Source organism: Podarcis liolepis (genome assembly GCF_965112155.1).
Source record: "Podarcis liolepis genome assembly, chromosome: 14".
NCBI classification, from domain to species: domain Eukaryota; kingdom Metazoa; phylum Chordata; class Lepidosauria; order Squamata; family Lacertidae; genus Podarcis; species Podarcis liolepis.
Window position 1 is genome coordinate 52,978,335 of NC_139569.1, and position 69,036 is coordinate 53,047,370.

General features: G+C 43.9%; 1 long non-coding RNA gene across 1 annotated transcript; it reads right to left on the minus strand.

The window, feature by feature from the left end:
* Positions 1-15,348: 15,348 nt before the first annotated feature.
* On the minus strand, positions 15,349-60,441 carry LOC310693697. The gene is made up of 3 exons (XR_014519339.1): positions 60,332-60,441; positions 59,501-59,607; positions 15,349-15,393 (listed from the first exon to the last, which is right to left on the minus strand). It is a non-coding gene; the product is annotated as an uncharacterized lncRNA (long non-coding RNA).
* Between the last annotated feature and the right edge of the window lie 8,595 nt (positions 60,442-69,036).

A 69,036-nucleotide genomic window follows, 5' to 3' on the forward strand; every position in this document is an offset into this window, starting at 1 on the left:
CCATTTCAAGAGATTCCTTGCTTTCGGTGGACCTTTGGCACAGATTCGGGGGGGGGGGGCAGAGGTAGCTGTCAGTAATGGAAGTGAGAAATATCCAAACAATCTCGTTCATTTCTTTTCAGTATCCTCTTTTTCTTGGTGGTGGGGGGGGGGGATATTATAACACTAGCAAGCAACAAGAAGGGACAGGGTTGTTAACTGGCTCTTGTATTACAGCTGCACTTTAGTGGCTTAATCCTAGCCGTAACTGTGCATGCATATATCCATTCTGGCCATAGTTCCACAACACTGGGCGTAGGCAGGGTTCAGTGGTGCTGGGAGTCCTGGGAAATAAACTTCCCATGGACTGGAACTAGCATGCACAACAGCATCCAAGTATTCCCTTCAGGTTGTCTCATTTCTGGTAATGTATGAGATGCTCTACAATAGTTCCTTCCAACAGGTAGGGACTAGGGTGAAATGATGAGGGCATGCTGGGAAGGATGCAAGGTGTCTTGGTTCCATCATTCCCCCAGTTCTGTTACTGGGTCAACAAGGGAGACAAAGTAACATGCTTGTCTCATAAGAAAAAACCTTCTCTGGGTAGGAGATGGTTTGAGGGTTAAATTGGCATATTAAAATGTAAACCTCCTTTCCCACATCTGTGGGAGAAATACAGAAAGTAAAAGGCTATGAATACTTTTTCAACAGAGTGAAAACACTTATACTTTTTACAGTTTACTGAAGTTTTGGAATTTATTTGTAGTCTCCTGAACTCCCCCCCCCCCCCAGTTTCCCCCATTGCAAGAGAATGAACCACACATTTTCAGTAATATAAAAGGTTTACTTACATTTCAACGCAGGCAGCAAATACAGCGAAGTAGTATGCAGAAAAATATTTCTAAGTTACAGCAAAACAAACATGGCTGAAAGCAAGAGAATCAGCTAAACGTTTCTGCTTAGTTTAGAAGCCTAGTGGAAGAGAGAGTCCCCTCAGAGGCAGGACAAAATATAAAAGATTATCTCCCTTGTTACAGAATTCCTACCCAGAGGAAGCAGGGGAAGTCACTACACAGAGGGTCCTTGTTAGGAAGTTGAAAGACTCTCTGTGTACTTAGCCCTATGCCTGTCTAGCAAAACATGCATTTGTGATTGGGCTGCAAACCCCACACTCTGGGGCTCTGCATATCACTGTTATGTTCCACTGTCCCTCATGCACAGAAGAGACATAAACATGGGTTCACACAGAACGTATGTGTAGCCAGCATCTTGTGTTATAAAATATTTAGGGTCTTTCTTTCTTTCTTTCTTTCTTTCTTTCTTTCTTTCTTTCTTTCTTTCTTTCCCCCATTACCCTAAAAACACAATATAAAACACAATGTAAAACAACTTATAGCCATAAAAACAGGGTGGGTCCTAAAAGCGTATGTCTCAAATGTCCAAAGGCCACAGTAGAGAGGTGCATCTTCAGTATCCTCTGGAAGCTGCATAATGAAGGCGCCAGTCACACCTTGGTGGGGAGTTCCACAAGCTATAGGCTGCCAAAGAGAGGGCCCTTTCCTGGGCCAGTTGCCGTGGAGCTCAAGAGGGCTCTGTGTGCTGATCTCGGCACCTGAGGGGTCTGTAGGGAAGGAGATGGACTTTCAGACATTTGGAGTCTGAGTAGTTTAAGGCTTTGAGCACCTTGAATTGGGCCTGGAAACAAACTGGCAACCAGTGCATCTGGTTTAAAATGGGGGCTATAGGAACTCTAAATGGAACCCCAGCCAGCAATCTGGTTGCTGCATTTTGGACCAGTTGAAGTTTCCAAGTTGTCTTCAAGGGCATCACCACATAGACGGCATTGCAATAATTCGATCTGGAAGGAGCAGAGTATGGCGTTTCCCCTGAAGATTCTGAACTGCAACAAGGCACTAAATGTGCACTTTGACACCAATACACAGTACCCAAGATGGATTCACACTGGGATTTTCCTTCTGCGTTTCACGTAATTATGGCAGTGAGTTTGGGGTGCTGGTGCTGATGAATCACCTCCTGATTATGTGACATCCTAAATCATAGAATCATATAATCATAGAGTTGGAATAGACCACAAGGGCCATCGAGTCCAACCCCCTGCCAAGCAGGAAACACCATCAGAGCACTCCTGACATATGGTTGTCAAGCCTCTGCTTAAAGACCTCCAAAGTAGGAGACTCCACCACACTCCTTGGCAGCAAATTCCACCGTCGAACAGCTCTTACTGTCAGGAAGTTCTTCCTAATGTTTAGGTAGAATCTTCTTTCTTGTAGTTTGGATCCATTGCTCCGTGTCCGCTTCTCTGGAGCAGCAGAAAACAACCTTTCTCCCTCCTCCATGTGACATCCTTTTATATATTTGAACATGGCTATCATATCACCCCTTAACCTCCTCTTCTCCAGGCTAAACATGCCCAGCTCCCTTAACCGTTCCTCATAAGGCATCGTTTCCAGGCCTTTGACCATTTTGGTTGCCCTCCTCTGGACACGTTCCAGTTTGTCAGTGTCCTTCTTGAATTGTGGTGCCCAGAACTGGACACAGTACTCCAGGTGAGGTCTGACCAGAGCAGAATACAGTGGCACTATTACTTCCCTTGATCTAGATGCTATACTCCTATTGATGCAGCCCAGAATTGCATTGGCTTTTTTAGCTGCCGCATCACACTGTTGGCTCATGTCAAGTTTGTGGTCAACCAAGACTCCTAGATCCTTTTCACATGTACTGCTCTCAAGCCAGGTTTCCCCCATCTTGTATTTGTGCCTCTCATTTTTTTTGCCCAAGTGCAATACTTTACATTTCTCCCTGTTAAAATTCATCTTGTTTGTTTTGGCCCAGTTCTCTAATCTGTCAAGGTTGTTTTGAAGTGTGATCCTGTCCTCTGGGGTGTTAGCCACCCCTCCCAGTTTGGTGTCATCTGCAAATTTGATCAGGATGCCCTTGAGTCCATCATCCAAGTCATTGATAAAGATGTTGAATAATATCAGGCCCAAGACAGAACCCTGTGGCACCCCACTAGTCACTCTTCTCCAGGATGAAGAGGAACCATTGATGAGCACCCTTTGGGTTCGGTCAGTCAGCCAGTTACAAATCCACTGAGTGGTAGCATAGTCAAGTCCGCATTTTACCAGCTTCTTTACAAGAATATCATGGGGCACCTTGTCAAATGCCTTGCTGAAATCAAGGTAGGCTGCATCCACTGCGTTCCCTTCATCTACCAGGCTTGTAATTCTGTCAAAAACCGAGATCAGGTTAGTCTGACATGACTTATTTTTCAGAAATCCATGCTGACTATTGGTGATCACAGCATTCCTTTCTAGGTGCTCACAGACTGTTTGCTTAATGATCTGCTCCAGAATCTTCCCTGGTATTGATGTCAGACTGACTGGGTGGTAATTATTTGGGTCCTTTCTTTTCCCCTTTTTGAAAATAGGGACAACATCTGCCCTCCTCCAGTCTGCCGGGACTTCGCCTGTTCTCCAGGAATTCTCAAAGATGACTGCCAGTGGTTCTGAGATCACATCTGCCAGTTCTTTTAATACTCTTGGATGCAGTTCATCTGGCCCTGGAGACTTGAATACATCTAAACTAACCAAGTATTCTTGTACTATCTCCTTAGTTATTCTGGGCTGTGTTTCCTTTGCTGAATCATTTGCTCCAAATTCTTCAGGTCGGGCATTGTTTTTTTTATCGGAGAAGACTGAGGCAAAGAAGGCATTGAGGAGTTCAGCCCTTTCTGTGTCCCCCGTTTGCATTTCACCATCTTCTCTGAGTGACCCCACTGTTTCTTTGTTCTTCCTTTTGCTACGAACATACCCATAAAAGCCTTTTTTGTTGCTTTTAACCTCTTTAGCAAGCCTGAGTTCATTCTGTGCTTTAGCTTTTCTGACTTTGTGTCTGCACATGCTGGCTATTTGTATCTGGGTAATTGAAGTCCCCCATTACTACTATCTCCCTTCCTTTTGCATGCTTGGCCATCTGTTCCAGGAAGGCATCATCTATGTCCTCCGTTTGGCTTGGGGATCTATAGTAAACTCCCACAATGAGGTCACTGTTATTCTTCTCTCCCTTAATTTTGACCCAAATGCTCTCACTTTGGCTTTGAGGTTCTAAATCTTGGATCTCTTCACAGGTATACACATCCCTGACATATAACGCCACTCCTCCTCCTTTCTTGTCTGGTCTGTTTCTCTGAAATAGATTGTATCCCCCCATTATTACATTCCAATCGTGGGACTTATCCCACCAGGTTTCAGTGATACCTATTATGTCATATTTAGTTTGCTGTACCAAGAGCTCAAGCTCATCTTGTTTATTTCCCATGCTTTGCGCATTAGTGTACAGACATTGAAGTCCATTAATCATTCCCCCGTGTCTCTTATTTAAGAATTTTTTCCTCCCACCACTAGGTCTGCGTGCTGTTTGCTCCATTTGGTCTATGACATTTGGATGATCATCTTCATCAATTGATAGACTCCTACCTTCAGGAGCACTGTCTCCCTCCCCCACATTAGTCAGTTTAAAGCCCTCCTGATGAGGTTTCTGAGATTTTTGGCAAAAACATTCCTCCCAACCGTTGTGAGGTGCAGCCCATCGCTTGCCAGAAGTCCATCTTCAAGAAACTGCAGTCCATGATCTAAGAATCCAAACCGTTCCTGTTTACACCATTTGTGAAGCCAGCTGTTCACTTCCACTATTTTTCCCTCTCTCCCTGGGCCACGTCGTTCAACTGGGAGGACACATGAGATGACAATTTGTGCATTTAGTTGCTTCAATTTCCTGCCGAGAGCCTCGTAGTCTCTTTTGATCTTCTGGAGGCTATTGCTTGCAGTGTCATTGGTTGCCACATGAACCAAGAGGAAGGGGTATTTGTCAGTGGGTTTTATGATTCCTTGCAGTCATAGAATCATAGAATCATAGAATCATAGAGTTGGAAGAGACCACAAGGGCCATCGAGTCCAACCCCCTGCCAAGCAGGAAACACCATCAGAGCACTCCTGACATATGGTTGTCAAGCCTCTGCTTAAAGACCTCCAAAGAAGGAGACTCCACCACACTCCTTGGCAGCAAATTCCACTGTCGAACAGCTCTTACTGTCAGGAAGTTCTTCCTAATGTTTAGGTGGAATCTTCTTTCTTGTAGTTTGGATCCATTGCTCCGTGTCCACTTCTCTGGAGCAGCAGAAAACAACCTTTCTCCCTCCTCTATGTGACATCCTTTTATATATTTGAACATGGCTATCATATCACCCCTTAACCATCGTTCAGTTACATCTTGGATCTTAGCCCCGGGGAGACAGCACACTTCCCGAGACATCTTATCAGGCCACAGATCACTGCTTCTGTTCCCCTCAGTAGGGAATCCCCTATCACCACTACACGCCTCCTCTTAGGTTTGGTTGGGGTTCTTCCGTGAGCTGTCCATTCCAAGGTCGCCTGCACATTCCCTGAGGACTGACTTTGCTGCTCGTCTTCATATACCTGATCGACTGTAATGAGGGAGAGATCCTCAAATGGAGTCTGCTCTTCGTCTTCCATGCTAGGGGAGAGGACCTCAAAGCGATTGTGTATTTCTAAACAATCAGAGCGAACCCCGGGCCTCCTACTTCTTTGAGTCACGTTTCTCCATATATCTGGCTCCTGTGTTGGTGAACTAGCCTCCTTCTCAGGGGTGTCCCCTGTCTCCTCCTTGATGGAGACGGTGTTCTCTGTTACTTCCAAGAAGAGCTCCAGCTCTCTAATTCTTTGGAGCGTAGCTACACGTTCCTCCAGTTGCTGGACTTTGTCTTCTAAGAGGGCAATCAACATGCAATTGCTGCAGGTAAAGCTGCCTGCAACCTTTGGCAAGATGGCAAACATTGCGCAGGAAGCGCAGGCGACTGCAGCTGTTCCCTCCCCCTCCATCTTGAGAACGTGTCGTTGGGGTGGCTACACCCCATCATAAAAAGCGTGAAGACAGGACAAATAACTCCCCCCACAAAAAAACCTAGGTCTCCCCCAACAAACGTTTGAGACTAGCTCCCCTAAACCTAAAAGATGGATCAAACTGCACACGCCCTGCTATCTCTGATAAGCTCCTCCCACAGCTAATCACCTGCCTCAACAGAAACACTGCCCCCTCTGACCTAAACCGCTGCAGCTAATGGTCCCTCATTGCTTCATTTAATAGAGGATATGCAATGCTTAGGGAATGTTTTGAATCCCATCAAAAAATCCAAAATCATGGCTATTTTCCCCCCTAGCACAACAATGGTAGATTTATCCCCCCACCCTGCTTGTGACAACTCTGCAGCCTTCATAATCATTTGGTAATTGAATTCGTCACTGAGTGCATTAATTATCACCTGACACCAACACTTTCACAATATGTTTCCAATTTGAACAAGTAAAACAACATGACATTCCCAGACTAATGAACAGATGAGCGAGGCATGGGAGAAGTTCAAGCATTAGCCACTGAAGGATGAGTGGGAGGGAGAAAAAATAGGTGTACAAGGTGACCTGAACTTCACTTCAATAGGCTAGCTTTATTCTCTACCCCCACCATCCCCTGGAAATTCATTCATACTGGAATTCATTGGCTGGTGAACTGAGCAGCCATGAACTATTCCATGAACTGAGCATCCCATTCATTTTTTCCTCCATTACCTTGCTCCCTGCATTCAGGGCAGAGCTAAGCCAAAAATCGTATATAAAGCGAAACAGCCTTACTAGAAAAGATAACCAACAAACTGAAACTGACATGGGGACAAATAAAGGAGGATGCCTTGCCCCAGTGTGGCTCACTTTTATTACACACACAGCCCAACATGACAACAACAAGAACCCACCAACAGCATACAAACTGATATGGCTAACTTGACTTAACAATTCCCCCCCCCCAAAAAAAAACCCCTTCCTGCAGTCAACTGAAGGCAAGCAACCAGGCCCTGGGCTCCCTAATCTCCCTCACTGCCAATGAAAACCTATTAATGAATAGAAAGAAAACTTCCCCACCTGACACTGACACAAAAACCTCGCACATAAACACTCTCCCCTCTCTCCCACCCCCTCTCCCCTCCTCTCCCCCCTCTCTTCTCCCCCAGATTTGTACTGTATAAAACATTAATATAACTGACCTGTAAAAGGGACTCTATGACCTGAAAATAGAGACAACACATGTACTTTTGTACAGTGGTGAAGCTGCATGGTCTGGCACCAGGGGCGGATAGCAGACGGGGGCATGGCTGATGCGTGTCCAGGGGGGCATGGTGTGCGTCCCGGGGTGTGGCACGTCGCCCATGGGGGGGTGGCGCCCAGTGCGGTGGGGGATGTGCGGCACGTGTCCGGGGAGGAGGTCACGATGGTACCCCCCTCCCCGATGGTGCCGGGGGTGATGCACTCCCCCCACCCCCGTTCCTCCGCCAGTGCTTTTGTAGCCCCTTTATGAAGTTATTAGCGGGGAGTGCACATCGCTGCCTGAGAATTTGTAGTAACCCAAAAACACTCTGCTTTTTAAATAAATAGTGTGAATTATGTGTTTGGACCTGTTATACCAAAGAAATGGGCAAAGTCACATCAAAGTCTCCTTTTGGTCTGCCATCTTGAATCAGAATTGCACCCAGCATCCAAACATTGACCAAGACCCCCACCCCCACCTCAGGAACCCTCCTGCTGGTTTGGCAACAATAACTTGAGAGATGGCAAAACCTCTAGAGCAGGCATGTCTCACTTCAAGTAGGCTGTGATCTACTATCCAGTATCAAAGACTGGCAGTGATCTGCCACACTCTCCCATTGTCATTTTTCAGCTAGCGTTCCCCTCCAAAGTCATTTAAGTTTATTAAATAAATAAAGGGATCTTTATTTCACAGATACAGTAGTTATGTCTGGATATCATCATGACAGATCCAAATTGTTACTAGATGGAAAAGTAATTAAACAAGTGATAAAAGTCAAACTATATTTTTATATTAGTTTACACAGATATGAGGAGCCAGCTTCTCTCTCTCTCTCTCTCTCTCTCTCTCTCTCTCTCTCCTCTTTCCCTTCCAAGTTGTTTCCTTTCTTGCTTCGTGATTATCCTTCTTTTTCTCTCTGTCTCTCTCTCTCCCAAAACCACAACCAATCCTGTGATCAACTGGTCGATTACAATTAACGTGTTGGACATGCCTGGATGGACAGTCAAGCCACTTGCCAAAATATATATTAAATGCCGCTCCACAGACAGTCAGCGCAGAAAATACTGCACTAGATGCACTATTGACTATTGATATAAGACAGTTCCTACGCAGCAGCAAAAAATAAACTAACTAATTCATGCTTAGTGGACCACAAGCTTAATATGAGTCAGCAGTGTGATGCAGCAGCAAAAAAAGCTAATGCTATTCTAGGCTGCATCAACAGCAGCCTAGTGTCCAGATCAAGGGAAGTCACAGTCCGAATCTCTTCTGCCTGGGTCAGACCACACCTGGAATACTTTGTCCAGTTCTGGGCACCACAATTTGAGAAGGATGTTGACAAGCTGGAACATGTGCCGAGGATGGAGACCAAGATGATCCAGGGTCTGGAAACCAAGCCATACGAGGAGCGCTTGAAGGAGCTGGGTATGTTTAGCCTGGAAAAGAGGAGACTGAGAGGAGACACAATAGCCATCTTCAAATATCTCAAGGGCTGTCACATAGAAGATGGAGCAAGATTGGTTTTCTCCTGCTTTGGAGGGTAGAACTCGAACCAATGACTTCAAGCTGCAAGAAAGGAGATTCCAACTAAATATCAGGAAGAACTTTATGACAGTAAAAGCCGTTTAAGAGTGGAACGGTTTCCCTCAGGAGGTGGTGGACTCTCCTTCCTTGTAGGATTTTAAGCAGAGGTTGGATGGCCTTCTGTCCTGAATGCATTAGCTGAGATTCCTGCATTGCAGGGGGTTGGACTAGATGGCCTTTGAGGTCTCTTCCAGCTCTATGATTCCATGATTCTATGTAGTCAGATGCTGTGTGGAATGAGGTGCTATCTTATCCTTTGCCTCAGGCAGCATATTGTCTTAAACAACCCCTGACTTTTCACAGCAAGACGCTTACGGAAAAGGCAGAATCCGTATTAAGGATCATTAGGAAAGGAATTGGAAATAAAACTGCTGATATCATAGTACCATTAAACAAATGTATGGTGTAACCACATTTTGGATACCGTGTATATTTCTGGCCACCTCAAAAGGGATATTGTAGAACTGGAAAAGATTCAGAAAACAGCAACCCAAACGCTCACCATGGAGGTTCCCACCTGCAGAGGTTCTGGGGAGAAGTCTGTTCCTGCCTGGTTTTCTAGTTGGTTGGACTCTTTTTCATCTGAAATGGTGCTGCCCAATCTAGGCACCTTTCTGTCCCAACCCATCATTCTGTTGCATGCTCGGGGCTCACCCCAGGTCAGCTAGGCCAATGTTTAGTGAACCTAATCCAACTGAATTGTATGCATTCTGGTCAGGGACGCTTAAGCGCGGGCAGCTGCTATGAACCCACCCCTTGGCAGGGGGCATACTCACAAAAGCTGACCTGGACCTTCTCCTCCTCTTCGCTCCTGGAGCCTGTTTGTTCTCTCTGACCCAGACCACAGGGGTAGTAAGAAGGAGGCTGAGTGGATTCCACTGCCTTCTTGCTCATGGACTCTTGGCCTGGCAAGCAAGTTGGTGGCACAACTGGTGATAATGGCCATGAGGAGGTTGACTCCTGGAGAGCAGGGAGCCCAGGGAAAGTGTCTTGCTCAAGGGGCTTCCAAAACCTGAAGTTGACACTGATTCTGGCTTAGCATGTTTGTAGGTTTGCCTGTCAATGGACCAATCTGAATGGTGGCTTCTCCCTGAGTTCCTCCCTGACTCCCTCCTACCTAGAAACCATTATTTCAATGATTTATTTGGTTTTATTTCCTGCGCTTCTGTTCTAATTCCCAGGTGATCAATAGAATCCATGCAGCTCCTGTCATGATTTTAAGCCTCCTCATAAATTTCAACTCCTGACAATTTAAATACTTCCTTGAGACACATCCAGAGGTTTTCTTGTGATGAATAATTAGGACGTTATCCTAAAAAGAAGTGACTTCTTAAATTACATTGTGCTAACCAAAAGAATGGTGGTAATGACATTTTCTGGAATAACCCTCCCATGAATATGACATAAAAATAAATAAATGTCAGCAGCCTGGAATATAATGCAAAGTTTCATCAAACAGTCAAGCATGAAACATTATTAAAATAAACCCATTTAATTTCAAAGTTTTACAGTTCACCTAGGAGTGGAACCAATCGGATTCTAGAAAGGAAAGGGGGGGGGAGACACAAGAATAGCAAGGGAATGGAGCTTTTCTTAAATAGAGCCAGAATTTATCACAGCAAAGAAGCACATGGAAAGGCTATAGAAAGCTGCCTGCAGCACACTTCTTACGTGCTGGAAGATAGCTATATTGAGAGCATCATTAATAAAAGATTGACACATTGTTTACTCATTTGCTTTGAACTAAAAAACAAAAACATGCAAAATAAAAAGCCCAGACACATCACATCATAATGAAGAAAGCAACACAAGCTTCTTTTTTAAAAAAAGGATGTTTGATATGTCATGGGAGACAGTAGTAGCTGCTTAAGCATTCATACACCAGAGAGGCTGGAATCCTGTGGTGTGTGTGTGTGTGTGTGAGAGAGAGAGAGAGAGAGAGAGAGAGAGAGAGAGAGAGAGCGCACACAGAGTGTCTGTCACTGCTTGGGTATTTTTAGAAATTGTGATTTTAAAGTGGATAGTGTAATTTGTGAGCTTGGACCCATCATGCCAAATATGGGGTCATGTCAAAGTCACATTTTGGTTTGCCATTTTGATTCAAAATGGTGCCCAGCATTCAAACAGCAAATAAGACTATGGCCTCTACCCCCAGCATCTCTCATGCTGAGTTTGGTGATGCTATATTGAGAGGCAGCTAAACTGAGCCAAATCATTGTGAAGGTATGCCAAATTAACATTTTGCTCCACTATCTTATTTCAAAATCATGGACGGCTTAAACAAACAAACAAAAATGTGGCTGGCACCCACATATTGATGTAGACCACCACCCTGGTGACTCTCATACTGAGTTGTGATGATATATCGAGAGCAAGTCAAACCTATATACAAAATGGGTGAAATTGCAAAAAAAAAAAAGTGCCATTTTGGTCTGCCAGCTTGGTTCAAAATGGCACCTGGCATTCAAACAGTGATGAAGCCCACCAGCCCGACCATGGTTTGACAATGATATCACAGAACCAATGCCAGAAAACCAGCTAAGTCACGTCAAAGTCATATTTTGGTCCACTTTCTTGGTTAAAAATGACTGCCAGCATTCAACAGCCAACAAAGACTGCCATTCCCACCTTGGAAACCCTTGTGCTAAATTTGGTGGTGATATCTCAAGAGCCAGCCATACCTAAGGAGAACAAATGGACTCTATTCCAAAATATTTGGTAGACATTAGAGGTTGTGGTGAAGGAGAAGCCAGAACACTTGCTAAGTTTAAGGTGGGTGTTCTCATCTAAACTAAATTCCATGTGCTGGCTTTGGTCCCACAATTGGAATGTAATAATGGAGGGATACAATCTATTTCAGAGAAACAGACCAGACAAGAAAGGAGGAGGAGTGGCGTTAAATGTCAGAGATGTGTTTACCTGTGAAGAGATCCAAGATTTAGAACCTCAAAGCCAAAGTGAGAGCATTTGGGTCAAAATTAAGGGAGAGAAGAATAACAGTGACCTCATTGTGGGAGTTTACTATAGATCCCCAAGCCAAACGAAGGACATAGATGATGCCTTCCTGGAACAGATGGCCAAGCATGCAAAAGGAAGGGAGATAGTAGTAATGGGGGACTTCAATTACCCAGATATTGGTTGGATGTCAAACTCAGCCAAGAGCATAAGGTCAAACAGATTCCTCACTGGCCTTGCAGACAACTTCATTGTCCAGAAAGTGGGAGAAGCAACAAGAGGAACAGCCATTTTAGATTTGGTCCTAACCAATGTTGATGACCTGGTTAGTGGGGTAGAAGTGAAAGGATCATTAGGCGCGAGTGATCATGCTCTTCTGAAGTTTACTATACTGCGGAAAGGAGCAGCTAAGCATACTAGGACTCAATTTCTTGACTTTAAAAAAGCCGACTTCATAAAACTTAGGAAAGTGCTGGGTGAGATCCCATGGACAGTAATACTAAAAGGAAAGGGAGTTCATGATGGCTGGGAGTTTGTTAAGAGGGAGATAGTAAAAGCACAACTTCAGGCAATACCAATGAGACAGAAACATGGAAGGTGCCTAAAGAAGCCAGGGTGACTATCTAAAGAACTTTTAACTGAGCTAAGATTAAAAAAGGATGTGTACAAAAAATGGAAAAGGGGGGAAACCACCAAAGAGGAATTCAAACAAATAGCCAGCACGTGTAGACACAAAGTCAGAAAAGCTAAAGCACAGAATGAACTCAGGCTTGCTAGAGAGGTTAAAAGCAACAAAAAAGGCTTTTATGGGTATGTTCGTAGCAAAAGGAAGAACAAAGAAACAGTGGGGTCACTCAGAGGAGAAGATGGTGAAATGCAAACAGGGGACACAGAAAGGGCTGAACTCCTCAATGCCTTCTTTGCCTCAGTCTTCTCCGATAAAGAAAACAATGCCCGACCTGAAGAATTTGGAGCAAATGATTCAGCAAAGGAAACACAGCCCAGAATAACTAAGGAGATAGTACAAGAATACTTGGCTAGTTTAGATGTATTCAAGTCTCCAGGGCCAGATGAACTGCATCCAAGAGTATTAAAAGAACTGGCAGATGTGATCTCAGAACCACTGGCAGTCATCTTTGAGAATTCCTGGAGAACAGGCGAAGTCCCGGCAGACTGGAGGAGGGCAAATGTTGTCCCTATTTTCAAAAAGGGGAAAAGAGAGGACCCAAATAATTACCGCCCAGTCAGTCTGACATCAATACCAGGGAAGATTCTGGAGCAGATCATTAAGCAAACAGTCTGTGAGCACCTAGAAAGGAATGCTGTGATCACCAATAGTCGGCATGGATTTCTGAAAAATAAGTCATGTCAGACTAACCTGATCTCCTTTTTTGACAGAATTACAAGCCTGGTAGATGAAGGGAATGCAGTGGATGTAGCCTACCTTGATTTCAGCAAGGCATTCGACAAGGTGCCCCATGATATTCTTGTAAAGAAGCTGGTAAAATGCGGTGTTGACTATGCTACCACTCAGTGGATTTGTAACTGGCTGACTGACCGAACCCAAAGGGTGCTCATCAATGGTTCCTCTTCATACTGGAGAAGAGTGACTAGTGGGGTGCCACAGGGTTCTGTCTTGGGCCCGGTCTTATTCAACATCTTTATCAACGACTTGGATGATGGACTCAAGGGCATCCTGATCAAATCTGCAGATGACACCAAACTGGGAGGGGTGGCTAACACCCCAGAGGACAGGATCACACTTCAAAACGACCTTGACAGATTAGAGAACTGGGCCAAAACAAACAAGATGAACTTTAACAAGGAGAAATGTAAAGTATTGCACTTGGGCAAAAAAAAATGAGAGGCACAAATACAAGATGGGGGACACCTGGCTTGAGAGCAGTACATGTGAAAAGGATCTAGGAGTCTTGGTTGACCACAAACTTGACATGAGCCAACAGTGTGACGCGGCAGCTAAAAAAGCCAATGCAGTTCTGGGCTGCATCAGTAGGAGTATAGCATCTAGATCAAGGGAAGTAATAGTGCCACTGTATTCTGCTCTGGTCAGACCTCACCTGGAGTACTGTGTCCAGTTCTGGGCACCACAGTTCAAGAAGGACACTGACAAACTGGAACGTGTCCAGAGGAGGGCAACCAAAATGGTCAAGGCCTGGAAACGATGCCTTATGAGGAACGGCTAAGGGAGCTGGGCATGTTTAGCCTGGAGAAGAGGAGGTTAAGGGGTGATATGATAGCCATGTTCAAATATATAAAAGGATGTCACATAGAGGAGGGAGAAAGGTTGTTTTCTGCTGCTCCAGAGAAGCGGACACGGAGCAATGGATCCAAACTACAAGAAAGAAGATTCCACCTAAACATTAGGAAGAACTTCCTGACAGTAAGAGCTGTTCGACAGTGGAATTTGCTGCCAAGGAGTGTGGTGGAGTCTCCTACTTTGGAGGTCTTTAAGCAGAGGCTTGACAGCCATATGTCAGGAGTGCTCTGATGGTGTTTCCTGCTTGGCAGGGGGTTGGACTCGATGGCCCTTGTGGTCTATTCCAACTCTATGATTCTATGATTCTAGAGGCCTTGATGCAGGGGAGTTTGTGGCCCATGCTGGTGAGATGCTTGTCACCATCAATCAATTGGGAAGCACCCATTGGAACAGGTCAGCAGCAGACTGTGTGTGTGTGTGTGTGTGTGTCTGTGTGTGTGTAGAAACTTGCCTATTGAACAAAGGTGGAATTTACATTAATTGCTCCTCCCACTATTGCTTCTGTCCCCTGGTTTGTGCGCATACATGCACTCACATATGAAGGTTGCCCAGAGAGAAATGCAGCTTTGGGGCTAAAAAATAGTTTCCCTAATTCTGCAGTAGGTAATTCAGACTAAATAGGCCCAGTGGAGGCTACCACAAAATTCAGTTTAAAAGGACTAATTACATGTTGCATTAATAGTACTTCAAAGAAACAAAGCAGCATTACTTTCATTACTAAAAATATTCCAGGCATCACTTTTCAAAACACCTTTAGAGTATCTGAAATATAGCCTAATTTAATAATCACCCATGTAGAAATAGGCTTCTGCTCAGGCGGTTAGGCAGAGCTTTTACGTCAATTATGTCTAGGCAGCAAAGGAGTCATGTATTTTTTATTCCAATTATGTCCTTTCATTATAAATTCAAGCTGGCAGGTGTAAATGAAAGACAATGGAGTCTGAAACTGCACCTCGTTAAAAGAGACAGCACTGAAATCTGAAAGAGACTGTATTTTGTATTGTATTTATTTTTGTATTTGTTCTTTTAAAAAAGAGAGACTAGGTAATAAAATCAGGAAAGAAATATCTGCATTCTTTTTATTACAGATATTCAAGTATGTAATCTTGACTCTGGATACCCCAGAGTGAGCAGCTAAAGATGTGGCAAATCTGCAGTTCAGCCAGCTGGACCTGCATGGGCTCCCAAACGTGGCTCAGCTGGAGATACGCTGGCGTTATTAAAAGTGGCCCACTACAGGAGGAGACCCCATATTTCCCCAATGCTCCCCTCTTTTCAGTCTGTGAAAACTTTGCTTATAAGGCAACCCAACACCGTGAGCAGCAGAGTGCTAGGGCGACCCCAATCACCTGCCATCCTAATTTGTCCATATAAATTAGCATACAGTGGTACCTCGCAAGATGAATGCCTCGCAAGACAAAAAACTCGCAAGACGAAAGATTTTTTGAGTTGCTTCGCAAGATGAATTTCCCTCTGGGCTTGCTTCGCAAGATGAAAACGTCTTGCAAGTTTGTTTCCTTTTTCTTAAAACCGTTAATACCCAGGGAAACCGTGCTTCGCAAGATGAAAAATTCGCAAGACGAAAAAACTTGCAGAACGAGTTAATTTCGCCTTGCGAGGCACCACTGCGTGTCTCTTTCTTGTGCCACAGGCCTGTGCCCTTTAAGTAAGCTAGCAACGCCCCTGCTATCCAGGAGAGGGCCCCCCACAAGGCAAGGTGAGATGACTGCCTAGGGTGGCAGGAGCCACAGGGACAGCAGCAGATCCAGTGTCCAAGGAATGCGTTGCCCGCAGATGCCACGTTGGCAGCAACAACTGCGGTGGGTTTGCTGCCTCCTTGGCAGCCCCAGAATGCTTCCCTTACCGTGGCCTCGCCTTATCTCCTCCCACCCTGCTTCCCCACGTGGATCCTCCCTCTTGTTCCTGAGGTGGATCTTCACTCACTCCTTCTTCCCTGGCAGGGGGGGGGGACACCATTTGTGGTTTGCCTCAGGTGCCAAATTGTCTTGTGCCAGTCCTGCAACTAGAATTGTCATTGAGGTTTGCGTGAAGGAAAGCTCATCCAAGGTTAGCAGAGTCTGTCTTCCACCTTCCAGTGGGTGTTCTGCTGCCCCGTGTGGTTGAGCTAAATTGCAAGCTGAATCACCTCCCTGGGCACTTAAAGAGCCTCAGTCAAAGTTAGCCATTGGACCTGCCAAATCCTATGCAGGAAGGACTGTGATGGGACATCCTGTTTGAGGTAAACTTTACCTGAGCCACAAGGTCCTGGTGCATTCTGGTGCCCTGTTCTGATTCTGTCTAGTCCTAACTCCTGCTCAGAGCTTTGAAAGTTCATTTTTAAAATGAGCCAGTTCACATTTGGCATGTCCATAGCAAACTATGGCAAGTTCTTAAAGAAATGGGAGTGCCTGATCACGTCATCTGTCTCCTGAGAAACCTCTATGTGGGACAAGAAGCTACAGTTAGAACTGGATATGGAACAACGGATTGGTTCAAAATTGGGAAAGGAGTATGACAAGGCTGTATATTGTCTCCCTGCTTATTTAACTTATATGCAGAATTCATCATGCGAAAGGCTGGGCTGGATGAATCCCAAGCCGGAATTAAGATCGCCGGAAGAAATATCAACAACCTCAGATATGCAGATGACACAACCTTGATGGCAGAAAGTGAGGAGGAATTAAAGAACCTCTTAATGAGGGTGAAAGAGGAGAGCGCAAAATATGGTCTGAAGCTGAACATCAAAAAAACGAAGATCATGGCCACTGGTCCCATCACCTCCTGGCAAATAGAAGGGGAAGAAATGGAGGCAGTGAGAGATTTTACTTTCTTGGGCTCCATGATCACTGCATATGGCAATAGCAGTCAGGAAATTAAAAGACGCCTGCTTCTTGGGAGAAAAGCAATGACAAACCTAGACAGCATCTTAAAAAGCAGAGACATCACCTTGCCAATAAAGGTCCATATAGTTAAAGCTATGATTTTCCCAGTAGTGATGTATAGAAGTGAGAGCTGAACCATAAAGAAGGCTGATCGCCGAAGAATTGATGCTTTTGAATTATGGTGCTGGAGGAGACTCTTGAGAGTCCCATGGACTGCAAGAAGATCAAACCTATCCATTCTGAAGGAAATCAGCCCTGAGTGCTCACTGGAAGGACAGATCATGAAGTTGAGGCTCCAATACTTTGGCCACCTCATGAGAAGAGAAGACTCCCTGGAAGAGACCCTGATGTTGGGAAAGATTGAGGGCACAAGGAGAAGGGGATGACAGAGGACGAGATGGTTGGACAGTGTTCTCGAAGCTACTAGCATGAGTTTGACCAAACTGCGGGAGGCAGTGGAAGACAGAAGTGCCTGGCGGGCTCTGGTCCATGGGGTCACAAAGAGTCGGACATAACTAAACAACAACAAAAGGATCTAATTCCAGTTCATGTCCGTCCCACTGCAAAAAAATTTTTTTTAATGAGCTAGTTCAGTTCACTGTTCAATTCAAGTTCATCCAAATGATTCTCAGCAAATTTCCTTCAGCATTCAGATTGTTAGATCCCACTGTGCTGAAATATAAAACATACTTAAAAAGAATAAGAAACCATCAAAATATACACTCAGTGGGAAGTGAATGGTTTAATTGATTTTCCCCAACAATTATGATCTTTAAGATTAAAAGCCTATGGAGTCAAAAAGGGGGAGGGAACACACATAAGAGAATGAATTCGAACTAGAAAGGGTTAAAAATTCTGCCACAAAAACTTACACATAGTTCATTCAGTTGTAGTTCAAAGATTCCTGAACCAATTCAGTGAATGTCATTAAAGTAAAGAAGGCACCCCCAATACCAAGGAATTCATGAGAAGGCAATAGCTTTCGCAGAAGAGTAGCAAAATTTCTTGGATGTGTCCTCAAATCACTAGCTGTGGCTGGATTCAGTGCTAGACTTAAAATGTATGCTTTCCCAGGGTTCAGCAAATGGAAAACAGATTATCAAAACAAGCTTTGAATATATTTTCCCTTGAAGAAATGCAGATTAAAAATATTTCCATCCCCAACACTGTTCTTGAAGGGATACTGACTGATTGCTTTAATCAAAGGATTTGGAAGAAATTAGCTCTTCTGTATCACAAAAGGAAACTCCTCCACATGGCTTATTCAAATTATTTTCAAGAAAGAAATGGAGAAGACTACATGTCTCTTACATCGCTGGGGTAACTGTGCCACAACATCTTATTAAGCTTCAGTCCCAGGAAAACAGATTAGCTGTGCAAAGAATATTCTACTCTCTATTACCTTCTTGAATGTTTGCAGCTTTCCAAATAGAGTTGATAAATAAATGAGAGTAATTTGAAGAGTCAGTGTTCGAGATGCTAGTCTATTACAATGTATTCCTGTATTTTCTCCCCACCTTGGTGATTATTTCTCCTTGAGAATTATGTGCTACAAGTTCACTGACTGATCTGAGACTGAGGTTTATAGCTGAGCCTCAGTGTTCCATGGCTACAGAATAGGAACAATGCCATCTCTGTAGTATAAATGCAACATAGCACGTTTTGAATATGGCTGAAATGGGATGTCCTTTGGAATCATCCCACGTGAACCTGATGTACCACTTCATCCTCCTTCCCCCCCCCAAATTGCCACAATGAAGTGTCTTAACTTGAACCATCTGCTTGCATGAAGTCCCTTTTTCCTGTTTGTGACATATACGAGAGTGAGTTCTCCTGTCGCAACATTGCCCACCAGCTCCTTCTATTGGGATGCCAAGCTCTACTCATTCATGTGCAACACTGTTCCCATGCTCATTTGTGAAATATTTTCATCCATAACAGCCAGAGCTCAGTGACAGATCATCTGCTCTGCATGCAGAACAGCTCAGGTCCAGCCCATCATATCTCCAGGCAGGACTGGGAATGTCTCCTGTCTGAAACCCTGGAGAGCTGCTGCCAGTCGGTGTAAACAATACTGAGCTTGATAGACCAAGGGTCTAATTCAGTCGAAGGCAGCTTCCTGTGTGCCCCCTCCCCAGCCGTGCTCTATATTCCCAGCACCAGAATGTCCTCTGCCTTTGCTTCCCCCTCTGCTCAGCTACACAGAAGCCAGGTGGGAATCAAGATCCTGCTGGCATGTGCTGAACACTTTCCTCCCCCACATGAACCACAGAGAAATTTATCTCAGCATTCAGCTGAAACAATTGCAAACATTTTCTATGCCCTTGTACAGCAGCAATTAAAAGCCTGTGGCCAGCTCCCCTCATCAATTAAACATCATAAAGAACAACACAGTTTAATTTGTTACAACATTTTTATTTTATTTATTTATTACTTTTTGGCTTTCTGCTTCTGACTAGGAGTCTCTGGCTGGGCTCCAAATGTATAAAGCATCTCCATCTTGGAGCGGGTTCCCATGGCAACTTGAATCAAGTGATACAGGCAGTGGGGCTGAGGGGCTGTCCCTGATCGAGTGACGTGGAGCTCTCTGATGACAGTTTCAGCTCTTGACCATGATGGTGAGCCAGTCATTTGGGCTGAACGTGTGAGCTGATCTGAGAAGCAGGCCGTTAAATAAAGAGCCTCCTGTTTTATTGGTTTGATGGAAACTTACATTTCCTCTGCCAACTAATCTAGGGCACAGAAAACTGTGATTACAAGAGGTAATATCTTAAAAATGTACCAGGGGCATGAAAGGTCTGTAAGACTGACATTCCCTCATAAGCCACCTTCTGGTGCTGCAAGCTAGTGGTGGGCAAGCCAGAGGCCAAGAAGAATAAGAGGAGGCTGCTGGATCAGGCCAGTGGATCATCTCATCCAGCATCCTGTTCTCCCAGTGCCCCTGAGCACAAGAGCACTCTGCACTCCTGCGATTTCCAGCAACTGGGATTCAGGTGTGTTGTTGCCTCTGACCATGGAGGCTCAGCCCTCCTGGCTGGTAGACAAGGACAGCTTTATCCTCTCCTCCATGAATGTGTCTAATCCTCTTTTAAAGCCATCCAAGTTGGTGGCCATAGTTTAACTGTGCACTGTGTGAAGTAGGTCTTTTTTCCTGAGAGAGGGAGAAAAACTTTGTGTCCATTTTTTTATAAGTTCTATCGTGGAACGTCTTCCTTAACTTTTCTCTAAATTCATTGGAGGTTTGTAAGCAGAGGTGAGACGGCCATCCATCATGGATGCTTTAGCTGAGATTCCTGCATTGCAGGGGGTTGGACCAGATGACCCTTGGGGTCCCTTCCAATTCTATGATTACATAATTCTGTGAAATGGTGTGGTGCGTCTCTTATTTTTGCTTAGTAGGCTACATTGCAGCCATGCAAAAATCAGAGAAACTTGTGGGATTTCCTTCTTCAGGTGCAAGAATAACATGTCTAATCTGAAAAGAGCTCTGGTAGACCAAATACATTTCTAGTCTTGTTTCCCACAGTGAGCAACCACTATCTCTTGGGAAGCCTACAACTGGTCCTGAGGGTGAATTGTTAGGAGGTTTGCTGCATAATTGCTCCAGATGGGTTGGCTGATGCATTCTCAACAAGGGAGGTCATTAGAAGGTGTCAGTCCCTGCTCTTACTTAACGATGGGGACTGGTGTGAGGTCTGTCTGTGAAAGAATTTTTAAAAGAGTGAATACAGTCAGAGACCTCTGAGTTCTAGAGGCATCCTGCTACAATACAAGTGGTTCCATCTGTGGGAAATCAGCAGGGAAACCTAACAAATTCACATTTGCAGGGAACCCAGAATGCTCGTTTACAAAGCTATTGTAGTACCAACATTAGTTCGCTTGTGAAACATGGACCACTTATAAACTCTCACCCAGAAACCTCTTCTTCTTTGGTGATGTAACATTGGAATATGTCAAACATTTCTCTTACCTGGGCAGCTATCTTTCTACAATGGCCAACATTGATGCAGAAATGCAGCATCACCTGAGCTCTGCGAGTGCAACTTGTTTGAGGACCAGGACATTCACAGAGAAGCCAAAAAGCTTCTTTACAAAGCTATTGTACTACCAACCTTACTGTATGTTTGTGAAACATGGACCACTTACAAATGCCATCTTCAACTCCTTCAAAGATTCCATCAATGGTGTCTCCAAAAAATTCTACATATCACTTGGGAAGACAGGTGAACTAATGCCAGTGTACTGGAAGAAGCAAAGATCACCAGTGTTGAAGCAATGATTCTTCAACATCAGCTTCGTTGGACTGGTCATGTTGTGTGGATGCCTGATGGTCATCTTCCAAAGCAACTACTCTATTCTGAACTTAAAAATAGAAAGCATAATGTTGGTGGTCAACAAAAGAGGGTTAAAGACTCTTTCAAGAGTTTTAAAGACTCTTTCTGTCCCAACTGTGGAAGGACGTGTGGATCCAGAGCTGGCCTCCACAGTCACTTATGGACTCACTATTAAGACCTTGTTCATGAAAGAAAATCTTACTTGGCTACAAGTGATCACCAAAAAGTAGTAGAAGATTGTTTTTACACATACTTTATAAGTTGTTGCCTGATTCTTTATTAAACAGGGTACGGAGGGGGAAGCAAGATTACTGTGTAGCTGGACTTGCTCAAAACAAGGTTTTATAGTCTAATTCCTATGCTTTCCATTTTTGCTGCAGATGATTGAATTTTAAAACTCTTTTCAACCAACACATGTAGAGACCTGAAAGGATGACTTGCAATTAATATACCGTCCCCTACCTATTAAAACCCATCCCACACATCTGTATTGGCATTCTGCTGGCTTTTGAAGTTGCACCTGTTTACGCAGGCATTCTCTGGATCTTCCAATCCAAGCCTCCTGTTTTAATTGCTGTGTCATTTTAGTGCAATTGTCTTATCTGTTTTATTATAGACGTCTATATTTTAAATGTTTGCGCAACTGGTTTTTATACTTGGTAAACCACTTACCCAAGGCCAATTTTATTACGTGGTATGTAAATCAAATCCTCACCATCTTGGCAAGCAGTGCTCACTCTCTGTCTCACTCTCTATTTCCCTCTCCCCTGAACTGATGCAGGGGGAGCAGGACTGTTGCTTTGTTAGAAGCACTATGCTGTTTATCTGCATCTCAGCATATACATTTCCAAAGAAATCAAATCCTGTAAAAAACATCTCCTGTAATCTACAAGGAATCCCAACCCTGGTAAATGATGTCCTTAGAATACTTCTGCACTCAGAAAAGTAGGGAGCACATAACTACATTGATGTAGATTGGAGCACTTTAATGATATACCCAGATATACAGATACATACGTATATACATATATTCATATATATGTTTGTGTGTGTGTATTTCTTCAACATTTATTAATTACATTTATATTGCAGCTTTTCTCAAAAGAGCTCAAAGTGGTGTACATGGTTCACTCCCTGACCCGTTTTATCCTCACAACAACCCGGTGAGGTAAGTTAGACTAAGAGGCAGTCACTGGTGGGGAGGAGTTAATTTAAAAACATCGTCAGAGCACTCATAAAGAAGACTCAGGAGACCACAACAGGAGAGGGATTTATTTATTGCAATATTGTAAAACTGTACACACTGCCCAAGGTTGCGCCCCAAGGAAGTCACTTTAGTGCTGCTAATGTAGTGGTTTGACTTCACCCCTGGAGGTGCACTCCATGGTCTCTCAAGACAGATGGATGCCAACAAGACAATCTGCAAATAAATCAACAGCAATAACAAAATACTCTGGTCAGGAAAGTTTCCTAAGCTGGAAAGTGTTGGATAAAAGCAGCAATGCAAAAGCCAGCTGCAGGTTGCTGGAAAGCAAAACAGGATGTTGTTGTCTGGAACTGTACTGTTGGGAAAAGGGAAGTCTATTCTCTGTACTGAGCACCGGATGTTAGCTCAGAGTGTCATCTGACCTGTACTGGAAGTACAGGGGTGGAGCTGTGTGACTCTTCTGTTGGAGTCTGGAGAGTGCAGTCACGTTTCTATGTACTGCTGAAATGACAGGAATAAAAGACATGTAAATAGACTCCTGTCTGTCTCTTTTCCCCTCCCTGGGGGAATGCAGGGAGGGAGAGAAGGAGGGGGTGTGTTCTTCTCACGTCTGAGGAGGAGAATCGCCAATTTATGACCTTGCCTGCCGGGAGACGCAGACGGGAAGGTCAACAAGTATCTCAGTCGGCTGCCCAGGGGGGCCAGTTACCTCTGACTGCGAGCTGAGATACTGACAGAAAGATAATCTCCCTCTGCTCTTCTAAGCAGGTCTACAGGCTCAATCAGTGGCCTTCCTCCTTGATACCAGAGCCTTGGCTGACCTTGACATGCAAAGCATGGCCCTGCAGGTTTGGCCTTCTGCCAGCTCCATGTGCCAAGAATTAAAGGTATCCAATGGCCCCCCAAAATCAGTTTGGCACTGGGTGCCCCAAGAGTACACTGAGTACACCACCAGATGTAAAAAACAAAACCCTGAACCAAAAGTCAAAACCCTGAACCAATCAAAATTGCCACTTCTGCAGAATGTTCCCAGCAGCATGAAGTAGGCAAACAAAGGGAGCCCCAAGGCCAAACAAGGACTCCCCAAAAAAATTCCAATTCAGCCCCCAAACAGCTGACTAGCAGAAGCACATATTGCAACAGGAAGACACTGCATGAAGCAAAGGGGAGCATTTTGGAAGGAGCTGGCTTATAAAGCCTAGTCTTTCTCCCCCAACCAGCCTGATTGGCCACAGAGACCATTTGGTCATTCCCAACTCCTCCAACAGGCTCTACCATCCAGAGGAGGAGTTGGAGGTATGACAAATATGGTTCCCCCTTGAGGAGAGGAACCTCAAAGGCAGATGTAAATTTTTGTCATCATGCACAGCAAAGTTTTACCAGTTTCAAATTCAGGTAGCAGTTAAAAGTTTGTACACAGTTGCCTCTGTTCTCCCCAGCCCCTGAGCATGTTGTCAACTCTGCTCTTGATGTCTTGAAAGCAGTGCCAAGGCTCCCATGTCAAAACATAAAGGTGGTTGCTTTCAATTTATAGATAGGAAAGGGGAGTTTGATTCCTTTGTGCTCCATAAGAGCTGGACAGTAAAACTTTAATCCCTAGAAGAGTTGAAGCAGTAGACTTTATGGGGAATAAAAATCCTTCCTGTCAATGATGTCAGATCACATATAACTCAAACCTCTATACAATTTACACCCAGTTTGCAAAAAGGAGAACATGGTGTGTCTTCTGTTGTTGGGGCAATCTGATCTCACTAGGCCAACCCTCTGCAATGATAATTAGTGTTACATGACATTCCAAATCTGCTACTGTAACTAGTCCATTTTTTTATTTTTTATTTTGCTACTAGCTGATATACATTATCTTTCCCCTTCCTCCTCTGGAAAAAAAAACATTCAGAGAGCTGACTCCATCTGAAGGGGCAGTAGAATATTTAGGAGTTTTGCTGCAAATTGGAGAGAGTGTGAATATGCATCCCATTTCTGATCATACGCCTTGCTTTCAATAGCAGTAACGGAACAACATTTAGGGATGTGCATGGAGCAAGAGATTTGGACTTATTTTCTGCTGCTCGCAAACAACCTCATTTTCAAAATAAAATAAACCTGCCTGCCAAAAAGCCAGATTAGATGCTGAGTTTCCTGGCTGATAATGAATAATTGTTTTAGCAATGCTTTGCAGAAGGTGTTCTTTTTTCTTTATTTCTTTTAAAAACAAGAATACATGCATGTATTCTCCTACCTACACAAAAACTTTCTGACTACCTTTGGTGCAAATTGACCAACTCAAATCCTTTGTACAATGTTAGGCTTGTAGCTGCAACAATTACAATGTTGACTCCATACAATATAATTTTGTTGGATGTAATACATAAGTAGCAGCCAAGTACAACATTCCTTGTTTTCCTAGAGTGGACATGTGGGGGAATGTTTGGTCCAGCCAGTCGAAAACTTCCTGTTTCCTCCTGGCTTGGACATACTTCCTTTTGCATGTGACTAGAAGTGGGCATAGAATCATAGAGTTGGAAGAGACCACAAGGGCCATCGAGTCCAACCCCCTGCCAAGCAGGAAACACCATCAGAGCACTCCTGACATATGGTTGTCAAGCCTCTGCTTAAAGACCTCCAAAGTAGGAGACTCCACCACACTCCTTGGCAGCAAATTCCACTGTCGAACAGCTCTTACTGTCAGGAAGTTCTTCCTAATGTTTAGGTGGAATCTTCTTTCTTGTAGTTTGGATCCATTGCTCCGTGTCCACTTCTCTGGAGCAGCAGAAAACAACCTTTCTCCCTCCTCTATGTGACATCCTTTTATATATTTGAACATGGCTATCATATCACCCCTTAACCGTCGTTCAGTTACATCTTGGATCTTAGCCCCGGGGAGACAGCCTTTGACCATTTCCAGGCCTTTGACCATTTTGGTTGCCCTCCTCTGGACACATTCCAGTTTGTCAGTGTCCTTCTTGAACTGTGGTGCCCAGAACTGGACACAGTACTCCAGGTGAGGTCTGACCAGAGCAGAATACAGTGGCACTATTACTTCCCTTGATCTAGATGCTATACTCCTATTGATGCAGCCCAGAATTGCATTGGCTTTTTTAGCTGCCGTGTCACACTGTTGGCTCATGTCAAGTTTGTGGTCAACCAAGACTCCTAGATCCTTTTCACATGTACTGCTCTCAAGCCAGGTGTCCCCCATCTTGTATTTGTGCCTCTCATTTTTTTTTGCCCAAGTGCAATACTTTACATTTCTCCTTGTTAAAGTTCATCTTGTTTGTTTTGGCCCAGTTCTCTAATCTGTCAAGGTCGTTTTGAAGTGTGATCCTGTCCTCTGGGGTGTTAGCCACCCCTCCCAGTTTGGTGTCATCTGCAGATTTGATCAGGATGCCCTTGAGTCCATCATCCAAGTCGTTGATAAAGATGTTGAATAAGACCACGCCCAAGACAGAACCCTGTGGCACCCCACTAGTCACTCTTCTCCAGTATGAAGAGGAACCATTGATGAGCACCCTTTGGGTTCGGTCAGTCAGCCAGTTACAAATCCACTGAGTGGTAGCATAGTCAACACCGCATTTTACCAGCTTCTTTACAAGAATATCATGGGGCACCTTGTCGAATGCCTTGCTGAAATCAAATTACAGATAGGTAGCCGTGTTGGTCTGCCATAGTCAAAATAAAAAAATTCCTTCCAGTAGCACCTTAAAGACCAACTAAGTTAGTTCCAGGTATCTGAAGAAGTGTGCATGCACATGAAAGCTCATACCAAGAACTAACTTAGTTGGTCTTTAAGGTGCTACTGGAAGGAATTTTTTTTATTTTGCTGAAATCAAGGTAGGCTACATCCACTTCGTTCCCTTCATCTACCAGGCTTGTAATTCTGTCAAAAAACGAGATCAGGTTAGTCTGACATGACTTATTTTTCAGAAATCCATGCTGACTATTGGTGATCACAGCATTCCTTTCTAGGTGCTCACAGACTGTTTGCTTAATGATCTGCTCCAGAATCTTCCCTGGTATTGATGTCAGACTGACTGGGCGGTAATTATTTGGGTCCTCTCTTTCCCCCTTTTTGAAAATAGGGACAACATTTGCCCTCCTCCAGTCTGCCAGGACTTTGCCTGTTCTCCAGGATTTCTCAAAGATGACTGCCAGTGGTTCTGAGATCACATCTGCCAGTTCTTTTAATACTCTTGGATGCAGTTCATCTGGCCCTGGAGACTTGAATACATCTAAACTAGCATGACCTTACCTGTCCAGGTAACAAAAAGGACAGGGCATGCAGACCCCCCTCTCTCTTTGACTTCCTCCATTGGAACAGCAGATTTAGCTAGAAATGCTCTGTTGGCTTCCAGCCAAAGAGGACACTGGGTCTATCCCCATATGGGATAAATCCACATATATATACTTTGTAACTAAGTCTGTCTTCAGAGATCCAACTGTGAAGTGAATGAGTGAGTAAACTACTTGTATATATTTTACAAAAGATTGTGGTGTGTTTATTCTTTTAAGAGGGATATAAGAGAACTTACCATGAATCTAATATTGAGAGGCTTAAACAAGCTTGCAACCAGCTATCTGCTGTGCATTTAAAAGGGGAATGCAAAACTCTGCTAAGTTATGGAACTTGCTAGGACAAGTTAGGAAGGATATTAATAAATAATATATCCTCTCCTGCCTCCCTGAACATTCCCACAAATTTTTCAATAGGGGATTGCTCTGTGAATTCATAAAGAATCAAAGCCAGGAAGAAGAAGACAGTTGAAAGTAGCTGCTCCTGGATCAGATGAAGTGTCTCATCCCTTGCTGAAAAAGACCGGCTATCCCTAAGGGGAGGCGTGCAAGTAGTCAAAGACACCATTAGCCTTAAGTGGCAAGAACCTTATCATATATTTCCTGGTCATCCCAAGATGTGCTATCTTAACTTAATCACTTAACATCAGTCATTCTTCCCAATTCAGCATTAAACATAATAATTCCTCGCATTACATATTTAAATCCTAGGCCTAGCTGGTAATTGCAAGCTTTTTCTAATTAATTTAACTTGATGTATTTAGCTGAATAGTCATTAAATTTCTCCCATTCTTCCTGATACGCATCCTCATTCTGATCACGGACTCTTCCAGTAAGGTTGGCTAGCTCCGAAAAGTTCATAATCTTCATCTGCCATTCTTTCACAGTTGGCAGTTCTTGCGTTTTCCACTTCTTAGCTAGTAATATTCGAGCGGCAGTTGTGGCATACAAAAATAATTTAACATCTTTCTTGGGCAATTCCAAACCTGTTATTCCAAGAAGAAAGGCCTCTGGTTTCTTTATAAATGTATATTTCAACATTTTTTTTCAATTCATTATAAATCTTTTCCTAGAAGTCTTTCACCTTGGGGCAGGTCCACCACAGGTGATTAAAAGTTCCTTCTTTTTCTTTACATTTCCAACATAGGTTATCAAAGTTATGATAAATCTTTCCTAGTTTGACAGGGTCAGATACCATCTACACATAATTTTCATTATATTCTCCTTTAACATTGTACATGCAGTGAACTTAACCCCTTTCTTCCACAATCTTTCCCAATCCTCAAACATTATGTTATGTCCTACATCTCTTGCCCAATCTACCATTACTGATTTAACTTGTTCATCCTTTGTATTAAAGGGAGATAGGTTTCTCTCAATATTTTATTCTGTTGCTCTCAAATATTATCTACACATAATAAATAAATTCCTGCACTCTGCTAGGAGGGACAAAACAGCCCAAAAATTGCAGTAGCTTGCAAAAGCCTAATCAGCTACTTGAAACTGCTGATGCTAGCTACAGGTCAGAAGGTCGCTTCCTGCCCAGCCAGAAACTGCTGTTAACTAGAAAAACCACTAGCAAGAAGTTTCCTGTTTTACTTCTGCTTAGTAATGCAAGAAGAAAACCACTAACAAGATGTTTCCTGCTTTACTTCTGCTTTTAAGTAATGCAAGATAGGAAGAGATACGAAGGGAAAAGCTTAGCTAACAAAAGAAGACACGTGCACAAGGAGGTGGGAGGGAGTGCTGGCTTAGCAGAAAGACAGAAATGATTTAGCAAGCAATATTTGCTAGTCGATTGGGGAAGTACGGCGGGTATAAGAAAGACTGTTGAAGTGACTTGCTTTACAGCCAGAATATTTTTAGGAACTATCCAGCAGGCTGTCTCTGAGTACAGACCTTGACTCTGTGCTCAGATTTGCAATAAAACTCTTTTCTCCAAAGAAGAAACTTTCCTGGAATTTTTTTATTCTCTTCTCGGCCCTGGGGACGCGGGTAAGCAATTCTCTGGCAAAGTAAAAGGCATAAGCCTACAGCTTGGTGCGTTGGCCGGGAATTGCCCCACCCCAGGGGCCCCGGGGAGGGCCAGGCTCAACCAAGGTGAACAGCTCCGATCGGCGTTCGCATTTCCGGTGCACACCCTGCCAGTTTGTAGGGGGAGATTGCCACACCGTCCTGGAGCAGAGACATCTGGTTGAGGGAGAATAAGAGGACAGAACGGCGCCGAGGGGACAGGTCCGCAGCGGAAAAGGTAAGCCCGAAGGAAAGGGCTAGGGGCCCGAGGGAAAGGGCTAGGGGCCCGAGGGGCCAGAGGTCTGATCAGCCTCACCTGGTAGTTGGCAGTAAGAATGCCACCAGGAAAGGAATTGGTAAAGGTTTGGGAAAGGGAATGGGGCAGAGGGAATTGAGTGTTTTGTTGATATGTTGTGTGTCAGATACTCTAGTGGATGAATTGTTGAATGAGGGCTAAGGCTTAGTGTCCCCTTGGCCGAGCGATTGTAGGATTGTGCATTTTCTGACAAACTGTAGCATGTGGAGTGTGAAAGAATTTTGCAACCCAGTTAGGAGGAGAGTATCTGAAAAAATAGGATTTGGAGCAAGCCAATGTATTCCTCTGGAATGCTTTTTAAATAACTGGAAAACAGCCACGAAGAGTGATGATTTGGGGATTCAAATTGAAAAACGGAGACTCAAAACTTTATGTGAGGTGGACTTGCCAACCCAGGGAACTGTGTGGCTTTGATTTGCAATTAATCAACCCCCTGTGGCAAATCAACCCTCTGTGGCAAAATATATTAAATGTCCACCCAGATCAGATCCCCTATATGTCTACATGGAAGACCAATGTAAAAAAAAAAAAGAATCTACCATGGCTAAAGTCTTGCTGTGACAGCAACACACAGAACAGGATTTATACAGTGAAACCTCTGGTGTTAGAAGACCCAGAAGATGAGGAGGGGGAGTGATTAAGCCACCACCTTACACTCCACCAACAGCCCCTCCAACCCCCCCCCCCGGCCAAGATCAAGAAGCACAGGGAGGTGCTGGTGTAGGGGGGGGGGGAGGACCTGCGAAGGAGGATAGTGAGACGGAAGAAGAGGAAGATAAGGAAGATAACGAAGAGTTTAGGAAAACACTAGATGATATGAATCAAGGAAAGAAAATGTGGACAGAAAGATAGAAAAAGAGACTAAAAGGAGTTTGTAAAGCCATTTGAGGAAAAAGTTGGATGTAAGCCCCTTGTTAGTTGAGACAGCAGAATACTGCACCCCTGAAAAGAGAAAGAGATGGCAACGTAAGTGGGGACAGGCGGCGAAGAGAGTTATGTCTCACAGACAGTATGAGAAAACCAGGAAGGATCAGGCAGCTGGAGAAATGCCCCTTCAGAGGGTTTTATGATCCACCAGCCCCTGTCCCAGCTGGACAAGCGAAGGCACCACAGACAGCATATACCCTTTTCAAGTGCAGATGTTTGTAATTGAAGAAATCAGGACCCCTCTTTTGAGGAGAATCCAGCAAAGATTGTAAAATTGTTTGAAGGGATTTTTTAAAACCTATAATCCCACTTATGATGATGAACAATATCCCCTGGACTCACTACTAACTACAGAAGCATTGTTTGGCCCCTGCATGAGTCAACTAGGGGAATAGAGAAGGATCCTTTTATATGGGGCAGGGAACAGCAGCAGGCTTTTCAGGATCTCAAAGTGACAAGCCCCAGTGCTTAGCATCCAAACCCCAAGAAGCCTTTTACCCTGTTCACAGATGAAGACCAGGGGGGTAGCCAAGGGAGTCTCATGCCAGAAACTGGAAAATTGGCAGCAACCTGTCGCATACTTGTCAGAGAAGCTAACCCCAACAGAACAGAGGTTGCCCCCCCCCCCTGTGTGAGAGTGATTGTGGCAGTGGCCACCCTACTCAAAAAGGCAGATAAATTCACGTTTGGACAGGACACCAGCTGTGTAACTCCAAGAGGAAGTGCCAGATGCTGTTATTACATTCACGCCTGAAGTTTCAGGTTGCCACAGCCCTTAACCTAGCTACCTTATTACAGGTAGGAGAAGGTGAACAAGGGAGCTGCCCACTCAGTCTTGCCTGGGCCTGTAACAAAACCCACAAACCAAGTGGTTAATATAATTAGAGCCACAGGTAAATCACAAAAGGCCCCGTTTTTGCAGTCTGTTACCTGCTGCCTAGACAAATTTTTGTATATACCAGAGTGTCCCATTCCTTATTGGGCCGAGACTTGTTAACAAAATTGCAAGCCCAGATTTCCTTCCAACCAATGGGGAAGTAATGATGACAACTGGACCAGCAGGAGAGTTTTCTTTAGAAATGCCCCTGTGAGACCATTGATGTTTGATGATGGTAAAAGAAGAGGAGGGAATCCTCCCTGTTAGCCTGCTTCATGATGTTGACCCTGGACTATGGGCGGAGGATAAAGAAAACCAATACCCCATCCCACGACAGGCAGCTGAAAGAGTGTGGGTGCATTTGAAGCGATTGCTTCAACATGGAATCTTGAAACAATGCCAATCACAGTGAAACACCCCACTGTTGCCAGTGAAGAAGGAAGATGGTGGGTACTGCATATAGGCCCCAAAGTTCTGGAAAATAGGAAAGGATGAAAAGGACTTTGAAAAACCATTGACCCAAGAAACAGGGTCTAATTGGGTGTTCATGTTGCCCTTGGCTTTGCTTAGAGTTTGTAGCCTCCCATTGAAACGTATTCACTTGTCACCCTTTTGAAGTGATGTTTGGGAGACCGGTTCCTTATGTGTGCATGCTTTCACCTATCCCTGCTCAAGATGTGGAATTGAACAATTATGTACAGTCTCTCTTTCGAGATTCTCTCTCTCAACCCAGGCCCGAACTCCTTGCGTGACCAGTTTGAGCCAAGTGACGAGGTGTGGATAAGACTGGTCCCAGGCACCACTGCAACCGTGCTGGAAAGGCCCATCTGCTCTCCACACCCACAGCTGTGAAGATCGCTGGCACCACCCCTTGGGTCCACCACATTCAAGGAGGAAAGCTGCTTCAGATTGGACTGTGTCTCAGCATCCTGAAGATCCCCTCCAGTGACGACTGCCTTGCTGATATCACTCCAGAGGCTGATATCTCTACGCACGGTGAAGAATTGGATGGGAGGGGCGCCCACAGGCAGCGCCCCCAACGTAGACATTTGTTCTCCAGCCAATTTAGAGGCACCACCAGGACTTTTGATATTGGTACCAGAACTCACTCCAGACGATGTGGAACCACGTTACACCCTTGATGAACAGCAGTGGACCAGCCAAGAAGGAGCAACGCTCCAGGAAGGACCAGACCACGAGTCCACCCATTTGGGAGGCCCAGTTGCTAAAGCACACCTTGGGAGAATATTCTACCTCAACTAACTGCTGCTATATCCCAAAATGTGCCCTGTGCGCCAACCAAGAGACTGAGAACTATCACCCTTTGAACTTCTATATGGCAGGCCAACCCCTTTCGTCCGAGGCATCCCCGCCAGTTTGGGGCAGATGGGAGATCACATCACCCAAGAACAAGTGCAATCCCTGTGTTTGTTGTGTGTGTTTGCTTTCTTTCCAGGTATTCCCTCGAGCGTACACCTGCAGTCCCGTGGCAGTCTCGCTGAGCCGGTTCACCAGTTCCTCTGAGTGACAGCGTCTGGCGACCCCCTCATCCCCAACTGCAGTGAAAGTAGTCGAGGTGATCCCCTGGGTACATCACACGCATCTGAAGAAAGGTGTCTGGACTTGCAAGAGAAATCCTGCTGACCCTCTGAAGTTGATCATCACCTTGTGTCTGACGCTACCAGGAAAAAGCGTTAGGCCACGGGCGACTAATCATCACAAGGACAGTTACAAAGACTTTCTCTTTTCTCTCTTATTTTCTTTATTGACTTGCTCTATGTCTTATTGCCCTGACCCTACCGAACCTTACCGCCCTTATTGGCCTGCTGACCTCTGCTACGACTGGTTCGTCTTGCCGGTGGTAAGAGATGGCGTGCTCCTTGGCTATTGGAAACTGGGGTCTGATGAGATTACCGTATTGAGACACCCCACTGTCCCGTTGTGGCTCCTCTCCCACACCACTGACCAGCACGCATGGACAGTGCTCTTACGGGAAGCTGCAGAGACGTTCGAAATCTATCTAGTTCTGTACCGCTCTTGCTGTTGTGAGAGGGTAGTCAACTGTTATCCGGAAGGTAGAGCACTGTACCAACCTCATTTGATAGAACAGGTCCTACTCTTAACCCAGGTCATAGATGGGACAGAACCTATCTTAATGCAAGTATTGCAGGGGTGGGAGCCTTAGCCAGGTGTGCATTGAAATTGCTCAACAAGTGCCAGTAAGAATTGCCACCCCAGGATTTCAGCTTCCATATGCTCTGGTCACTGGGGAGGCAGCACGAGAGTTCAATCCACCCAACGGGGTTAATAGAAAAATTGACCCACATAGTGGGAGCATCAGCTCACCGGTGGGCTCTCATCCTTGAGGCTCAACAGGTAGTCGGGCACAAATATCAGTGGGCTCTTTAACAATGAGCACACCCCTTGAATATTGGTGGGAGGAACCATGGAGATATTGGGTTTGGTGGGTAGGAGTGATATGTACCGCCCTTGTCATATGGATGCTCTCGTATTTCTGTTGGCATGAACGGTATCGTATTTGTGGGAAGAATAGGTCCAATAATGCTTCTATTGCTTTTCTGCTTCTGTATACCCTGCTTAATGCAATGCCTGCAACATATTATGGGAAAGATGATGTCTCGCATGATGGGACCTCGCGTGATTACTGTAATGAGAGAATATAGACCCCTACCCCAGAACGAATCTAAGTAATAGATTGTTCAAAAGAAGAGGACGGAGTAAAGGGAGATAGGTTTCTCTCAATATTTTATTCTGTTGCTCTCAAATATTATCTACACATAATAAATAAATTCCTGCACTCTGCTAGGAGGGACAAAACAGCCCAAAAATTGCAGTAGCTTGCAAAAGCCTAATCAGCTACTTGAAACTGCTGATGCTAGCTACAGGTCAGAAGGTCGCTTCCTGCCCAGCCAGAAACTGCTGTTAACTAGAAAAACCACTAGCAAGAAGTTTCCTGTTTTACTTCTGCTTAGTAATGCAAGAAGAAAACCACTAACAAGATGTTTCCTGCTTTACTTCTGCTTTTAAGTAATGCAAGATAGGAAGAGATACGAAGGGAAAAGCTTAGCTAACAAAAGAAGACACGTGCACAAGGAGGTGGGAGGGAGTGCTGGCTTAGCAGAAAGACAGAAATGATTTAGCAAGCAATATTTGCTAGTCGATTGGGGAAGTACGGCGGGTATAAGAAAGACTGTTGAAGTGACTTGCTTTACAGCCAGAATATTTTTAGGAACTATCCAGCAGGCTGTCTCTGAGTACAGACCTTGACTCTGTGCTCAGATTTGCAATAAAACTCTTTTCTCCAAAGAAGAAACTTTCCTGGAATTTTTTTATTCTCTTCTCGGCCCTGGGGACGCGGGTAAGCAATTCTCTGGCAAAGTAAAAGGCATAAGCCTACAGTATGCCACTCCAACAGTAACTTATACATTTTAGACAGATTTTTAACTTTAGAATCCAACTACTCTGTCTCCAACTTAGATTTTTCAGAAGCAAAACCATTTTTCTTATCTAATTTATACGATTCATTAATCTGGTGGTAATGTAACCAATTTAACTTATGTTTAACTTGATCAGATGGTTTTAGTTTATAGCCTTCATTATCCTCCAATAATAAATCTGAATATCTCAACCATTTGATTTCCATGTTTAACTTTTTCTGGGCCTTCAAAGCGCTGGGGCTCTTTCAGCGAAAGAGCTCCCGACTGCCATTACCGGGCGACCAACCGTAAGTCACCTAGAAACATGTTTTTAAAAAATAAAAAATAAATCACAGTTATGCAAAAATTAAACTAATTCCCAGCCCCAATTAAATGTTTATCCCACCCCCAACAGAGCAAAAACCAAACCATAAAACCAAAATTTAAAATGCCACAAATTAAAGCATTTTAAAGCATTTTTTACATGTTTACATTTACCCCAACCCCAGAGTTTGTTCCAGTGAGTCTGGGCTCTTCAGCACTCACAGCCAGGTAATGTCCCTCCAGTCTCCCAGGAGTCTCTTTGGTAGAGCTGTTGTGTCTGGGCCCCGCCCCCTAAGCCAGGTGGAAAGGGCCTTGCAAGGAGTGGCCTTCAGAACTCACAGCCAGGTGATGCCCATCAACTTTGGGGGGCTCAGTCCCTCAAATATTTTCTTTTGCTCCTATGCTTCTTCCAAAGCTGATGGACCTAGAGAAATATAGAAATATGGGAAAATAAAGCCCTATTTGGTTCAGAAATTCAGAAGCAGTAGAGCAACATGAGTTTTTTTTTGGGGGGGGAGGAGTGGGCCGATCCAACTGGAAGTTGGTTATTGACATTATGCTTTGACCCAAGAAGGAAGAGAGACCCCAAATCACCCTGTTTTACTCTGTTATCCCCCCCCAACTCACGCAGAATTCTAACTTTCATTGGATTGGAAAACTTTTTTTGGAATGGAAAGGAAAAGATAGCAAGGGAAGGCAAGTTGGCATCCTTCCACTTACTCCGCTACAGATCCTCTGCACTTCCATCAGAAAGTCAATATCTCCGTAATAACATATATATATATTTACTTTTGTTCCGTTGAGCTCTCTCATATCCTCCTTAGGTGCTAGCAGTGCAGCAGAAGTGTTAACTAAGCAAGAAAAGAAACACATTCCATTTTAATTAATGCTCCGATATTCAAACGTTCACATTGACATAGTTTCATCTCGGTGAGTTTGTTGTCTCCAAAAATCCGTAGGAGTGACTTTTGGCAGCAATGGAATTGAATAATGAGCTGAGTTCAGTGTTGTCTTATTAATCCCATTAAAAGGAAAGGAACATTGGATTTTCTATGTCTAACCAGTGAATAGGAAAACGACTGAGCCCAGCAGGAATTCTGGGCATCAAGCATTGAATACTCTCCACATGTAGCTCATTATTCACCACCTAGATGGTGGAAACAATTCTCCCTGAGCATCAGAAAGCAGCAGTGAATAAGTGATGCTGTATGTGAGTGAGTGAGGAAGGAAGGAAGGAAGGAAGGAAGGAAGGAAGGAAGGAAGGAAGGAAGGAAAATCAATGACTCAAGAGCAAACACCAGAGCAGGAAATGGGATCTTAGGTTGCAATAATGATCAATGCAAGGTCTTGCCCATTGCTGAGTGGAAAGTAGAGGGATTCTTGAGAAATGACACCAAGAAAAACAATAGGAAGATCTCAAGCAGAACTATTTGTTGGGTATAATCAACCTAGCATGTCTCCAGCCAGTAGAGGGCCGGGTTGAGACTAACAGCCAGGGAAAGTAAACTTTGGGGTTTCCCACGAAGCATTGATTTTCCAGCCCTTCCTCTTCCTCATTCTCTTTCTTCTCTCTCTATCTTGCAGAAGGATGTGACAAAGGTAGCTCCAGTCATGTAATGTAGAATCTGAAGACATCTTTGCTAACAGAGGCGCCAACTTGTGACATCCTAATGTGTGTCAGGATGTCAGAGGAGCCAGGAATGTGGCAGCAGCATGGCTTCAATGGCAGGTGGCTGCTCCTCCTGCTGCCACTGGCCAGGGGCTGCTTCCGCCTTCCTTCCCCTCCGTGGGGGGAGGAGGAGGAGGATCCATCCACTGAAGCCACACTCAGCTCTGTGTTTGGCCCTGATTTTTTGGAACATGGGGGAGGAGAGAGCGTTGGGTCCCCAGGAGTTGGTGCCCCTGTTGGCTGATGTGAAGTAACCTTTATTTCTTTACCAGTGTTTTATTTTACCTTTTAGTAATGCTAATGGATGTATGATTGAAACAGACGATGGCTGGTGTGGTAGCTCCCGCTTTCAAGCTTTTTAACTCTGATAAATTACATATTGTTGCGCGCACCCCCGGCAACCTCCAAGGGGTGCAAGATTACAGGGGTTCCAGACACCTACCCAGGGTTTGGTTTCCTTGGAATGAGGGACAGTGGAGTCTGTGGGGTCTTAATGTTAGAATCATAGAATCATAGAATCATAGAGTTGGAAGAGACCACAAGGGCCATCGAGTCCAACCCCCTGCCAAGCAGGAAACACCATCAGAGCACTCCTGACATATGGTTGTCAAGCCCCAACCACATAATGTTATGTGGTTGATTTACACATTTATACAACCTGAGCCTACAGCATTAACAGCGCAGAAGGTCTTGCCTCTCCCATAGTCCGAGCTTTGGATACCAGAAGAAATCAGGCATGGCTCTCGATCTCAGGACTCTAGCCCAGCTCACCAATGCACCATGCTGGCTGCCATCTTTCTCACTACCAGCCAGGGTTGAAGGGGGGGAGGCCCACCCATTTGCCCCCTAGCACAGAGCAGCTTCCTTTCTTATACTAACAGCCCATAGTTAGGAGCCATTCTTTCCCTTGCCCAGCTCCTTCATCCATGGAGCCTCCCCAACCCACAACAATGTATTGGGGCAATGGACTATTTTCAGCCTGAGGGCCATATTCTCTTCTGGGCAAACTTCTGGGGCCACATGCCAGCGGTTGGTGGAGCCAGATGCAAAAGTAAGCAGAGCAAGGAATGTACATTTTACATTTTTGTCATACCAGGTACACACACACACACACACACACACACACACCTGATCCTTCTTTCATGCACTTGTTCTAGCCAGGCAACACTCAAGGAATAAGTGAAGCCCGGGCCGTGAGGGAAGCAACCTGGGGAATGGAGGTGTGTCTGGGGAGGCTGTGTGGCCTGAGGACCAGGGAAGAAGGCCTGGGGAGGTCCATGTGGCCCTGAGGCCTATGGCTCCCCCCTCTCCCCCCTTGCTTTAGAGGAACATGCAACCTCTTAGTGCAATGATATCTTTTTAGATGGAGGCTTTCAGGTCACCCAAGCAAACTGAGAAAGTCCCTGCAAGGGGCTTGGAATCTTATACCAAATGGAGGGAGGGAAAGGGGTTTGGGAGAAGCTTAGTTTCTGGCAGCTCCAGTTAAACCAACAAATGAACCAAGAAGCAGCTGCTGGGAAAGCCTTTCTCTACCCAAGAACCTGGAGAGCTGCTGCCAGTCAGAGCGGATGACACTAGGCTAGATGGATCAATTAATTGATTTAAGGTCATTTCATATGTGCTCCTATATAATCTGTCTTCTGAAGACAGAAGTGCCTGGTGTGCTCTGGTCCAGGGGGTCACGAAGAGTCGGACACGACTAAACGACTAAACAACAACAACAACAACATATAATCTGACCTGATTGCCCTATACCATTGCTAAAGCTGGATCTGAGTAATTCTAACTTTTCTTTCTGCTGGTTCCTTCCACTCTGCCTCCTTCTCCAACCTTAGGGTTGTTCCAATGGGGTGAGAACAATCTTTGTGTGTGGTTGGGACAGAAATTCTGATGTTCATTCAGGCTGCTCAGCTAATAATAATAATAATAATAATAATAATAATAATAATAATAATAATAATAATAATAATATATTATCGTACTTTTCGCACCATAGGATGCACTTTTTCCGTCTTAAAAACTAAGGGGGGAAATCTGTGCATCCTATGGAGCGAATGCAGGGGGGAGGCAGGCAGGAAAAGCCCCCAAGAGCCCCACACAAGCTTCTCGCGGCTCTTGCGGGCTTTTCCCCAGGAGGGAGAAGGGACTGACACCGCCAGTCAGTCCCTTCTCCCTCCTCTAGAAAAGCCTTGCGCAACCTCTCCAGCCGCGGGAGGCTGCGCAAGACTAAAGAGGAAGCCAGGGCAGCGAGCACGATCCATCCTGTTCGCTGCCCTGGCTTCCTCTTTAGCCTTGCGCGCCTCAGCGCGATCCACCAGAGGTAGATCTTAACCCTTGCCTCACCTGGGAGCTTCTCTGGGCAGGAATTCCCTCAGCTTAAGTGGGGTGGGGGAAGTGTGGCAGGTAGGGGGGTACCTACCTAGACACTGAAGCCACATGTCTCTCTGATGAAAATTGGGAGTGGGCATTGTGTGAAGTGGCTGTGGATCTCCTGCCGCAGAAGTGTAGGACTGTATAGAGTTGGGAGGGCCACCCGAAGTTCATCTAGCCCAGCCCCCTCACAATGTAGGAATCACAGCTAAAGAACGCCAGGCAGATGGTCCCCCAACTGCTGCTTAAAAGCCTCCAGTGGTGGAGACCCCCAACACCTTCCGAGGTCATAGAATTGCAGGGTTGGAAGGGAACCCCAGGAGTCATCTAGTCCAGCCCTGGTGGACAGCGGGCACGATCCATCCCATTGCGCAAGGCTAAAGATGCTGCGCAAGGCTAAAGAGGAAGCCAAGGCAGCGAGTGGGATGGATCGCGCTCACTGCCTTGTCTTCTTCTTTAGCCGCGCTGGAGAGGTTTAGCTCCTGGCTGGAGAGGTTGCGCGGCTATGGATCCCGCTCGCTGTCTTGGCTTCTTTGCTCTTTGGGGCTGGGGGGGGACCCGGGCTTCCCCCGCAGCCCCAAGAAGCTCTGGGAGAAGCGGACAGGCTGCGCGCAGCCTGTCCGTTGATATTTGGGGCTCGGGGGGAATAATATTTTTTTCCTTGATTTCCCCCTCTAAAAACTAGGTGCGTCCTGTGGTCCGGTGCGTTCAATAGAGCGAAAAATACGGTATTTCTACCCCGCCCATCTGGCTGGGTTTCCCCAGCCACTCTGTGCGGCTTCCAACAAAAATTAAAAATACATTAAAATACTTATGCCATGAGACACATACCTACCTCCTTGCTTTGATTTTTAAGAGAAGATCTGGACGCAGACATACAGGGGCTCTCATAGATATGATTCACTGCAAGAGTAAAATGGAATAGCTTAAAACAGCCCCCTTTCTCCAAAAACACCTCCAAAAACACACAGAGGGAAGTTTTCTGGTGTTCTAACAAAATAGCATGCTGGCATGAAATCATTCTGGAAATTGCTTCCCCAGTGTCAGCTGAGTTGGAAAAGATAGACCCGTATGCCTTCAGCATGACAGTGATGGCCAGAACAGTGCTGTGGAGAGAAGCTGACCAACTGAATCACAGACCTGTTTTTGAATTAACTTTAAGCAGTGTGAACTCAAATATATTAGCACACCTCTGTGCCTGCTTAAAGAATGTTAGATACTGAATGCTGACTTTCTTGGAGGAAGAAGCCCAATTCCTCACTCCATAACCACAATATTTTTGCATTTATATTGCACTCTTTCAGTCCTTAGAATATTTTAGATATTAATGCTGTGCCGAAATTTGTCCTCCAGTTTCTTGAAAGCTTTATTCCTCTTTGGAAGAGGCTCCCATATTTCTGGAGCATTCACAGGATTTCTTGAGAATTTCAGAAGGTGCAGGGCTGAGCTTATATCATAGTAGCAGGATGGTTGAGAGTGGTCAGTGGGTTGTGATCGTCGGGATCACCTCTCCTGGTGCGCCCCACGGAGGACCCTACGGTCTGCAAATAATAACAGCTTGGAGATCCCAGCCCCCAGGGAGATTAGGCTTTTCAGCCTTGGCCCTGGCCTGGTGGAACTCTGTGCCGCAAGAGATCAGTGCCCTGCGGGATTTGACATCTTTCCGCAGGGCCTGCAAGACGGACTTGTTCCGCCAGGCCTTTGGTCGGGGCGCAGCCTGACTCCCCTTCTCTTTTTGTAAAAGAACTAGTATGAAAGAGGCCTCCCAGCAGTCTCACAGGCTCATATAAGAACAGCATAAACAGTTGGGCCTGATGAACATTTACTGTTCCCAACCCTAATCCTGCAGAAAGCCATCTAATTAGATTTAAATTTGATTCTGACTTGCTTTTAGGAGGTAATGTAATTATTGTTTGATTTTATACCGATGTTATATATTTGATGTTAGTCTTGGCCGGGGAGGGCAGGATACAAATTAAAATTTATTATTATTATTATTATTATTATTATTATTATTATTATTATTATTATTATTATTATTATTTCCATTAAACATTTTCCCAACTCTCTGCAGTCTCCCTGAATTCCCACACCTCCAGATCAGCAAAAGCCTCATGGGAGGAATAACCTCACAAAATCTTCCACTGGGATCCTGAGATGGAAATGTGAGGTGTTCAGGAGACTAAATAGTCAGAACGCAAGATTGGTGGACAGGCTAGTTTAATTTTTAAGAGATGCCTTTCCTTTTATCTTAAAACAAAAAACCCTGTACTGATTTGTTTAAAAATGAAAGCAAACAGTCAGCAGCATGGGAGGCAACCTCTCCAGCTTTTCATAGTGACAGAAAGGCCAGCCAAGGATGCCACGAAATTCTCAAAATGTGCAGGAACCCAGGGAGGCTGCAGAATGTCACTTCTGCCCTTTAACAGGGTTATATTTGCCACACAGCTTGTCTTGAGAGAAGACACAAATTCGTTCCTCCCATGGGTCTTGGGGGTCACATGGGCAGGAGTGCCCAATAGGAGGAAAGCAATTGGGCTGCTATTGAAGTCTGCTCCCTCCCTCTGCAGTGTGGCTTTTTGCTAATCACCATTTCCGGGGACTGGGTAGGAAATTTTTCGGGGTCTCAAGACTCCTCTTCTTTGCCTATTCCAGACTGTGGAGTTATTTGGTATGCTTGTGATGCATATATTTGGTTTATTTTGCATTCGGTGTGGGTAGGTAAAGGAATTTAAGAACTTGATTGACAGACACCTTGAGACTGGCACCTCTTGAGTGGCCCTTGGCTTGCGGGTCTTTGGGGTTGCCCATTAGGCCTTGGTGAATGCTGCACAGCAGAACCTGGGTGTGAATATTGTGTTCATATATCAAAGGCTCACTTATCAAGGATGGAGAAGCCTCTCCCAATTCCTGACTGGGAAGCCATGAAATGCAGATAATTGCAAGACCAGTGGAATGGAGGATGCTTCCCTCATATATGCCAAATCCACCTGCCCATACTTACATCAATAATAATAATAATAATAATAATAATAATAATAATAATAATACTGAGTGTCATCATTCTTGCATTCCTTTCTTCATAAATACTGGCCTTAGTGCTTGGGTCCCTGTTGAAGGATTGCCATATACCGGTGTGTGTGTGTGTATGTGTGTGTGTGTGTGTATGATTTTACAAGTTCATTCACAGAAATAATATTCTTGCAAATATTAGAATTTTACACAAGATTCTTTCGAATCCTAGGACTTCCCTCCTCCCCTCTGTGGGTTCTTTAAGTAACTTTTTCAACTGCATATTATAAGTCCATCTAGTTAACAGTCCTCCATTATATCCATAGTCTACGTATCATTGCAAGAGTTATCAGATACATTCTATATTTGTCCCATTCTCTTTTGAAGTTTTGATCTTCCTGGTTTCTGATTTTCCCAGTTAATCTTGCCATCTCTGCATGGTCCAATAATTTCATCTGCCAGTCCACCCTCGAAGGTATCATCATCTTTCCAGCTCCAGGCAAGCAGAACCCTTGCAGCTGCAAGGATTGCCTTTGACATAACAATTGAAGTTGTGGTTGCCCCCTTGTCTTTAGACACTTATTTGGCTTGCCAAAAGAACACCCACCCTCTTGTAGAATTGTAAGGTTAAATTCAGTAAAGTCTGGGTCTTAACTAAAGTGCCATGAACTGGGGGCACACATTCGTTTTGGGAAAGTGAAAAATTGAAGTGAATGGGCCTCCCCCACTTGATTTTCATTTCAGTTTTCATTACGAGACGAATTCCAGGACTAGCGAGTAGGTATTAATGGGCTTCATTATTCAACATCCATGATACCTGGTGACAAAAGATGCTGCCATTATCAAGATCTTTCTGGTAGGATCATTATGTTGAGTTGTAAGAGAGGAGAGGCCGCCCTCATCTTTGGGGAAGCCCTCTGATGCCACACCCTGTCCCGCAAGTGAGGGCTTGTCAACACCTACATTTCCCCCATGCTTTCCAGGCGCAGTCTGTGGTTTAAAGCTCCATGTCTGAGCACTCTTTTTTTTTTTTTGCTCCGAGTCCCCCCCCCCCCCACAAAACCCCGCTGTTTAAAACTGAATCGGAGCAAATGGCAATACATAAAAAACCTGAATTGCCATTTGTTGTGCTTCAGCTTTAAATAGTGGGTATTTCTGGGGAAAGTTCCTGTGCATTCTCCAATGCAGAGCTTTAGAGTGCAAACCTGGGCCTGGAAAGAGCAAGGCAAAGGGTAAGAGCTTGTATTTCCCCTTAATACCATCAAAATGGCCCACTCACAGGCTCTCATTCTCTGAAACATGGAAAAGATAGAGATATTTCCCTAAATCCTCCAGGGAAGTTCATTCCGTCTGGACATCTGTTACCTGTTGAAGTCTTGCCTTTGCCAATTATTCCGTCTGGAGCAATGTTTGCCTTTTGGCAAGCACCTCTGAGGAAATGGTTGCTCAAGGAGATCCTTGTCATTGGCTCATAAGGTCCATCTCTTAAGCAATCCTATCTATCTCTAGATCATCTATATCTATCTATCTATCATCTATCTATCTCTATGACATGTTAATATGTGAAAGATTGTCGTATTCGTTTAACATGATCCTGTGATGTGTTGAATCTGGAGGATGAGGGGAAGCTGTGTATACATCATATGTGCTTCATAGGGGACTAAGCAAAGGGGAGGGGAATCATGTACACCACCTTGAGCTGCTTGAAGGAAAAGTGGGGATAGTGGTCCATCTAGTCCAGTGTTGCCTACACTGACTGACAGCAGCTCTTCAGAGTTTCAGGCCAGGATCATTCCTCTTAGGCCACATCCACACTATGACACCACTTTGAATGGCCATGGCTTCCCCAAAAGAATCCTGGGAGCTGTAGTTTGTTAAGGGTGCTTGTTAGGAAATCCCCTTTCCCCTCCAAGAGCTACAGTTCCCTGAGTTTCCTGTCTCTCTCTCTCTCTTTTTTTTTTGTAAATAATATTTATTAATTTTCCAACAATTTAAACACAACGCTACAAAAGAAGAAAAAAAAACGAAAAAAACAATACAATATAATACAAAAACACTACAGAACACTAACACATAAAACTAACAAAACAAAACAAAAACCATTTAAAACACATCGAACAATTTCAATATCTTATCTTTCATTCACTTATTTCCTCGACCTCCTCACACCTCCCTTTTTGTATTCCACTTCTATTAATTGTTTCATCAATTCCTTTCCATCTTCCTCTGTTTTCTATCCTATAATTATCTTAACACTCTAACCTTATTTTTCCCTTTAATACTCTATTAATCTATTTATACTTAATTCCTTATAGCATTTCTACTAAAGCCATATTACTTCATTTTTCTTTGGCACCATTTGGCCGACCATGCCCAGGAGAAAGGCCTCTGGTTTGTTCAAAAAAGTGTATTTAAATATCTTCTTCATTTCGTTATAGATCATCTCCCAGAATGTCTTAATCCTTGGGCATGTCCACCAAAGGTGAAAGAATGTAACTTCAGTCTCTCTTTTAAAAAAAAAAAAAAAATTATTAAAAGTTTAAGAATTGAAAGAAAAGCGAAAAAGGTAAAAAAGAAAAAGAAAAAATAAACAGTACAAATCAATACGTTACAATACATATAAAAAAGCAAAAGACACAATACATCAAAACAAAAACAAAAGCAAAAACAGTTAAAAACACATCCATTATTTCCATATCTTTATCTTTCATTAACTTGTTTCATCGACCTCCTCACACCTCCCTTTTTGTGTTCTAGTTATTAATTATTTCAGCAAATCCTTTCCATCTTTCACTATCATTTAATTATCTTAATTTATTTTAACCTTATCTTACCATTAAAACCCTAAAACTTATTTATACTTAACTCCTTATAACATTTCTACTAAAGCCATATAATTTCATTCCAACATTTTTCTATCACTCATTAATTTTGCAACATTTCTCTAAATAATTTTTTTAAAACTTTTTTTCAATCCTCCTCCACCGTCTCTTCTCCCTGGTCTCGGATTCTGTCAGTCCTTTCTATCAATACCATATAGTCCATCAACCTGGTGACCTTCTGTCCGAGGCTCTTAACTCTCTTCCATGTCCCTTCTGCAGATCTTCTTCATATTTATACATGCACTTTACTTTATCTTCTGCTGATCTTGTTCTTAATTTCCTTCCTTTGGCACTGAGGAGTAGATCTCGGGGAAACTCCAACCTAACAATGTCTTTATTCCTTCTCGACAGGTCAGCCCATTCTCCATAGTCAGAACTAAAGTCCAAAAGATATTTCAGAGCGCCACTCTCCCCCTGACCCAAATCCAGATCCCAAAGGCCAGAGCATCCCTGCATAGGAGGATCTATCCAACTTTCCTTCTCCAATCCAAGCAGGGCTCCATCCCACCAAGTCTGGCTTTCTCTAGATTCGATCAGCAACAATATGGGGTGGTAGTTCTTAAGCTGTGTCTTTTCAATTTCTGTTTTTGGGATATGTGTAATATAAGCTTCCTTCCACGACTCTGGTGCCTTTCTCCCTTCCAATATTTCACTACAGACTTCCTTCAATGGTTGTATTAACCATTCTTTCAAAGCTCTGTAATATTTTGAAGTCAAACCATCTGGTCCTGGAGATTTACCTAATTGCATACTCTGAATGGCCCCTTCCACCTCCTGATCCGTTATTTTGTAGTTCAACATTAGCTGTTTTTCCTGAGAGATTTTATGTAATCCATTTATTTTCAGAAATCGATCAATGGCCATTTCTTTCTGCTTCTCCTGTGTATAAAGTTGTTTAAAATACCTCTGAAAGCACTTCCTGATCTCCACTGGGTTCTGTATATTATTTCCTTCCACTTCCAAATTTGTAATAGTATTGAGTTTTTGTCTTTTTTTCATTTGCCAGGCTAACAATTTTCCACACTTATTTGCCGATTCAAATGTCCTTTGCCTCATCTGTTTAATCTTCCATTCTATTTCCTGATTCATCAGCTTCGTATATTGTACTTGATATAACTTTATCTCTTTCAGGATCTCCTGTGACTTTGGTTTTGCTCTCAGTTTCTTCTCTCCTTCCTTTATTTTCTCCAGGATTTTATCCTTTTTTTCATTCTGGGTTCTCTTCTTAATTACATTCTGTTGTATTAGAAATCCTCTCATGACCGCTTTGCTTGCGTCCCAGATTACTCTTTTTTCCACTGTAGTATTCATATTTATCTCAAAATAATCTCTTAGAGTTTTTTGGGCCTTCTTGGTTACCTCTTCGTTTCTGAACAGAGTATCGTTCATCCTCCATCTAAAGGAACCCATTGGCGTCAATTTCATTTCCATCTTCACAGCATTATGGTCAGAACAAGTTTTGGGACTAATCTCCACATTGCTAATCTTCGGAGCCAGTCCCCTGGTTACCCAGATTTGGTCAATTCTTGTCCATGTCATTTTAGCCTCAGAGAAAAAGTTCCCTCTCTACCCAGAGGATTCTTCATTCTCCAAATGTCAACTAAGTCCATATTATCTGTCATGTCAAAAAAGGTTTTTGGTAGTCTACCATCTTTGGTGACTACCTGTCTCTGTGCCTTGTCCATGTTTGTAGACACCACTCCATTCATATCTCCCATCAAGATCATATTATAGTCCATATAGTCCATCAGAGTCTCGTGTAGTTTCTTAAAAAATTTCCTTCATTTGGTGCATAAATACCTACAATCAGGAATTTTTCTCCTTGTGATTGAATTTCAATTGCAATAACTTCCTTGATCATCTTTGAATATAAATTTCGGTGATAGGCTCTCCTTTGCATAAAGGACCACTCCCCTTTTTTTGACTTTGTCTGATGAGATAAATTCTTGGCCCAGTCTTTTATTGCTCAGTATCTTCCTATGTAGCCTTATCACATGTGTTTCTTGTAAACAAATCAAGTCCAAACGTTCTTTTTTCAATAAATGAAAGACTCTTCGCCTTTTTTCTGGGGAGTTCAGTCCATTAACATTCCAACTCAAAACCTGCAACCCCATCATGTAATTACGCTGATGTTCCTCCAACTGCACCTAATGCATGTTCTTCTTCTGATGGTGGTGGTGGTGACGACATGTTCACTGGGAGATCCAATCCAAAGGATAATGTTGATATGTCCAATATTTCCTTATTTGGTGATCTCCTAGCTCTTTGCTCTAGTCCTCTATCTGGTGATCTTCTGTCTGATGCTCTTGGCTCTTCTCCAAGTCCCTTCTGCAGATCTTCGTATTTATACAAAAACTTTGCTTTACCTTCTACTGATCTTATTTTTATTTTCCTTCCTTTAAAACTAAACGATAGGCCCTGGGGGAACTCCCACCTAAAGATAATTTTATTCCTTCTCAGCAGGGCAATGATATCTCTGAAGTTAGGCCAAGGATCCAAAAGATATTTCGGGACGTCTTTAAAAATTTCCACTCTTGACTGTTGTATTTCTAGATTTTTCTGGTAGTGCCAACCCAAAATTCTATCTCTCTCTTCTTTAGTTCGAAGAGTAATCAAACAGTCTCTTATTCTATTCTTCTCTTTTTTTCCTCCTCTTCCAAGTCTGAAGGCCCTCACGATTCTATGGTGCAAGATGGAGACAGAATAAATTTGCAGAGCTTTGAAAAATTGAAAAATAAAGTGTGAGATTGGCTCCATTATTATCAAATAATGGAGGCATACAAATTGGACAAAAAAGTTGGTTTCCAGGTGGAAAAATCAAAATTGGAAACAGAATTGTTAGATCCAAAAACCAAGAATTTGTTAAGAATGTATAACTTGCTGTTGGAATGGAACACTCAGGATGAAATGGTGAAATCAGCTATGATTAATTGGGCACAAGATATAGGACATAACATAATGATGGCTGACTGGGAATGGTTATGGACCACAGGTATGAAATTTACGGCATGTAATGCCCTAAGAGAAAATTTAATGAAAACGATTTATAGGTGGTACATGACACCAGTTAAGCTTGAAAAAATTTACCATTTGCCCGATAATAAATGTTGGAAATGTAATGAGACTGAAGGTACATTCTTTCACCTTTGGTGGACGTGCCCAAGGATTAAGACATTCTGGGAGATGATTTATAATGAAATGAAAAAGGTATTTAAATATACCTTCCTTAAGAAACCAGAGGCCTTTCTCCTGGGCATGGTTGGCCAATTGGTGTTAAAGAAGGATAGAACTTTTTATGTATGCAACAACAGCAGCAAGAATACTCATTGTGAAATATTGGAAGACACAAGATTTACCCACCAGGGAAGAATGGCAGATGAAGTTGATGGACTACATGGAACTGGCGGAAATGACTGGCAGAATCCGAGACCAGGGAGAAGAGTCGGTGGAAGAAGACTGGAAAAAGTTTAAATACTGTAAAATTAATGAATGTTAGAAAAATGTTGGAATGAAGTTATATGGCTTTAGTAGAAATGTTATAAGGAATTAAGTATAAATAGATTAATAGAATATTAAAGGGAAAAATAAGGTTAGAATGTGTTAAGACAATTATAGGATAGAAAACAGAGGAAGATGGAAAGGAATTGCTGAAACAATTAATAGAAGTGAAATACAAAAAGGGAGGTGTGAGGAGGTTGTGGAAATTAGTGAAAGAAAGATAAGATATTGAAATTGGACTGTGTTTTAAATGGTTTTTGTTTTGTTTTGTTAGTTGTATGTTAGTGTTTTGTAGTGTTGTTTTTTTTGTATTGTATTGTATTGTATTGTTGTATGTTTTTTTTCTTTTTTTCAGTTCAATCATAGCAAGCGTCAACTTATGCTCATCAAGTTGCCTCTGCAGGGCTGGGACTCTCTCTCTCCAGTTGTGTTACTTTACTTTCTACAGCGACAGCTTTCTCCCTGGCCTCCTCCGCAGTCTGCCGTATCAAAGTAGATTCCTGTATCAATTTCTAGATGGTCTCTGTATTGGTATTCACTTTTTGTCCCAGATTATTTATACTTTCTGTATTTAAGTCAATTTTAGTAGTTGCAGCATCCACTTTCACATTTGTCGCATCCGCTTTCTTGTTAAGCTGTTCCAATGAATCATTTATCTTAGTTAATCCAACCGCTAAGGCCTCTTCTGTTGACATTCCTCTTGATTTGGATTGTACTGGTGCAGAAGCAGCTGCCGAGGAGGCAGGGAGACCTTGTGTTGAGCCTCTCCTGGATTGCTGCCAAGTCCTCCCAGACCTTAATGTTTTTTCCCCAGTTGACTGATCTATTTTTTCCTTTCCATTTGCCATAACACTCAAAAGATTTAAGGTCAATCGCAGAGTCTCACAAATTTTATCTTGCATCTGGAAATTCCCCCAGCCCGGCTCTTGTAAGACAACCAGTTTCAAAGGCTTCCACTAGGGGGAAACAGTTTCTATTTATATTAGTCAATAGTGTCCTCTTTTAAGCACAGTTCAAACAGTCCAAAGATAGTTTCAATTTTCAGTTACTTTCAGTTTCTTTACTCCTTTTTTTAAAAGCAGCCAAAGACAGTAGAAACAATGTATTTCTCTTGTTTAGCTAGGTGTCAATGAACGTTCTAAAAACTGTCAATGAACATTCCACAAGACGTCAGTCCTGCTAGCAGCCCGTTCCCAGGGTCAGAGCGGCGGTATTTTAACTCTCTTCGCTCTCTCCTGCAGGCTTACTCAGTCCACGACTCCCCCCCTTCTCCTGCCTCCAAGGGGGGGATTTAATGTTCTTTACCAATGGAAATTTAGTCTTTTGCAAAAGGCTTTCCAAGACTTCAGCTTGCAACCTCATTGCCTCAGTCTATTTACAAAAGGGGAAGGTGGACTTCCTGTTTTGAGCCTCCCCGTTACGATACCAAATTAAACGTTTAAGCATCCAATTCTCCCGCTGCAGCTCTACTCACGGGTAATTACTTTAGAGTCGAATTGTCCACAGGAAAATGTCAGCGCTCTCTGACAACAGCTATGCTGCTTCGCTCCGTGGAAGAAGCAGACGATTCGAAGCACCACGCCGCTCACCCCACGTCGCTCCGGATCCCCGAAACCGGGTTTCCCTGCGAGTAGGGGAGGCGCAAAAGGTGCCTGCCGAATCCCACACTCACAGGCTTCCCCCGCCTGCGATTTTTACGGGTCTCCGCCTTCACCGTGGCGGCCAGACCCAGATTCCCATGGAGCAAATTCCTCCCGGTCAGAGGAATTCCGCCATTACCGAAGGCACCTCCCCGGAAGTCCCCTGAGTTTCCTGTCAAGCAGGATATATCACTGAGAATTGTAGCTCTGAGGGGAGCTCTCAGCACCCTCAACAAACTAAAGCTCCCAGAATTCTTTAAGGGAATGTGGCCTTAGACCTACTGAGAAATGCCTGGGATGCATGCAAAACAGATGCCCTAGCTTCATCTCTTTCCTTAGGTCTTCCTAAAGTGGGAATGAAGATTTAGAGAGGACTCACAAAAGGGAGAGGGAGAGACTCTCTGGTGCTTCAGGAGAGTGTTGCAGGCATGAAGGACAGCAGCAGAAAGACAGTTTTGACCTATGAGGACCCTGTGCGTTAGGACTTTCTTTTACAAAAAGCCCTGTCAAAATGAACATAAGCTGCACCAGAATAATACAATTGATTTCAGAGCTGATGAGTTCTGTGAAACCCCACTAATAATCACATATCATTTGGTACCCACACCTCACAAACTTGCAATGCCAGTGGAAAATCAATAGCTAGAATATGAGAAAATAAACTTAACAATGATGTATTTTGTCATAATATACTTTTTGCATGTTCTGTGGCTCATGGACTGCTGCTACTACAAGATGACATTTCCATCATTACAAAGCAGTCTAGAGGTGCAGCGATAGATTATTTTCTACACACCATAAAGCACGGCATTTCAATAGGCTTGGATGGTACTACAGATTAGTTTAGAGTGTGGAAGTGGTCATCAAGGATATAATGAATTTTTTAGAGGCCATCTTCAAGCCTTGTAAATATCCCAGTATTGTTGGTGGTGAGATGTGATAATTAGGAAAGAAAAAAGATTGGCGATTGTTCCCCATCTATTTTAATGTGATTTGTGCAGGATAAATTCCTTTGTGGTTGTTGTTTTGTTTTGTTTTGTTTTGTTTTGTTTTGTTTTGTTTTGTTTTGTTTTGTTTTGTTTTGTTTTGTTTTGCAACTGTAGCTTGCAAATAGAATTCATAAGAAAAAAGTAAGATGGATTTCTCTCTCCATTTTAGAAAAAAATCTTTTCTTATATCATGAATTGGTCACCTTAGTCTTTTATCACTAAACTCACCCTTTTCCCCATTGCTAAGATAAACATTTTCTTTCATCTATGGGCTGCAAAGAAAGATGGAGACAATTAAAGTCAGCATAGGGCAAAAGAAATAAAAAGAATGCAAGTCCTTTAAATGGGCTATCCTGTATATTAAGATGCTGTACAATTGCAACACTTTGGAAGCAAAATGCAGCATGACAGAGGTGGGGAATCTCTCCCGCCTTAGGCCTGCATTGCCCTTGGGCAGGCGGTGGGCAAAGTGACCAGACTAAGGAATGTGATTCTTACCTTTGTACACCAGGTGACATTCCAGTCGCACAAAAGTAAGAGGTTTCAACACACCCAGAACCTTCATTCCTGCTAGCGAGAGGCATTACATTCTCCCTGTTCAATAACACACCACAGCCAAGCCAAAGCACTCAAGGAGGGCAGAGAACAGGATTGAGGAGGGCTGAGCCTTGGCCAAAGGGGTTGTGGTCAAGGCAGAATCCAAGGGGGAGACAGAGAGCCCTGGAACATCTTGTTCAGTACCTACTCCTGAGGTCCACTACACTTTCGTCTGTGAATTTACAGATATGTCTGTTTTAAAAGACAAGGTTGGAGACAGAAGGCAGAATCTCAATGCTGGAATATATGGTTTGAATGCAGAAAGTCCTTGGTTCAGTCTCTGGCCTCTCCTAGGGACTGACTCCCCATTTTATATCACCATGGGGCTTTTATGTTCTTAAGTAAATCCTGGTGAAATATGGGAGTCATAGTTTGTTAAGGGTGCTGATAGTGGTTAGGAGGTCCCTGTTCTCCTCCCAGAGCTACAATTCCCAGAGTTCCCTATGGCTATGGATTGAATCATAGAATCATAGAATCATAGAGTTGGAAGAGACCACAAGGGCCATCGAGTCCAACCCCCTGCCAAGCAGGAAACACCATCAGAGCACTCCTGACATATGGTTGTCAAGCCTCTGCTTAAAGACTTCCAAAGAAGGAGACTCCACCACACTCCTTGGCAGCAAATTCCACTGTCATGGAAAGGGGACATGGAAAGGGCTGAACTCCTCAATGCCTTCTTTGCCTCAGTCTTCTCTGATAAAGAAAACAATGCCCGACCTGAAGAATTTGGAGCAAATGATTCAGCAAAGGAAACACAGCCCAGAATAACTAAGGAGATAGTACAATAATACCTGGCTAATTTAGATGTATTCAAGTCTCCAGGGCCAGAAGAACTGCATCCAAGAGTATTAAAAGAACTGGCAGATGTGATCTCAGAACCACTGGCAGTCATCTTTGAGACTTCCTGGAGAACAGGCGAAGTCCCGGCAGACTGGAGGAGGGCAAATGTTGTCCCTATTTTTAAAAAGGGGAAAAGAGAGGACCCAAATAATTACAGCCCAGTCAGTCTGACATCAATACCAGGGAAGATTCTGGAGCAGATCATTAAGCAAACAGTCTGTGAGCACCTAGAAAGGAATGCTGTGATCACCAATAGTCAGCATGGATTTCTGAAAAATAAGCCATGTCAGACTAACCTGATCTCGTTTTTTGACAGAATTACAAGCCTGGTAGATGAAGGGAACGCAGTGGATATAGCCTACCTTGATTTCAGCAAGGCATTCGACAAGGTGCCCCATGATATTCTTGTAAAGAAGATGGTAAAATGCGGTCTTGACTATGCTACCACTTAGTGGATTTGTAACTGGCTGGCTGACCGAACCCAAAGGGTGCTCATCAATGGTTCCTCTTCATCCTGGAGAAGAGTGACTAGTGGGGTGCCACAGGGTTCTGTCTTGGGCCCGGTCTTATTCAACATCTTTATCAACGACTTGGATGATGGACTCAAGGGCATCCTGATCAAATTGACAGATGACACCAAACTGGGAGGGGTGGCTAACACCCCAGAGGACAGGATCACACTTCAAAACGACCTTGACAGATTAGAGAACTGGGCCAAAACAAACAAGATGAACTTTAACAGGGAGAAATGTAAAGTATTGCACTTGGGCAAAAAAAATGAGAGGCACAAGTACAAGATGGGTGACACCTGGCTTGTGAGCAGTACATGTGAAAAGGATCTAGGAGTCTTGGTTGACCACAAACTTGACATGAGCCAACAGTGTGACACGGGAGCTAAAACAGCCAATGCAATTCTGGGCTGCATCAATAGGAGTATAGCATCTAGATCAAGGGAAGTAATAGTGCCACTGTATTCTGCTCTGGTCAGACCTCACCTGGAGTACTGTGTCCAGTTCTGGGCACCACAGTTCAAGAAGGACACTGACAAACTGGAATGTGTCCAGAGCAGGGCAACCAAAATGGTCAAAGGCCTGGAAACGATGCCTTATGAGGAACGACTAAGGGAGCTGGGCATGTTTAGCCTGGAGAAGAGGAGGTTAAGGGGTGATACGATAGCCATGTTCAAATATATAAAAGGATGTCATATAGAGGAGGGAGAAAGGTTGTTTTCTGCTGCTCCAGAGAATCGGACACGGAGCAATGGATCCAAACTACAAGAAAGAAGATTCCACCTAAACATTAGGAAGAACTTCCTGACAGTAAGAGCTGTTTGACAGTGGAATTTGCTGCCAAGGAGTGTGGTGGAGTCTCCTCCATTGGAGGTCTTTAAGCAGAGGCTTGACAACCATATGTCAGGAGTGCTCTGATGGTGTTTCCTGCTTGGCAGGGGGTTGGACTCGATGACCATTGTGGTGTATTCCAACTCTATGATTCTATGATTCTATGAATCCTGCCATTTGCGAACTGTATGCTGGGATAAGATAGGAACTTTTAAAATTCCTTGTCACCCCGTTCTCGGGGTTCAATTCCTCTTTGAACCTGTTGTCCAATAAACTTTGATCTACAGCTTTTTGCTCTGGTTGGTGGCTGGACTCCTTCTTTGTTCCGCAGGGACCCATGGGCTTAGCCCGATGAGCTGGGTGGCTGAGCAGCCTCGCACCCTGATTTTTTCATAACATTGGGAACATTGGTTTCTGGGCAGGAGTTGATCACAGTGTGGATTTGCCAAGCATGCCTTCCTCTTAGCACGTTTCTCCCTTGCATCCTGAGTTTGAGTGTCTTCAAAGCCCAGGACACCTTTGGTAAAGGCTGTTCTCCAATTGGAGAACGGTTCCCAGATTTGTTCCCAGAGTTTCCTGTGAAGCAGATTTGTTTATTTATTCGGAAAATTGCTTACACAAATTCAGAGAAATGTGCATGAAAATGCATAAGATTTCTGTATATCTAACAAAATAACCCAAGTTGATGCAGAAATGGGACAAACTGAAATAAAGATTGGAGAAATTTAAAACTGAGAGAAACTGAAATTTGTTTGTCCCTAAAACCTACCATCAGCTGCTGGTCAAGTGTGGAGGGCATAGCTGAAAGGGCATTTTGACATGGCAAAGGAAGTCGTGGCATTACCACGTTCCGAACCAGGCAGCTTTTTGATAAAATGAAGCCTTGTTTGCAGGATTTTATTATCCCTTGAGGACTCATACATTTCCACATAATCTTAAAGTGATGTGTGGCAAGTCAAGTCCCACAGCCACAGCCGGAAACCCTACTTTATTGATTTTGTTTAGAATTTTTTCTGTCTCCAGTACTGTACTAACTAATCTATGACTCTCTCCCCACCCCCTCCCCATCATAATCTTTCTGCCAGATAAAATATTTTCTGCTGATAGGAAACAGTTGGTTTATTAAAGGGAAGATCAATATGAATTTTCTCTAGCATGACATCCCACCATTTATGAGCCTGTGATTTGTGCATTTATTTAGTTTGCTTTATCAACTGCCAAAGATAAATCACCTATTCATCTCTTTTCTTTCTGTGTCTTTGTAATTGCATTGTAATGGGGAAGGAGAGCTGGAAATAATGCCAATATATTTCACATCTGGCAACCAATGAGTCCCTTTGGTTTCAGATAGTACATGGGTAGATAAACCTAAAAAGCCTGGGACAGAAATTTTCACAGTCCTCTGGTGGCTCTGGTGGCTCATTTACCAGCAGTAATGTACTGTATTTAGCGTTAACTCTGGAAGTGTAGACTCAATTCTGACCAAACTCACCCTCCTTGTGCATATTTTGCTCTCCCCCCCCCCTTTGAAAATGGAGAGATTTGCCTGTCTCCAGTCTGCAGGGACCTCACCTGTTCCCTAAGAATTCTCAAAGATTAGACTGAGGTTCCCAGATAACATCCCTTGGATGCAGCTCATCAGGCCCTGGTGATTTGAATTCATTTAAATTAGCTAAGTGTTCCCTTTCTGCCTCTTTTCCAATCTTGGGCTGCAGCTTCTTCCTTCCATCATTTATTCTCTTATCTCCAGGCTGGGCATCACTTTCCTTTGGAGTAAAGACAGAGGCAAAGTAGGTTTTGAGCATTTCTGCCTCCCTCTGCCCCCAGTAGCATCTCTCCATCTTCTACAGGCAGCGGATCTACCACTTGCTTGCTCTTCCTCTTGCTTTGCATATAGGCAAAGAAACCTTCATTATTATTTTTTACCTCTCTTGCAAGCCGGAGCGCATTCTGAGCTTTAGCCCACCTGACATTCACCCTGCAACTGTTGGCTACTGGTTCTTATTCCTCCTATGTGATGATTATGTATTGGCTCTTTTGCATGTGATGTAAATTATTTAAAATGTGACACGTCATGCAGAAGGCAAAAGCATGACTAGGTCAATGAATTTTTTAAAAATGCCAGATGGCAGGGCACATCAAAATGTAAATTTCCTCAAAGATCCCACTCATGTGTTAACTCAAAACTGGTTACCTTGGAAAGCTCTATTAAAAAGAAGAAACCTTCACAGAATGATTAATCTCTCTTGAGAGGTAGAGAGAGGTGTCTATTGTGTATGATAAATATATATTTTCTATGAGGGTGTTGTTCATGTATTCAGGAATTTTTAGTTGATTAATCATCTAGATACACAGGTGGGTTGGGGTTGATAAGTGCATTAAGACCAGGATCTGAAACTGCCTTGCTACATCACTGCCATTAGCCCAGTATTGCCTGCTCTGACTGGTCTTTCCCATCACCTGCCACCTGACCCAGCTGACCATGCAGAAGATCAGACCCACCACCTTGAACATGCAAAGGACGTGCTTTACTTCTGAGCTCCTCTCCATTCATCCCCCTCCCCACCCCACATGTTACATTCCTGCACCTGCCCTTTCCTCCTCCAAATACTTATTTTGCTTAAAAACCCTAGAGAGGTGGCAGGTGATTCTTATACTTGCCACTTGACAATGCTCAGATGATCACTTTCTCCACAGAACTATGCACTACAGTCATTTTAAACATCCCCCAATTTCTTCTGTGGGCTTTCAAATGCATGTTGGGTTTAATCCACATTTCAGGAGGTTCATTTATTCGATAATACAGTTTGAATAGACTTTTCTTATTTCCCTTCAGAAAAGAGGAAAGATCTTTTTTCTAGGAAACATCTCTGAAAAGATTCTTTAATTATGAAGCATTAATCCATATTTGCTACCACCATCATCACCCCAGTGTCAGATTAGGAATTGTAAAAGAATTGCTAAGAAAGCACCAAGAGTAACGGCTTTACCTTCTGCCTACTTTCAAAGTGCTCCGTTAGTTCATCCTGATGCTCATGCAAGTAACTTCTCTTTTTAAAGGGCATTAGTTGCCAATGAGGTCTTACGTTGGTTGGAGAGTGATTCTCCTAGGGAGATAAAGCAGCAGGATTTATGTGTGGGAGAGGGGGTGGGGGTGAATTTGTGTGAATAAGCAAATACATCTTTGCATTGCTGGGTTTTAAAATAACAATATAGCAACAAGATTTGCAGGATTCACCAGTGACATTGTCTCACTTGGTCACCAACCTGACCCACAGTAGGGGGCATACCTGGAGAAGAGGAGGTTAAGGGGTGATATGATAGCCATGTTCAAATATATAAAAGGATGTCACATAGAGGAGGGAGAAAGGTTGTTTTCTGCTGCTCCAGAGAAGCGGACACGGAGCAATGGAGCCAAACTACAAGAAAGAAGATTCCACCTAAACATTAGGAAGAACTTCCTGACAGTAAGAGCTGTTTGACAGTGGAATTTGCTGCCAAGGAGTGTGGTGGAGTCTCCTTCTTTGGAGGTCTTTAAGCAGAGGCTAGACAACCATATGTCAGGAGTGCTCTGATGGTGTTTCCTGCTTGGCAGGGGGTTGGACTCGATGGCCCTTGTGGTCTCTTCCAACTCTATGATTCTATGATTCTATGATTTTTGCTTTGGTGTTGAGGTTAATGGTCTGGAAATAGGGTTTTGGTGACCCCATTGTCGTGGACAGACCACTTCCAGTTGACGTTTGGGCTAACAGTACCAACTTTCCCCTGTGGGGACGGGAGACCTGTCAGGGTGGTCTGTCGTTGGAGACTTATGAACTCCAACGGATTCCTGAATGCTCTGAGGGATTTTCCAGCAGATACAACTAGTGATCCTGCCCAGATCCTGCCTTGCTATGGAACAGCAAGATGTGGAGGACCATAGATGTGGTTGCACTGTGGAGCTACATGTGATGAAACACACTAGGGTACAGGTGACGGAAGTAACACTATGAAGATGACCAAACACATGCTAGAGCCCATATGGGTACCTACTGAATGGCAAGAAGAGGGTCTTCTTCATTTCTTCCATCCATTGGCCAGTGAAGCTCTTCAGGGTGTCAACAAGTATATCAGAAGATGGAGCATGGGACACCTCTATGATTTGCTTCCTGGGCACTTTGAGGACAGAGTCATTTGTCTCCACAGAGAGTGAGATACTAAAACTGATGCAGCCCCAAATGAGCTGTCCAGTCCATTCCATTTGCATAGGTCAGGTGGCTTGAGAAAGTAAGTTTGCCATCTGTTCAAAATTTGCCAGAGACTGGACTTTCGGTGCTTCCTGCCATAATGGAGGCAGCCCCCATGTTAGCAGAGACTGACAGCGGATCGCAAACAAGGATGAATGAGGGTAATTGTCCTTGCAAACCCCCTCCAGGGTCGGGGGGGGTGAGCTTCACTCGCAGGTCATCTGATACCTGACTCTCGTCCCGACACGGAGACAGGAGGCAGGAGGCACTGAGTGCAAAGCAATTTGCTTATTGGTAACCCTCCGACACAGCCATTATAGGCAGGGGTTCTTCTGTTTATTGGAAAGAAATTGGATCTAATTAACAGACATGTACTGGACTAATGAGGCAAGATAATCTGCTAAATGAATCAGCCACTGAGCGGCAACATTTTGATCTGGAGAGAAGAAGATTTTCTTCGTAATGAAGTGCGGTATGTTGGGGGAGGGGAGCCTTTACCCTGTCTTTTTATATACCATGTTTGCTGCTTTAGTGATTCGGCAAACCTCCCCCTGAGAGTTAATGGAGTGATAAAAAGCAAGAGGAAATCACAAGAACAAGAAGATTAAGAAGAAGAACAAGATAATATTTATGGATTATTACAAAATATATGGAACCGTGAGATAATATTGATATGGTTAAAGCATCAAGCTCCTAATGAATCACAATGAGGGCTATGGCTTTTGAAGATCTACCATAGCTTTGCTGGGATGCCAGTTTGTTAGCTGCTGAATGTGGGATGAGAAAGATAAGCTGGAGAACTACCCGGGGCTATGGCGGGATGCCAGACCTTTTGTTAGGCTTTGACAAACAAGATGGCGTTTGACACGGAAAAATGCAACACTTGTGAGCAAAGAAGAGAAAAGAGAGAAAAAGTGGAAGCAGAGAGCTGTATATGGATTACAACATGAAGAATGAAGAAATAAAGGGAAAATAAACATCTCACAAAGAAATTTGCAGGACATAAACTCCTCTTGCAGAAATAAAATTTATTAAATATGCAGTTACAAATGAAAGTCATGGAACTAGTGGTTGTAAAATAAAGGATCAAGATCAGAGCTGTTGTAATTGGAATAATCAAGACTATAGAAGCAGAAAGAAATAAGAACTTTGTACCCTTCAATCCAGCACATGGGAAGTCATCCAAAATTGTTTAATTTGTTATTTGCATAATTGGCTATTTACAATTACAATTACAATTACAATTGCATTGTAATTTGGTATTGTGATAATGTGGCTATTTTGGATCATTGTACGAACTTAATTCATTCCAGAGGTCCGTTCTTAACCTGAAACTGTTCTTAACCTGAGGTACCACTTTAGCTAATGGGGCCTCCCTCTGCCGCCGCTCAATTTCTGTTCTCATCCTGAGGTAAACTTCAAAGTGTTTGTAACCTGAAGTGTTTGTAACCTGAGGTACCACTGTAATTAAAAATTAATAGAAGTTGTTATACAAAATTTGTCAGAGACTGCTAATGTTTGGTACCAGATCCAATCTCCAGAATCTCCAAATATTGCCAAGAAAAATCCCTGTCTGAAACTCTGGACAGCCACCATCAGTCACTGTAGACAATATTGCGCTTGGTGGACTTGGTTTAAGGCAGCTTCCAAAGTTCCTATGAGATGCTACACGCGATGCTTTCTATTTAAAAGAACAAGAAAGCAAACAGGGCAACCCTGTGCCTGCTTCCATTGAAGCAAGTTGCACTGGGGTCAGTACAATTTACTCCCATGTGGGCATCGGAAGCTGCAGCCATATCCTCACAAGATGCTTTCAGATACAGGGTGCCCCACAAGACGAATGCCTCGCAAGACGGAAAACTCGCTAGACGAAAGGGTTTTCCGTTTTTTGAGCTGCTTCGCAAGATGAATTTCCCTATGGGCTTGCTTCGCAAGACGAAAAACGAAAACGTCTTGCAAGTTTGTTTCCTTTTTCTTAACACCGTTAATACAGTTGCGACTTGACTTCGAGGAGCAACTCATAGAACGCGGTGTGGTAGCCTTTTTTGAGGTTTTTGAAGACTTTTCCAAAACTTCTTTTAAAACTTTTTTGGGGGGTTTTGGATTTTGGGTTGGGGTGTTTGGAATTCAAGGACTTGGTGTTGGGGAGGGGTTTGCAAGAACCTGGAAGCTTGTGTGTTTTTTTCCTGCATTTTTATGATTTTCTGTGACCATTGGGCCACTCTGCTGTTTTTTTAAAAAAAAAAATTCTGGATTTGAATTTCTGTGTGGTGGGTGGCTGGGGGAACAGTTGAGGAGGGGTTTGCAAGAATCTGGAAGCTTGTGTGGTTTTTTTCTTCATTTTTATGATTTTCTGTGACCATTGAGCCACTCTGCTGTTTTTTTTAAAAAAAAATCTGGATTTGAATTTCTGTGTGGTGGGTGGCTGGGGGAACAGTTGGGGAGGGGGTTCTTCAGAAAGAAGCAAAGAGTGGAAGAGGAACCTTCTTTGAGTTGTCCCCCAGAGTCTTAGAAAATGTACTGTACACTTTGTTGATTTTTAAATGTTTTTCTGTCATGTTTAGAAACTTAATTTATTGTTCCTTCAATTTTTGAAATGCTCTTTACAGTGTGTGTGACTTTAAAGAGCACTTAATAAACTCTTGTTGTACCAAATTTGGCTTTGTTTGGACTTTTTTTTGACCATAGGAACGCATTAATTGAATTTCAATGCATTCCTATGGGATTCCGTGCTTCGCAAGACGAAAAATTCGCTAGACGAAAAAACTCGCGGAACGAATTAATTTCGTCTTGCGAGGCACCACTGTACCGATATTACTTGGGAGGTACATCAGTGCCTGTAAAAGGAATGAAAATACTGAGTGCAGTCAGAGTCAATCCACATTCGTTACTGTGAGTTATTATAAGCATCCAGTAAGGGAAACTAATCCATTTTGAGTTTCACAGTCTGTGTGTGTTTTGTCATTCAGAGCCCTGATTATATACTTTCCTGGTTTTGACAATAAATGTTCCCTTAGTGAACAGTCAAAGAAGCCTGTGATACCATAAATAAATTCATGTCTTTGGAAGTATTTATTGTGTATGGCAAACTAAGTAGCTGATTTAAATTCACAAAACTAGCAACCTGTTTTATTATTTCTCTCTCCACCCCCCACCCCCAACTGCTCATCTCAGTGCATTGCAAAATTATTATTGCATCCTATGAAGGGAAGCCCATTTTTAAATTTCTATTATTCAAGCCTATGTAGACTCTGCTGCAGGGACAGGCAACCATTCTCAGGCACATTCACCTCCATGCAACCCCACAAGGGCAACATGCGCGTGGTGGGCATAGTTAAACTGCAGCAGTGCAAAGTTAAAACTATGGAACTCACTGCAACAAGAGGCGGTGATAGCCACCAATTCAGATGGCTTTATAAGAGGATTGGACAAATTAATGGAGATGAGGGATCAGTCCATGCTAGGAGGCAGCAATGCTTCTGAATGGCAGTTGCTGAAAACCACAGGAGGGGAGGGGGCTTGACGGTTCCCTGTTGAAACATCTGGCTGGCCACTGTGAGAACAGGATGCTGGGCTAGATAGGCCATTGGCCTCATCCAGGAGGCTCTCCTTACGTTCCTGGTCCTGCAGCCAGCAGGTGGGCTTACCAAAATGGAAGGGCCCTCTAACTCAGCCGTCAGATGAAACGAGTGAATAGTAAGAGAACCCATACAAGTAACGCTGACACAACCCCCCCATAGAATAATAGAAGCATAACCACCCAGCCCCACCCCATTCACTATTCCCCCCTCTGCCCCCCTTTCTCCTTTTTCCTACTTGTTTAAATCAATTCATGAACCAAGAACTTATACATTGACCACTAATAATGAAACGTAAGTTGTAGATACTTTTCCACATTTATTATGCTATTTTTGTGATATACAAATTACATGAGAAAACTTGGTATACTTATTTGTATAACATTATTCTTGTTTATAAAACCCAATTTAAAAAAAAGCTCTTTTTCTCAGCAAGCTCCCAGTTCATTTCCTTCTTTGACTCTTCTCATTCTCCCTGTTCTTAGCACTTCTGCCTATCATACCTTTCCCCCTCAGGGTGCCAAAATTCTTCATAAAATTTAATTAAGGCTTCATAATGCTCCATACAAGATAACCCAAGTTTATTTTTACAAAAACCTTTAGGATGAAAGACTCAATGTGCTGAGTCAAAGAGGAATAGCCCTTTCTCTGTGAGGAGGCCACAGATACGGAGACACCAGGCTAAGCAACATGCCGGCAAAGCCTCAGTCAAAGCCTTGCTGGGATCCTGCCTGCCTGCCCCACATCGCTGGCTGCGTATTGTCACTCCAATCTGACACTTGCAGGAGTTGGTCTCACAGTAAACCTTTGCTCATCGCCAGCCGCAGGAGAAATGTGGGTGTCTCAGCCGTGCCAAAGGGACTGGAACCTCGGGAAGATGGGAGAAGCCTTGGATTCAGCTGTGGAACACTGCGAGTGCTGCATTCTTGTTAACCTCACCTGTTCTCCATGTGCTCACTTGTTTTTTCAAGGAACCCTCTAAAGTTACATGTATAATAACATTTTTTCAAGTTAAAATTATAACAACCATTTCACATTATTAAACATGAGTCATCATCTGTTGAATTATCTCTGACAAGACAAATAACGCCATTATCATTGATATTTTCCCTCCACAAATATGCTTTTAAAAGAACAAATAAGTTTAAATGAAATAACCTCTTTTTGACATTGATAAATAGGGAATAAACAAAGGAGAGAAAGTCTTGGCTGTGTTTGCTATGTCCTTCCTTTTTTATCGTAATCTCTGCTATTATTTCCTTCTGCTGACCTGCTGTCTGAATGACCCTGAATAACATATCCCCATGGTTTTTGTGTTACACAAAAGAGTAAATCAAAACGGGTGGACCTCTGATGGACAACCCAATTTGCCTGCTGCCTGAAATCAGTTCTTCAAACACCATGAGGCATTGCTCTCTTCCTTTCTCTCTCTCACTCTCCTTGCTTTGCTCCACTAAGGTTGGTGGACAATTTCGTGGTATCTCTCCCTTTGCCCTTCTATAATGTGTTGAGTGCAGGTCAGGTGAAAGGAGAGGTGGGATCCTGATCCAAGTAAGTCGCACAGGGAAAATCACATTTCCCAGTGCTCCTGATGTCTGTCTTTTCACCCTGTCAAGAGGAGACAGGAGCAATGAATAAACTGCCCAAGAACAGTCCATATATTTTGGCCTCAGTTCCTGGAAAAAAACACAGCCCACATCTTGTCCCTGTTCACATTTTTTGGGAACACCTTGTGAAAAAGTTGTTGTCCTTCTTCAGGGTTCCACTTCCTCTGTCAGTGGGGAGTGAATGCCTTGTTATTCTTCTGAATGAATATACATGCACACACTTGAATGCCCCTGCCCCATTCAGAAAGCAGACTGAGGGAGACCTGCCTTGCCCCTTCTTGAACTGGAAGGTGGGAAAATTTGCTTTTAGAGAGGAGTGAGGAACTAGATCCAGCAGGTGGGCTGGATTCTTATCCCCCTGCCTCCATGAGCAAAGCATAGCAGGTAGGTGGAGCGATGGCATCAGGTGACCTATTGCTGTCCAGGTCACAGGGTTGCCATATTTGGAAGAGCAAAAAAAGAGGACCCATTTGGCGATCTCTATGATGACTCTCATCATGAAAAAGAGGACATATCCTGGAAAAGGAGAACATATGGCAACCCTACCAGGTGGTTTGACATCAAAGTGCCCAGGCAAAGATGCAGCACTGTGCCTGGGGCTTTGCAGATGCCACACATCTACTGTTCCTCAGGGCCTGAGAAGCTCATGCTGGGCCTGCCGTGTTGAGATGTTGCCCCGCCTGAAGCCATGTATCATATAGGATAGGCGGGCATGACTTGGCCAAAATAAGCCTCTACGAATGAACAGGAAGAGGGGGAGAGCCAGGTTTGGCCTGCAGGTCAGCGGCTCTCCCTTCCCCACCCCCGCCTTCATCTTTGGTTTGTTTTCTTGATCAATTTGGAACCACTGCTACTGCTGGTGTGGAGTTATTTTGTGTGGTTTTTTGTGCTTTAATGTTTTTGCAGCTAATGTTTTAAATGGTTAAATTATAGATTGTATTTGTGGCTAGATGACTTAGGGCTTGCTCTCTCCCCCCCCCCCATACTTTCTCTCTCTTTTAGAAATGTAATATGTGGAACAAAGCTCATCCCCTCATCAGAATATGCCCCCCATTTATTTATTTTTTGCCCTAGCCTGCCCGTATCGCTGTACCGTACTGCATGTGTGTGGAAGGTCATGCATTTCAGCTCTGAGTAGCAAAACACAGACAAATTCACAAATTCATGTGCAGGCGTGTGTGTGTGCATGTGTGACCAGTTCCAGAAGGGACATCTGGTTAGGCTTCAATGGAGTGTAATGAATTGCTCTAAGTCGTTTCAGAATGGGGGGGGGGGACTATGTCAAAATTGCCCCCCCCCTCCTGTATTTTGCCAGAGCAAAGGTGGGAACTCTACTTTCTTCTTCATGAACATCAAACTTGTTCTACTAGCAAAACCACTGTTTTTCACTTCCGTATATTATCTGCTGAAATTTGCTGTTTCTTCCCATCAGATGAAATAAAGGCAGGAGGAGGGGTGGTAGATATGGAAAATATCAGCATCTTTTCTTTTCTTTTCTTTTCTTTTCTTTTCTTTTCTTTGAGCCAAAATTTACCGGTAAATACATTCATAAATTAATAGTCTGTGATTTTTCTCAGATTATGGTATTCTACAGGCAAAGTGGGTGGTGAAAGTAAGTGGAGCATACTATGCAGATATGTTTAGAATCATAGAATCATAGAGTTGGAAGAGACCACAAGGGCCATCGAGTCCAACCGCCTGCCAAGCAGGCAACACCATCAGAGCACTCCTGACATATGACTGTCAAGCCTCTGCTTAAAGACCTCCAAAGAAGGAGACTCCACCACACTCCTTGGCAGCAAATTCCACTGTCAAACAGCTCTTACTGTCAGGAAGTTCTACCTAATGTTTAGGTGGAATCTTCTTTCCTGTAGTTTGGATCCATTGCTCCGTGTCCGCTTCTCTGGAGCAGCAGAAAACAACCTTTCTCATTGCCCATTTTCTGATTTACCCATTATTTAAATCAGACTTTTTGTTTAAGTGAGGTTAGTACTATGGGCACAATGTGGGCACACACTTTAATGGAACGTAAAACTTTCCTGTAAAAGAACCAGTTATAATATTGCATGGCTTTCAGCAATATTACCTACAGAGTGAATTTCATATTGGATGCATTACTCCCCATTAAAACTCCCTCTAAAAACTTGAGGTGTCATATTTTGCTGTTGGGTTATTACATTCAGATTCAGCTTTCATTAATTGGGTAACTTGAAGCAGAGGCCTTGGGCAACAGTAGCTAGATGGTGAAAACACAAAGATTATGAACATTGAAGACCAGAGGTCTTTCATTGAGAAATCTGTGGTAACTCAATGAAAGTTAGGTGTTGACAGACTGGGACTCTCTGTCAAGCTTCTGCAGTATACTTGAGTCTGCTCTTACATGTGAATGCTTGTATTTTTTGTACTTCTGGTTTTCCCATCACAAAAGTATGTTTGCTTAGAAGTGTTTAAGAGTTTAGGATGAGGACAACTTTGCACCTCTCAGGTCTCGAGACACCCAAGATTGAACCTACCCAGGTGGCAGCTGAGGGATGGTCAGTCCTGGCACTAGCTACACTGGCGGCTCTCACCCTGGCATGGAGAAGGATGATGTAATGGAGGCTCCCCCCCCCCCCCCGAGGTACCATCCTGTGGCCCTGAGAACACCAGCTCTGGGGGAAACCAGAGGACTCCTGATGCCAAGAGGAACACCTTCTCTGCCACTACAAGTGCTAGTGCAACAGCAAGAGGAGGTCCCCCTGAGACCATTGGGCACGGCATCGACATCGAACAGGGCATTTACTGATCCTGCCCCTCCTTCCTTTGCCCATCCCCGATGTCGCCTGGTTGTTCAGGTTGGCAGATTCAGAGATCATTCAAGTAGACTTAAGCTGGCGCGTGATGCTACAAGAACTTCATCTGCTACAAGAACCTTTTTTCTTTCTTTTCCCCCCTCCCCCCCTTCCTTTGCCATTTGTTTTAGTTCTTTATAGTCCATTGTTTCATGATTATATTTAAGTTTTGCTTGCTTACTGTTAGATGTTTGATTGTTGTTCTCCCACTATTTAGGTGTTTTTTCTTCCCTGAATGTATGTTATATGGTAGTTCCATTAGCTGTGGAATGTTTTGTGGTTTATTTTTTAATTTAATTAATTGGTTTGTCTAATATTATAATATTAGGCTGACAAAGAATATAATAGTTTCATATAATCAGAGAGGTAGCTAATGTTTAGCTGGTTTGTTCTACTCGACTAATTACAGTTATTGAGTTGTTGATACTATAAGCAGAATAACTAGGCTGGGGAAGAATAACATCAAGTGCCATCAATGGAGGCTAGTATGAGGCTTGGGATTGCTACCGTGCAGGGGCAAGGGAGGTATGGTGGTGGGGGTAGATGTTATAGGTGAAGGGAATTGAGATACGGATATACTCATACCCCTTCCAATCTGCGCCCCATCCCGAGGGACGAGGGTAGGGTGAGCAAGGATTACTCACCTCCGTCACTGGTGCTGTGCAATGTCAGGTCTATAGGCAACAAAACTGCCGCCCTGCGAGATTTCTTTACCTCGCAGGGGGTCGACCTGGCTTGTGTGACAGAGACCTGGGTGCGTGAAGGGGAAACAGTTACCTTACGAGAGATGGTCATCCACCAGTCCCGGACTGTGGGCTGGGGGGGAGGGGTGGCATTATTAATCCGGGAAGATTGTTCTTTCAGGGCTCTACCATCGCCATCGATCCCCGGCATTGAATGTGTTGGCCTGGTGTGGGGTTCTGAGGAGAGCTTGGCTGTCTGGCTGGTGTATCGGCCACCTAGCGCACCAGCAGCCACCCAGTCAGGCCTACTGGAGGCAGTGGCTGGCTGGGCCTTGGAGTTCCCTAACCTATTGGTATTGGGGGACTTCAACATCCATGCTGATGCCACTCCTCCCTCACAGGCTCTGGACCTGGTGTCTTCCATGGCGACACTAGGGCTCTCCCAGCTTGTTTCGGGCCCCACACATCAAGCAGGCCACACGCTGGATTTGATCTTTGGTGTAGGTATAGATGTGATCATGTCTCCTTCGATGAAGGTGCCATGGTCTAATCACTACGCTCTGAAAGCCAGGATTGACTTTCCACCCCCACCTTGCTTAGGTGGCAAGCCGATTTGGGCTCGCCCACAGAGGCTGATGGACCCTGATAGATTCCGTCAAGCCTTGCGGGACCTTGCTCCCCCTGGTGACTCATTGACTGAGCTTGTTGAGGGCTGGAATACCCAGCTCCTGGCAGCCATCGATGAGATCACACCTAAGCGCCCTCTGCGACCCCGCAGAAACCGGGCTCCCTGGTTTACTGAGGAGCTCAGGAAAATGAAGCAGGACCTCAGACGGCTAGAGCGAGTATGGCAGGGTGCCCACGACGGAGGGGCAACTCCCATCTCTTGCAGGGGTGCAATTAGTGCCAGCACCATCCGTTAAGAGTTTGGGTGTAATCTTCGACACCTCCCTTTTCATGGAGACACAGATTGCAGCTATAACAAAGGCGGCATTTTTCCATCTCCGCCAAGCTAAGCAGTTGGCTCCTTACCTCTCTCGCCCTGACCTGGCCACTGTGATCCACGCGACGGTCACCTCCAGACTGGATTATTGTAACTCGCTCTACGTGGGGCTGCCCTTGAAACTGACCCAGAAACTCCAGTGGGTGCAGAATGCCGCGGTGAGACTCCTTACGGGGTCTTCGCTGCAGGATCACATTCACCCAGTGCTATACCAGCTGCACTGGCTCCTGATGGAGTACAGGATCAGGTTTAAGGTGCTGGTTTTAACCTTTAAAGCCCTATACGGCCTAGGACCCTCGTACCCACGGGACCTCCTCTCCTGGTATGTCCCACAGAGGACCTTACGGTCTTCAAACAAAAACATTTTGGGGACGGGCCACAGAGAGGATTAGGCTGGCCTCAACCAGAGCCAGGGCTTTTTCGGCCGTGGCCCCGATCTGGTGGAACGCTCTGTCACAAGAGACTAGGGCCCTGCAGGACTTGACATCTTTCCGCAGGGCCTGCAAGACAAAGCTGTTCCACCTGGCCTTTGGCCAGGGCACAGCCTGACCCCCTCCTTTGGCAATCCTCACAGAACTCTAGCCCAATGGTTGCCATTAATTTGATTTGAATTGATTTTATAATGAAATGATTTTAGAATGTTGAAGGAATGGGTTTCTGTGCAGTCAGTCTGAAATGGGACCCAAAATCCACATTTTTCCTTCTCCAAGGGAGCATTTCTAAAATGCTTTAACTTGAGCTCTTGAGCTAATGCAAAAACAGAAACCCAGCTGTATAAACAAGTGCTCAAGGCCCTCTCTTTTATCAGTCCGTGACAGCAATGGATGGCCTTGCCAGTTCCGAGTAGAGCAGGGATGGCACATCTAGGTCTTATCGTACACACTGCCGCACAGACCTTGTCAGGTCTGACAAGAGACCCGGGAATGGCACCAGGAGTGCTCTTAGATAAGAGTATAGGAACAGAAACAGGAACAACCTTTTATGGTCAAGAGTACCATAACAGGAATATCTGTTTATGGTCATGGATGTCAACTTACGTGTATAAGCTGACGTGGTTGGATTCCTGGGGAAGGGGGGAGAGGGTGCCTGGAGGATATATATACTGCATGAAATTTCTCATTTTTTTGGACTTGCTGTGGACTGACCACGCAATTGCCTTCTGCTATCCGGAGAGCAGAATAAACTCTTTCTCTGAACCAAACCTTGGTGTCATTTGACTTCCTTCCTCCCGTCTGAGAGCAACGCTCACCCAACCAATCGGTAAAGTCCAATAAGGCTACATTTCAATGTTGTTAGCTGCTCTGAGCCCGGTTTCAGCTGGGGAGGGCGGGATATATATATAAAAAATTATTAGTATTTATTAAGTGGGGAAATGGTTGTGAGAGCTGTCTGGTGTTGAATTCAGTCGGTTTCAAATATATAATTGAATTTGGTGCTCAACTTGTATTGGATGTAGGATTTTGAAATTCTGAATCCATTGACATTGCTGGAATGAACTGTATCTGAGGCAACTATCATGCTATAAACAACCACCAACACTTCAATCCTATGTATTAATGGGACATATTATTTCATCCCATCAGGGTTCCTTCCTGTTTGTTTCCTGCTTAATTTTCTTAATGCTTAGCTGAACTTCCTGGACTGTTCAGTTGGTTGGAGCAGGTGCTGATACATTTGATTCCCATATGGGACAGC